This window comes from Nuphar pumila, chromosome 15 (genome assembly GCF_984573655.1).
Source record: "Nuphar pumila chromosome 15, dmNupPumi1.hap1.1, whole genome shotgun sequence".
Classification (NCBI taxonomy): domain Eukaryota; kingdom Viridiplantae; phylum Streptophyta; class Magnoliopsida; order Nymphaeales; family Nymphaeaceae; genus Nuphar; species Nuphar pumila.
In genome coordinates, this window is record NC_143263.1 from 16,659,238 (window position 1) to 16,713,024 (window position 53,787).

The 53,787-nt window shown below is 39.1% G+C and overlaps 1 protein-coding gene and 1 pseudogene across 2 annotated transcripts; one reads left to right on the plus strand and one right to left on the minus strand.

Annotated features, from left to right (window-relative positions):
- Positions 1 to 5,579: 5,579 nt before the first annotated feature.
- LOC149814640 (glucan endo-1,3-beta-glucosidase 14 pseudogene) lies at positions 5,580 to 8,805 on the plus strand (annotated as a pseudogene). Its single transcript, XR_016428044.1, has 3 exons — positions 5,580 to 5,753; positions 6,747 to 7,786; positions 8,713 to 8,805. The product of XR_016428044.1 is annotated as a glucan endo-1,3-beta-glucosidase 14 pseudogene (transcript).
- Positions 8,806 to 19,477: 10,672 nt separating this feature from the next.
- Positions 19,478 to 43,518, minus strand: LOC149814641 (polyadenylate-binding protein-interacting protein 9-like). The gene is made up of 10 exons (XM_089989181.1): positions 43,038 to 43,518; positions 42,261 to 42,371; positions 42,112 to 42,156; positions 27,681 to 27,753; positions 27,461 to 27,573; positions 27,277 to 27,336; positions 27,065 to 27,112; positions 26,886 to 26,954; positions 19,796 to 19,857; positions 19,478 to 19,716 (listed from the first exon to the last, which is right to left on the minus strand). Exons 1-10 carry the CDS (start codon positions 43,293 to 43,295, stop codon positions 19,653 to 19,655), a joined length of 903 nt encoding a protein of 300 aa, XP_089845307.1. The 5' UTR covers positions 43,296 to 43,518; the 3' UTR covers positions 19,478 to 19,652.
- Between the last annotated feature and the right edge of the window lie 10,269 nt (positions 43,519 to 53,787).

The following is a 53,787-nucleotide window of genomic DNA, read 5'->3' on the forward strand; positions in this document are numbered from 1 at the left end:
TCTTGAGAAAGTTTAAGAGTTCCATATTCCCGAGAAAACCATTCACGAGCATTTGAGAAAGTGGTTGGTTTGAGCTTCTTTTTCTCAGGAAACTGAGAAAGTGGTGCTTTCTCAGGTGCTTCCAAATGTGCCCCAAGTGACTAGCCCATGAGCACCAATAAAGTCTTGAGATATCAACGGTTCAGATTTAGGTTAGATATTTGACTGGATCTGAATCCACTTAGTCAGATTCTGGAAAAAAGAGCATCCAATAAACAATCAGGATCAGGATTTGATTTGGAGTTTTACATCCAAATCCGAACCAAAGACAACTGAATCTGAATTAGACGGACATCAGAATCCGATGGTATGTAAATATGTATCCCGTAGCTATTTTATGCTCATCTGATCTTGATTCTGTACTGCCCTTTTCCATCTGAATCTGGCTCCAAATCCAATGGATTAATTAAATCCTACATTTGGACCGAATCAGACCCGAATCACTCCCTTGGGATGATTTTGTGCTGGATCCCTATAGATGTAAAACTTCAGTGTCTAGTTCACATCCAAGTTTCTGCATTTTTTTGCATTATTGCATTTTTTTTAAGTGAAGCATTAATTATTCTATACTTAACAAGGACTATCACATAAAACCCAAAAAAAAAATCTTAATATGGTAGTAGGTCATTGAGTATTCATGTAACAAAGAGAAATTCAGACAGTGAATGAGATAAATTTGCAGGATTATCCTTTTAGGTGTTCAGATTAGCATGCTGGGGATTAGCCTCCAAATTGCATTTGAACCCCAAACTAATGGTGTGACTATCAAACTATGGGATTCAACCCTGTATATGGGGAATGAAAACCTCCCCAATGGAAACCCTCCTAAACCTCTCCAATGAATTTTTTTTGGTGTTTTATTCAAAATTCTAACTGTATACATGTGTTCAGCTTGATTGATTTACTATAAATAGACACTTGGATCATGAATTTTGGATAGAAAAAATGGCATTTGGAGCCTCAAAAATTTATAAAAATTATACCCCATTGATTTTGAAACTTATAAAAACATATCCATACATCGGAATCAAACGCTCCAAGAATTCATTCCTATAAAAACAATCATATAGATTACATCTGTATGGTCATAATTTTGAAAAAAAACACCAAAAATCTAATAAAATTTTCATTAAGGAGGTTTGGGAGGGTTTTTCATTGAGGAGGTTTTCATTTCACTATATATATATATTGACTACTAATGAAGGTACGAAACTAATAAGCTAGAAATCATAGGTGCAAGTCACTACAAGAAAATTGTTAATTAGCGACGGAAATTTGCGACGGATTTTTTCCATCGCAAATTAGCGACAAATTAGCTAGAGAAAACTTTTTTCATGAATCCGTCGCTAATTAGCGACGGATTAGCGATGAAAGTTGTTTCATCGCTAATCCATCGCTAATTAGCGATAGATTAACGACAACAATTTTTCGTCGCTAATTCTCAATACAAGAAAACCATTTTAGCGAGGGATTTAGCGAGGGATTTAGCGAGGGAATTTTTCCGTCGCTAATTCGTCGCTAATTAGCGACGGATTAGCGACGAAAAAATTTCCTCGCTAATTTTTTATTTAAACTGAGCGCGAAATTTTCCCTCTCTCCTCGTTCGAAATTTAAATCGACCGCGCGATTTAAACCGCTCTCTCCCCGTCAAAGAGCGCGCTGGAGAGCATGACGGCGATGAGGCAGATTGTTGGAGGACGGCGACGACGGAGGACGGCGATGACGGAGGACGGCGACGACGGAGGACGGCGACGCCGGAGGACGACGACGACGGAGGACGGCGACGCCGGAGGACGACGACGATGAAGGACGGCGACGATGGAGGACGGCGATGACTTCGGAGGACGCCGTTTCACGGAGGACGGCGACACCAGAGGACGATGACGACGTCGGAGGAAGGCGACGGTGACGACGTCGGAGGACGGCGACGGTGATGACGGAGGACGGCGACGAGTTCGGAGGACGCCGTTTCACGGTGGATGGCGACGAGGCTGAGCGATTGTTGGAGGAAGGCGACGCCGGTTCACGGAGGACGGCGATGCCGGAGAGCACCGGTTCACGGAGGACGACACAAGTCTGTGAAATGCCTGTCGGGTGCGGTATAAGTCCGGCTTATTGCTGCCGGAATACCGCCCAACAGGGATCAATTTTTTTTTATTTTTTTTTTAAATTTAGTGACAGATTAGCGACGGATAATGTCCGTCGCTGATCTGTCGCAAATTTGCGACGGAATTAACGACAGATAAGTTTTTCGCCAATTAGCGAGCAAAAATTCGCGATGGCCTCTATCCATCGCTAATTCGTCGCTAAGCCGTCGCTAAACTGTTTAGCGATGGCTTAGCGACGGATTAGCGACGGATTTAGGTCGTCGCTAATCCACAGGTTTCTTGTAGTGAGTTGTAACGACTCAATCTAACCACACAGATGTGTTTAGCATGGTTTGTTTGCTAATAAGGATCAAGCTTTGGATCGTGCTTTTGTGATATAAAATGTGATCTTTTGAGATATGAAAGTTTGACACATTATGGGCCATTGATTTTTGGACTCCTTTAAAAACCTAATTACTTGTCATAATCACATGATTCAAAACAAGTTTTCTACTAAACAAACCATGTTTATCACATCCATGACATTTGATCTACAAAAAAACAGTATTTTTGAAGAAAAAGGTGATTTTTACTCATTAGTAGCCAATATTTACCCCATATATATATATATATATATATATATATATATATAAAGAGAGAGAGAGAGAGAGAGAGAGAGAGAGAGAGAGAGACTTTGATTCCATACCTCCCCCAACATCCACTATATTTGGATAGACCCCACATTAAATGGACTCAAATCCCCCTAAAGAAGTTTGCTTCTAAAAGCAGTCCAAAATGTGCTGCTCCCAATAAAGAAGCCACCTAAACTTAATGTCCTAATTTAACCAAGTTTGATAAGATAGTTTTATCCATAACTGGAAAGAAAAACTTGTAATCTTCTAAATTAACCTCAGGAATAATATCATATTCCTAATAAGATTGTGCCCCTTCACCAAAGCTTTTCTTAACTCATTCTGCATCACACCACCCCGGTGGTTACCCATGTGGTCAGCGCGGTCCTGTGTCAAGCTGAAGGCTTAAGATGGAATCCCATTGGTGAATAGGTAACCTGCAGTTGCTTCTCCCATTGGCGAATAGGTGACGTGCACCCTTGCCTATTGAGGTCTTTTAATTGCTTCCACCTTTGCTGTAAGGGATATGCACATCTATTATTGAACTCTTGATATTCTTCAATTTGAATACCTTGAGCCGACCCATCTAACCAGGCGTATGTGCCCTTGTGGACATCTCTGATAACATATAAGCTATCTCATCTCACCATTATATTGTGCACCAATTACAACTAATTCAATTAGGGGAGGGGGGCGAAAGCGTGGAACTAAAAATACATAAAATTTGTAAAAAAACAAAAAAGGTGACCTAGTACATAAAATCCAACATCTCTGCAATCCATCTTCATGCAATCCAACGTGTACTATGAAGATCCCGAATCTTTTTCGATATTTGATCATCAAGAGTGTCACCATGCAAGGGTATTTTGAAAAGGGGTCAGGTGATCGAGGCGATCACCCCTATCACTTTTTCAACCAATCCTGTCAAAGTATGTCAGTCCCACAGATGATCAAATATGGGGCCACAAGGATACTCACTCAGGATTGCGGGAAAAAGTGATCGGGGGATCGCCCCCGATCACCTGATCCCCTTTTCACTTACCAGTCCAAGGGGGTCCCTTGTGGGATATGGATATTGATATGTGCATTGGTCCACTAATGTTGAGATAATTATATTCTTTTCAACTTATTTAGGGAAGGAGGGCCGGCCAACCAACCGGCGGCAGCGTTCCTTTTTTTAACAATGGAGTTTTTCATCGATTAGACTTTACATATTTTTCATTCGTTTACTGAGCGACATGTTTTGGATCATGAATTTCTGATGTTTAGATGTGTTTTTGAAAGCACTAAAAATAAACAACTCACAATACTTTGTTGTATTGTAAAGCTTTAAATGCATTGTGAGCCATCGATTTTTTTAAGTTTGGAAAATAACATGCATATATACAGTAAAGTATTGGTGTAAAACAAATATTTCTTACTAAATAAATTATAAAGAACAAAGATATTCCATTGAGGAGGTCTGATTGATGAGATGCACAAGCATTGGAGAAGGGGGGGACTGATCGTCGTTCGTTGTTCCTTTGGTTGGGCGATCCTCCTTCCACAACTTATTAAATATACTTTTACCCCGAAACAACATGATCATCATATCCTTGTAGTGCGTTGGCACATGAATGCAACTAAAAAACAGAACTTTTTATCACTCTCTTTTTATAAAGTGCAAACTCGAGGCGTCATCAAATGTGCAATGTTTCTTGGCAGGGACAAGAGACACCTTGGATCTCACAATGACAAAAATTAGCTAATTTTGTCCTTTTTATTATTTATTATTTATTATTTATTTTTTATTTTTTATTTTGGGAGTGGGGTGGATAATCTAAGGAAATTAAAACCCCTCCCAGGAACAATGTTTGGCCTGCAGTTGGTAAAACCCTTGAGGTCCCTCTTGCCCACCAGGGGGTGCACCCAGCTTCGACCTTGTGGCAAGAGACGACCTGTGGATTTCAAGCTTGTGACATTAGGTCAACTTGGTGACATTCACAAGTAAACCCTACCAGATGAGTGAAACCCTTGTGAGCTGATTTTGTCCTTTTTTTTCTTGTATTTACCCACCGAAATACAGCAATTTTGTTCTTAACAATGCTCATCTTGTAAATTTTAACTGCAGGTTCGAACAAATATCAGCCACCGTTTAGAAAATTGACGGTCCAGATTGAACTATGATTGGGGGTCTCACCAAGGACATGAAATTCAATGTCCCCTTGTTAATTTTTGGTCCAATGAATCATCCAACACTTTAAATAGTTGTTATAAGAAGGGTCCAAGTACAGTCCCATGTGCAATAAGCATGGGATGCCACACTAAGACCAAAAGAAAAGCAAAATGAAAATTTTAAAAATCTATACAAAAGATTTAAATAAGGCTGACCATAGATAATATATGTACCCCATTGTGTAGGTTAACTAGCAGAGTACGTCTGGTTATTTTGACCTGATCTTGGTTCCCTTAGCTTTCCTACGTTGGATCACAATCAGTGGGCCACCATATGTGTTGGTCCTACTGGACAGCCTAAGTGCTTTTTCTCGTTTATGTTCTTTGACTTCTTTTATTGATATTCCTTTTTCATTTTGCTTCAAAAGTGGCATAAAAGAAAGGGGGGGAGGGAGGCATTTTGATAACAGTACAAGTCTTTCTTGTCAAGGCAACACTAAAAACAGAATAAGTGCAAAACTGCAAATATATAAAGTGGGCGTTTGGGTTTAAGAAGGTTGAGATTCTTGATAACTTAAGCATTGGAAGGAAGGCAAAACGAAGCAGAATTGTGCATGAAACCAAAGAAAGGAATTCAACATTATCAACATAAAGTCACTATCATAAATATCCTAAGCATAGGCATGAATATGTTTGTATTTATTTACATGGCCACTATGCGATTATATATACAAAGATCTCACTAGGCTCTCTCCCCTTCATATGGCTGCCTTTTGCAACCCTTTCCCTGCCTCTCCTTCATTCTTCGTTACGCTTCTCCTGCTGCATCTCTCCCTTTCAGGTACCTCTCTCTCTCTCTCTCTCTCTCTCTCTCTCTCTCTCTCTCTCAGATTCCTTCTGCATCTTCCCACTTTGATCAAAATCAAAGCAAAAAACTGATTTTATTCTCTTCTGCATCTTCCCACTTTGATCAATATCAAAGCAAAAACTGATTTTATTCTCTTTTTGGTTTTCATTTGAAATGAAACTCTCTCTCTCTCTCTCTCTCTCTCTCTCTATATATATATATATATATATATATATATATATATATATATATATATATATATATATATATATATATATATATATATATATATGAGTAATGTCTAAGTTTCATACCTTCCTAAACTCTTTTAAAAATATATATTTGCATGTGTTTTTCTATTTAATCTAAACCTGTAGAGATGCTTTATTTAGTAGAAAACATATATTAATTTAAGATGCGTTTTTAGCTCAACAAAAAAAAAGCAACAATTCATATTACACCAAAATCTTGATTAACTAAAATTTAAAATTTTTTGTTAAATTGATTTATAATCAAAATTATAGTTTTTTGTGAATAAGTAATGATAAACACATCTATAGGTTGGATTAGGCAAAAATCACATGCAATGGTTTGGGATATAAATGGTCTGAAACTTACACATTACTATATATATATATATATATATATATATATATATATATATATATATATATATATATATATATATATATATATATATATATATAAAAGAACAGGTGTAACTTCGAATGCCCATTCTGTCGAGACGCCAACGGACACATGGCAGGCGTCTAAATGGCAGAAAAAGGGAAATTAGTGACTGTCATGACCTTCACTACCTCTCATTTTATGGTGGAAATGAACATGCTGGTGTGCGTGCATCCGTTGGCCTGTTCGCCCATAAGGGTGTTCGAAGATACACCCTACTACCCATTTTCATTAGGAGACTGCAAAAAATCATGGTTGAAGGTATTTTTGCTTGACCATTTTTTCCCCTTCCACTTGCAGAATTTGGATTGCTACAAGGAGGTGAAACTTTGGGGATCAACTATGGCCAAGTGGCCAACAACTTGCCATCACCAGACGAGGTCCTCATTCTCCTCAAGTCCCTCAAGATCACCAAGATCAGGATCTATGACACCAACCCTCAGATCTTGACTGCATTTGCAAATTCTGACATTGACCTCATTGTGACAATTGCAAACGATCTGGTTGGCCAGTTGGTTGACCCCCAACAAGCCCTTCAGTGGGTCATGACCCAGGTCAAACCATACTTACCTGCAACCAAGATCAGTGGGATCTCCATTGGAAATGAAGTCTTCACAACTGGTGACACACTTCTAATTGCTAACTTGGTTCCAGCCATGACTAGCATCCATGGTGCACTGGTTCAATTAGGCCTTGATTCATTGATACACATCTCGACCGCGAACTCGCTAGCTGTTCTGGCGAATTCCTATCCACCATCAACCGGATCATTTCGCGCTGACCTCGCTGGTCTAATTACACCCATGTTGCATTTCTTGGTTGACACAGGAGCCCCCTTTTGGATCAATGCGTACCCTTATTTTGCTTATAAGGATAACCCTTCAAGTGTAAACTTAAGCTATGTGCTTCTTGAGCCTAATGAAGGGATGGTGGATCCTTACACCAAGCTACACTATGATAATATGCTTTATGCACAAGTGGATGCTGTTATCTTTGCTATGGCTAGGCTAGGGTTTGGAAGTTTGGAGATTAGGGTATCTGAGACTGGATGGCCATCAAAGGGGGACCCAAATGAGTATGGTGCAACTTTAGACAATGCTGAGGTCTATAACAAGAATCTAATGATGAGACAGTTTGAAAATGAAGGCACACCTCTTAGGCCTAGACAAGGATTGGAGGTGTATTTGTTTGCTTTGTTTAATGAGAATATGAAGCCCGGACCAACATCTGAGAGGAATTATGGGCTTTATCAACCTGATGGGACGATGGCATATAACGTAGGACTTGCTGGGGTGTCAACCGCTTCTGCCTCCATGTCATTGGCCTCTCAAGCAACCAAGGTGAGTGCTTGCTTCTCCTTTTCCTTTCATTGTCAGACTAACCATGTGCGTCTCTCTCTCTCTCTCTCTCTCTCTCTCTCTCTCTCTCTCTCTCTCTCTATATATATATATATATATATATATATATATATATATATCAGGTTTATATTTGGTACTAATAAAGGTAAGAAACTATTGAGCTAAAAATCATTGTTTCAAACTGTAACAACTCAATCTGACCACAGATGTATTCAGCATGGTTTGTTAGCTAAGGATCAAACCTTGAATTATAGTTTTCTTGACGTAAAAATATGCTTTTTGAGATATAAAATTTTGGTACATTATGGACCTTTTATTTTTGAAGCCTTTAAAATACATATTTATATGTCAAAATCACATGATTCAAAACTCAGTTTCTGCTAAACAAAGCTTTGTATATCACATTCATAGGGTGAGATCTACAAAAAAGTTTAAAAAAAAAAAACAAAAATTCGCCATGATTTATTTGCTAGGAATCGATACCTAGATCATGTTATCCAATAAAAATGATTTTTTGAGGCTTGAATATTTACAAAAAAATTGTACCATTATTTTTCAAACCCAATAAAATCCTACACGTCATAATCAGATGATCCAAGAGCCAATTTCTATAAAACTGGACATGCAGAACATAAACGTAAAAAAAGGTCCCCCAAAATCCCAGTTTGTATGGGAGCATGGAGGATTCCAGGCTAGGAATAGTTTTCCATTTTTTGCACTATAGTTAAATAAAGAGTAGAACTGTTAGAGCTTAACTTGGTCTTAGTTATCATCAATTAATATAGGTATAAGTTTGTCACGCTATTTCTCATTTGTTCTCCCTCATGTTTGTGAAATATATGGGTAAATTTTATCAAGATTATCCCTGGATTACTAATTTTGTTAATTTATTGATGATTTTGAAACAGGCAGCAAGCGTGGACTTTCAAAGCACGGTGATTTTCATTTCTGTATTTATCTGTTTTTTCATTGATTTAATGAGATGGCAACTTTTTACTTAGCTCACAGAAAATAATTTATTGATTTGATTGGTTGAACGTATATATATATATATATATCGAGAGAGAGAGAGAGAGCATTTTTTATTTACAAAAGCAAAGCTTGAAAAATGTCTTCCTTCATTTGAAATATTCAAAAATATTAAAATTCATTATGTGAAAATATTTATTATATTAGCAGCATTCACGTAAGCTTCATTCGCTATGAATCAAATCTGATCGTGCTATTCTGACCACAAAAGGGCACCCCTTGCCCCAAGGGAGTCGCCATGCTTAGGGCTGCGCAAGGGGTGATTTGAACCTAACAAATTTCAGAATATGGACCAAATATTTTCTGTTAAAAACTTTTGCTATTTTAGTTCTTGAACTATGGACTAGGAAGATTACCACTTTTTTTTCTAACTTTTCTTTCTGGATTACTCCTTTACTGCATTAGTAAGAAACTTTCAAGTATATTTGAAGGTGTAAAAATGAAATATGATTCTTAAAATTCATGACATTAACTTGTTTGGGTGCATTCACTTATCCAAATAAATGGGACACACTAAAGTATTGCATTCTGCTCCATTTACACAAAGTCCCGGCTAGTCCCACTTTTCTGGATAAGTAGGTGCATAGTTTTGGATATTTATTAGCATTAGGAATACCATTGGATCCCCACAAAAATGAGTACATTTATGAGACATTTGATATGGTTCCAATCGTAGGAATTTCTTGTGTCCAAGAACTTGAGGATTCTATGTGGAGCATTGTAAGAAGTGATTGTGTAAAATGGTTACACAGGCTTTTAAGTTTTAAGGACTAGTTTACTGCATGGATTAGAAGTTTAAAGTTAATGTCAAGATTCAATCTTTGACGAACCCAAAATGATGCCCTTAATATCAGTCTTAATTTTTTTTTTTTCGTTTTCAGGATCTGATCTTATAGATGTGATCTATATGATTTATTTAGTAGGAATCAGCTCTTGCGCCATCTAATTATAACATCTGATCAGGTTTTATAAGGCTTCAAAAATCAACAACTCAATATATATGCCTAACACTTTTCTATCATGCCGCCAACCTACCAGGAGCTAACGGGTGTTTTCGGGTTATTTTTCACAAATCTATCTTATCCTGCAGATGTGTTCGGCAGTTGATTTGCTAGAAAAAGGTATTTGGATCATGTTTTTTTGATAAAAAATGAATTTTTAAGCCTTCACTATTTATGAAAATTTTAGAATTGATTTCTATAAGATCAAACATGTAGAACACATCTGTACAGTCAGATTTAAAAAAATATATGAAAAAAAAAACTCTTCAAAAGCCAGTAGGCAAGTACCACATACTTTCTCTAGAGAGAGAACATGCTAAATGGGCACAGTGCTAAATAAAACATGATATTGGATTTTTGGTGTTCTTTTTTTTAAATTTCAACCCTATAGATGTGTTCAAAATGATTGATTTACTAGAAATTGACAGTTGGATCATGCATTTTGGATGAAAAAATGGTATTTGGAGCTTCAAAAATTATAGATCATTGATTTTTGAAACCTTATAAAAACTTGTTCATGCATCGGAATCAAATGCTCCAAGAAGTTATTTTTATAAAAAAACAAGCATATGGATCACAAGCATGTTTTATTTAGTATCGTGTCCATTTAGTAGGTCTCTCTCTCTCTCTCTCTCTCTCTCTCTCTCTATATATATATATATATATATATATATATGATCCAACAGTCAATTCCTTGTAGATCATGTTGAACACATCTTTTGGATCAGATTTGCAAATCACAAAAAATTAGCATGCCATGAGCAGTAGGAGAAACCCATTTCTCTCAATTCAAAAGCCAAAAGAATCGAGTCGATTGAACAATGTCTTCTTCACTTTAGCATATTCGCCTTATCACCACTATGAAAAGGGAAGGGATTCCACCTACCTTTGCTGAAGAATAAGGACAACAAAGTTGAAGTACAGTGTCATGGTTTATTTATCTATATCTACTGCATGTCGAAGACTATTCCTTTCCTCTCCAGAGGGAACTCTCTCGAAGCAAGAATGTGTAAAAACGAATGAGACATGTCCAAAACTAAACCAGCATCACAAAATCCCCAAAGAAGTTCCAAGTGTGAAAGGACAAGAATACCACCATTAATTAATTGCCTCTTACAACAACCTATCATGTTTGTATGCCATCCACTATGGATTGGACCAACTTCTTTAACCGAAAGATAAAAGCACTGAGAAAGAGAGAGATGAAATGCTTGGAGCTTGGCGTTTTCTCAATAAAATCTGACCCCAAAAGCAAAAGATAAGCTAAGGGCCCACGTGCCTTCCCAATACATATTACAGCATCATCACTTGGCCCATGAGACCTTACAAATGTCAGCCGAAGGCATTTTATAACAGACGGCAGAAAGGTGGGGTTGCCCCTTTTCACATATTGCATCCATGACTCAGCCTCTCTCTTTTAGGGTCTGGTCACTGCCACCCTGCAGCCCTAGCACCTGGGTTCTATTTCTCACGCACGTACGCTCTGCCTTCGGTCCTCTATCATTTTGTGTGCCTAAAACTGATAGATTGGATCCATTTGAGAGTTGGGTTTTATCATTTGGTATCAGAGCAAGCTTATTTATGAGATTTAATTCATCCAGTTGCTGCCTTGGACAACGCAGCAAGGGCTCACGCCATTCCCGACCCGATCCTGCAGGTTCGAATCTACGCCTTTGAAATTCTATTTTTATAGCATACACTTTTACTGTATTTCGTGTGACCGAATCCAATGGATTCGGTTAGAGTTGCCTTCTTGGGTCTTATCGAGCTAGACAACCATCCCGGTGGCTGCGTTAACATGTAGCTGAATTTGTTCCTAGCCCACACCAAGCTGGACACATGGAAGTACAACCTGGACACTTTTTGGTTGGTCAAGTATCAGGTTGAGTTTGAGAGGTTGAGCAACCTCGTTATCAGCTGGTCCCAAAAATCGTTGATTGGGACCTTTATTGAGGGCCTCAAACCAGATGTGCAGATAGAGGTTTAGGTCATGAAGCCTGTCACCCAAATACACAATTTTCAATTGGCACGCGAGGGTCAAGGAGAAAGTATCCAGGATAAGCTCGTGTTGGATCTGTACTAGCGGGACATCCACTCAGAGATTCATGTCCCCAAGGAATTTGGTTCTCAATCAAAGTATTGTTTGCCCTTCACAGGAGACTGTTCCATAAAAGTCTCAATAGCGGGCCAAGAGTCCCTCCCCACAGCAGGAGTGTACTAAGGTTCAGGTGAGGCACATCTCTCATGAGCTGAGAGAAGAACGCAAGAAACAAGACCTATGTTTTAACTGCGATGAGGTATAGATTCTGAGCCACAGGTGTAAGGCCCAGAATCTTTACACATACAACAATGAGGTCGAGGAGGCTAAGTTGTCAGATTTGGGTGATGGCACCCTGGATGAGGTTCCAGAGATCTCGTATCATACATTGGCTGAGTAGAATCGGACAGATGTCTATTTTCGTGTTGATAGACATCAGTCTATGCCCAACTTTGTGTGTGCGTAGACGGCTAAGAGAGCTAAGTGCAAGACCACCACTCAGATAGCCTTTGAGGTGGTGGTCAGGAATGGCAGCAAACTCAAATGAACAACCCTTTGCCTTGGGATCCAGCTCGAGATCTAGGGCACAATCTTGGTGTTAGGGATCCAGTGGCCCCAGTCCTTGGGTTCTATCTAGTGAAATTTTAAGGACATGACGATGGTGTTTGAGTATGGTGGCCATTTGGTGGAGATTAGAGCTCTTCTCCGATCACCTTCTGTTATGGCTGAGTCTAAACAGCTCACCATGGTGGTTTGAAATGACGTTTCACAGATGTTCTTGATGATGGCGATAGACGCAGTACCCACGACCCCTACTGAGACATTGGCTAACCTACAGGCGAGCTTAGCGCAGAGTTCGATGAGCCTAAAGGTCTACCACCTTCTCGATCCCATGACCATGTGATTTCCATTGAGCCGTGAGTGAAGCCCGTGACTATACAATCCTACAGGTATGTGCATGCTCAGAAGCTAGAGATTGAGTGTCGGGTGATAAAGATGCTCTCAAATGAGATCATTAGGGCTAGCAAGAGTCTGTATCTGTCTCTAGTTCTCTTTACGAAGAAGAAGAATGGATCTTGGTAGTTCTGTATAGATTACCAGACCCTTAATTAACGATTAAGGACAAGTACCTGATTCTGGTAATCGATGAATTATTGAACAAGTTGCATGGGGCACATTACTTTTTAAAGTTGGATCTTCAATCTGGCTACCATCATATCTACATGGCCCCTGACGATATGCAAAAGACTGTATTCCGGACTCACAACAATCACTACGAGTTTCTGGTGATGCCTTTTGGTCTCATCAATGTACCAACAACTTTTTAGGGTCTGATGAATTATGTATTTCGGTTATATCTATGATGGTTCATATTGGTCTTCTTTGACGACATCATGATCTATAGCTCTTCTTGAGAAGGCCATATGTGCCACTTGCAGATTACTCTAGAGACCCTCTTTGAGCATCAGTTATATGCTAAGTGGACCAAATGTGGCTTTGGTCAGACCCATGTCCATTACTTGGGGACATGTTGTTTTGGGTCAGGGTGTTGAGATAGACCTTCAAAAGGTCAAGGTGATACAAAGTTGGCCGGTACCACAGTCGCTCAAAGGACTGCAAGAATTTATCGGCCTTACCAGGTACTATCGAAAGTTCCTCTAGTGGTATGCTCAGATCGCCCACCCCCTTATGACACTCTAAAAGAAGGGAATCTTCCACTAGAGACAAGAGGCTACCACAACCTTTGAGTCTCTAAAGGAGGCTATTACTCGGGTGTTGTTTCTGGCCTTACTGAATTTTACACAGACTTTTATGGTTGACACCGATGCGTTTGGCCGTTGGGAAGCGAGGTCTTTCTACTTACGAGGAGTTCATAGTTACCATCCTGGCTGTGGATAAGTGGTGACCATATCTGATTGGCTAACACTTCACAGTTAGGATAGACCATAGGAGTCTCAAGTATATGTTGGAGCAGCGAGTGAGCACTCCTACTCAGCAGAAGTGGGTCTCCAAGCTCCTAGGATACGATTTTGAGATCCAGTAACACAAGGGGTTCAACAATCTGGTGGTTAATGCCCTCTCGCGATAAGGACAGAGGACATGTTTCAACATGATCGCCATCACCTTCCCCTTCCTGGATGACCTCCAATAGGAGTATATAGCACACAACTTCCTCTCTATAGTATAGGCATAGATCTAGAGAGGTGAGGCTTCCATACTCAAAATTCGAGGGAAACTTGATGATGCACTGGGGCCAGATAGTAGTAATTCCTCTTGAATATGACTTCATGACTCTTTAATACCGTGTGACTCCCACCGCGGAACATGAGGGGGTCTAACGAACATACCAACATTTGAGTAGGGAGTTTGTGTTGAGGGGTATGAAGAAGTAGGTTCGGTAGTTTGTGGAACAGTGTGATGAGTGCCAAAGGATCAAGTATGAGACCGCCTCCCCTGCCAAATTATTGCAGCTACTGACAGTGTCAAACCATGTTTGGGAGGACATATCAATGCACTTCATCGATGGGCTTCCCTATGTGCAGGAAAAGTCCACAGTTATGGTTGTGGTGGAACATTTGTTCAAGTACGGACATTTATTGGTTGTATTTCACCCATACACTGCCACATCCATCGCAGAGTTGTTCGTACAGAAGGTATTTCGCCTGTATGGGATGCCTTATACCATCGTCAATGATAAAGATCTAGTGTTCATCAATGCCTTATAGGTAGAGATCTTTCGATTACAGGGTACCAAACTGACCATGAGTACCGCCTATCATCTTCAGACATACGAACAAACCGAGGTACTGAATCAATGCTTGGATGACTATCTTTGTGCCCTCATAGATGATAGACCCAAGGCATGAGTAAGGCTCCTTTAATGGGCAGAGTGGTCTTACAACATTGCCTACCACTCTTCATTCAGGCGACCTCATTCTAAGAAGTGTACGAACGTCGACCCCCACCGGCCATAGTCAACAATATTATGGCAGTTGTGCGAGCGAACGCAATTAAGTTAGCTTTGTTGGAAAGACCAGCTCTTACGCTACTTGCATAAGAATATGGCCGTCACACAAGAGATGATGAAGTAGACATATGATCATAGACATCGACAATGACAGTTCTAGGTGGGTGACCTTGTGCTCTTGAAGTTGCCACCGCACCAGAAAGGATAGTACGATGGATACAACAACATAAGTTGGCACCCCTTTTCTACGGGCCTTTCCCTATCTTGGAAAGGATTGGGGCAGTGCCTATCATTTTGACATGCCGTCAGGAGCCCATGTTCATCATGTATTTCATATATCCTGCCTTAAGCCATACAAAGGGGAGCCTTCCGACCCCCTTATGAGAGTCTGATTGTACCTTACATACGTGATGCCTCACCTCAACCATTCAGAGCTCTCGAAAAGAGAAAGAGAAGGAAGGGCAGTTGCTTGATCATTTAGGTCTTAGTTCAATAGACTGGGAGTGGTGTGGATAAAGCAACCTAAGAAGAATAAGACCGGATAGCCACTCAGTATCCAAAGTTTTCGCCTTGAGGATAAGGCATGTTTGAGAGGGGTGGATTGTTACGGACTGCACCTCGAACATGTCACGTCACACCTAGGTTCACCCCAGATCCCACCACCCAACTGGGGCTTGTGCAAATGAGAGAGAGAAGAGTCCCCTTCATATCAGGACTCTCTCAAGGTAGGACGCCCCCTCCCTAGAATCTCATCCAGGAAGGGATTGTGTATAGTTTATCCTAGTTAGCTTTTTTTTCTATAAATATATGTATAAGGTTCCTTAATTTTTCAATGAGATTTATTGAGATTTTTCCTTTAAATTTCATTCAAGGTTTTGTGTTTGTGTTTTGAGGAAAACTCTTCTTCCTCCTACGTGCGTCATCTGCATCTATCTGTCGACCAGTTGGGGACATGTTAACTCTTTCTAGTTGTGCCCTCGCTTCTGCCTCAATCCCCATAATTGCCAAGTCAGAATCCCCATCCCTCTCCTATCATTCCCTTAGTTGTGTCTTACACCGGACATGCCCTTTGTTGTGTGACTGTGTCATCAACCTGAGACATAGCCCTGTTGCATGTCCTAGGTGCAACCCCCAGATCAGTGGGTCCTTTGCCTTGGACACGACACCCTCTAAGTCGGTTGCTCACCCTGTGTCAGCCAATCGAGCACCTGAGGCGTGTTCTCATTGCGTGCCTAGCTCGATGAGTAGCATGTTCCTCTGTGTTGGACACGTTGCCCGACCTGTTGTATGTGTGATGCAATTGCTTTTGTTCCCTGGTAATCGTCACCCTACTGTTCATGGGTTGTTTCCCACGCTCGTGCATTTTGCCTTTGGCCTTGCATCATTTTGCGTGCCTAAAACTGATAGATCTGGTCCATCTAGGAGTCTGGCTCTATCAAAGATCTCAAATCCTTGGATCTAAGATCTTGAAAACCTTCTCCAAATGCATTAAACTCTGGTTGGTGTTGCATATCACCTCGAATCTAAGATCTAAGATAGGCAAACACACCCTGAGTTGCAGGAATTCCAACCGCACTGCAAGGTGGCTTCAACGACAAAGATTAGAATTTAAGAAAATGATCGTACTGTACGAAAAAATGACATGTTTTCAAAGAAACCCTACAATTTTGAAAGTCCACCCAATGTCCAAAACCAAAACTTTTTTACTAGAAAAGAACCTTTTCACCCTTTGCACATGTGAATTTCCTTTAGATATGTGAATTTCCCTCTCAAATATCCAAATATGTGAATTTTCTTCTTTATTTGCAAATTTTCTCCCAAATATGTGAATTCCCTCTCAATTTATGAATTTTCTCTCAAAATATGAAAATATGTGAATGTCCTCCCAAATATGTGAATGTCCTATTGTATTTTATAATTTTTTCCTCAAATATAGGCTTTTAAAGTATCACTAAAGGCTTTAAAGGCACTTTTAAAGTATCATTAAAGATCCATTGTGCTTTTGAAGTGTCGCTAAAGGTGCAGCATACTTTTGAAGTGTGGCCAAAGCTTTTAGCGATGTTTTTGAAGTGTCATGAGATGCCCATCACACTTTTGAAGTGTTGGTTTTTTACAATAAGCTCATTTTATTCAAAATCACATAAGGGGTACAAGCAAGAGGACGTTTGCAAATGTGTGAAGACATTCGTGTGAGAAGGTCATGACATCACAAATGTGGAAGCAGACCGAAGGACATTCACAAGTGTATAGGAGAAAATTTGCATATTTGAAAAAAAAATCATAAATATGAGAGGTAATTCACACATTTGATATTTGAGAAGAAAGTTCACATATCTAAAGAAAATTGGCATGTGCTAAAGGTAAAAAGGTCATTTACAACTAAAAAAAAGTTATGGTTTTAAACATCAGGCGGATTTTGAAATTTGTAGGATTTTTTGATAAACACGTCATTTTTATCATATAGTACGATCATTTTACTTTAGAATTTTCTACCACAAGCAACGGTATCCAGGTTACCAAAATTTCCAAGAATCACTCAGACTATCTTCACTTAAAAACATAGTAGTTCCCATGAACTAGGGTTGTTGAAATGAATTGGACCCTGGCTGGCCCCACTCCATTTTCCCCACATTGATCTGGCAAAAGGGATCCAAAGAATAGATCACTTCTGGATTACATTAATCAGATCCAGATCAATATCTTCATCAAGAATGTCATTCAGATCATTGGGACCCACAGTATCTTGCATCCTGCTGCTCCAGAAAAACTTGAAATACCACCAACTTGTACCCTTTCCTGATCTGGAGTCACCCAATTGAGATTTAATATACTCTAAATATATGAGATTTGACAGCATCTGAATCTGATCAACGGCCCAACCAAGCGCCCTCATTAAGCCATTAGAAAACATGAACAACCATACAATTGATCACATATACACTTTGGAAGTATTATAGGTAGTTAACACAAAATTAGGCGTCTATGAACATGGGCCAAATGAGATAGCTGCATGGTCAAGGTCACGTTATCATAAGTTCATAACCATGGGGTGTCTCAGGTTCAAATCCCACAGGGGTTATCCCCCAGCTTGCCTATCAGAAAACCAAAAAGAAAAGTTATCATGTAAATTTTTTTTTTACTCGGTGAAACTGCCCCAGCCGCAGAGACCTAGACGCACTGGCTCAGCCGGACATACTTACGGTCTCTGTCCATGTCGGCGCAAAACTCCGAGGGCTTACCCCTCGACCCCAAGGAGACACCAAGCTTTGGCTTATGCAGGGGGTGATGCCCATGGGATTTTAACCTAGACTGTCCGTCAAAAGGTCTAGGCCCCCATCCCACTATGCCAAACCCCTTGGGTCTATCAACATGTAAAGTCATGGCAGCATTGTTCATGTTGTTTGCAAGTCACTATCCTCAACTCCAGCCATTTTGATTGTTCCAACAGCCATTAACCTGGCAGTTATGGCAAGAACCAAGTAACAGGGTGATGCAGAACAATAAACTTGCAGATGGCATTTTAGAAGCAAGAATGTCACAAAATGTATGCATTAAAATGTGTTTTGGTTTCACCATAAATTGATATGAATTGCATGGCAACTTCTTTGAATCACTAGGTCAGTTTTACCGCTGTATGTCGCATGCACCATGGTGTATTCATGTTAAAAAAGGATCTCCAATAGACTGCATGATGGCTAAAAAGCTAACATGGAAATGTTAAAGGATCAAATGGCAGGTGCAATCCTGACCCCCAGGTTGTGTTCGAAGGTATAAGACATCCTTTATTATCTTCAACCTCATATAAACTTCTACAAGAAACAAAGCAGAGTAGAACATGCAAAACAGAGAAAAAACATTATCGCTTGATCCCATATTAAGAGGATTGTGACATAAAATTAGAATAATTTGCCTAAAAGACACCATAGTGGCATTTGATAGCCAGGGATCTCAGATCATGGATCAGCTGGCGTGGGGCCATTGATGTGTTGCGGTCCCCATGCCAAGATCACTGGTTTTTTAAACATGGGGATCTCAGATCCGAAGGTTCGAGGATCTGAGCCCCCCACTTTTGGAGAGTAAAAAAGGGAGGGGGAAAGGGGGGATGAGATCTGAGAATCAAAAAGGTCATCACCATATCTAAAATTTGAATGGATTGTGGAAATTTATCTTTCACTGATTGGTATGCCTATATGTTTACTGAACAATTAAAGCTCAAGTAATTCGTTTTTTTTTTTCATTTTCATTTTTCTTCTAACAGAATTTAGTCAAGTGAATGATACATTGCGACAATTTTCGGTTACCAAACTCCAGCTTACAATGTACTGAAGAGAACCGAAACCTACAAAAATGTTCTTTGTTGATTCAAGTCTTAACAGTTCCACCCTACTTTTACAGGGTAAACAGTCCAAATTCATAATTGAGAAAGCTACAAGCATGAAGATGCAAGAATAACATCTTTGAGTAAATAAGGCAAACAGTTAGTCTCAGCTTCTATCTAGTTATCATACTCACCGTAGAACTCACATGGTTCATCACTGATACAACATCTCTTACAGTGGTTTCTATATATATATATATATATATATATATATATATATATATATATATATATATATATATATATATATATATATATATATATATAGAGAGAGAGAGAGAGAGAGAGAGAGAGCCCAACCAAAGCAAAGTCTGTATCCTAGAAAATAAAATACCTGCTGCCAAAAAAGATGGTGTTTTAAGCTAAACATTGGAGAAGCAAAACCTTCAACAAAATCCCCGATGAAGAATTTTGTTAATCTCATCTTCAACTAGTTATTGGTAGTGCACTGATGAGCGAGCTACACGAGGCCGCACAGGTGTCTTTGAAGGACTCACTCTGGACAAAGATAGAGCCTCATCACCATGCAGAATAAGAAAATGTATGGTAGATGGTGTGCATTCTAGAGGAATGTTACCTGATTGGAAGTGATCCTAATATCACTCCGCTACAATTTAGTGCATTCATTGCACTTTGTGCCTGAAACATGTCCAAACAAATAAAATCACCAACACTGGCCATTGATCAAGTATACATACAGGAACAGAAACAAGTGATGATGAGTTGACACATTGCAAAAATGTAAATTATTATAATGCAATTTGTTTGTCATGGAAGCCAATATGCTAAGAGATGAATAGTGCATACACGTAGAGAATAAATCAAGTCGCACATTTTGATACATAAATTCAAAAAGATATCATTACAAATCTTATGCTTTCCAGTTGAAGCTAAGTTATCACAAAATAAACCAAATTCATGTCTTGGCCGATTATCTTTTTTTCATTCAACAGGTTAACTTTCTGGACTGATCATGCCATAAAACATGCCTGTTGTGGAAAAAAAAACTCTGATGATTCATGGGGAATTCTAAATCTAGACCAAGCAAAAGAGCCCTTAAGTGGAAGAAAAAAAGTTCCAAGATTAATAAAGCATCATCCATGTTTTGAATAAGGCTAGGTCACATGGATATGCGTATGATCTGTAATGAAATGGTAGGCTCCACGAATGCACTTGAATCTACTCAAAAGGAAGTATCTAAAAGATACTTTAGACAAGACCCATAAAAGGGTATAAATGGAAAAGCATAAAAATAAATAACACTTTATTTATGAGAGCAAAATGCTTAAAAAGCATTTAGAGGAATGAATTACACAAGGGGATGCACCCCTATTTATACAAGAGTATTAAGGAGAGCTCTCCCCTTCTAGCTGTTGGAACTAGTCCAACGGCTAGAAGAAAGTTGGTCAAGTTCCAACCGGAACTTGACCAAACTAGATGTATCTAGTTCTAATAGAACTAGATACCAAAAACAAAAACAAAAATTACAAAAAAATAAAAAAGTATAAATACAAAAATATGTAATAATATTATTATTATTATATGTGTCTTGTTTACATTTTAACACTCTCCCTCAAACTTACGGTACAATGAGCGAAAGTTTGTCTAAGAGGAAGTGAAATCTGGGAGTCGCGAGAGGCTTGGTAAAGAAGTTTGTTAATTGGTATTCTGACGTCACATATGGCAGATCAATGGTTCCATGCAAGTACTCCTCTCAGACATAGTGACAATTCATCTCAATGTGTTTGGTGCACTCATGGAAAGTTTGGTTGCTTGCGATGTAGATTGCACTCTTGTTATCACAACACATTTGTGAGGCCTGTGTTGCTTCAGCTCCCATGTCAGCGAGCAGTCGCCTGAGCCAAACAACTTCCATTGTGTATCATGGCTCTATATTCAGCTTCAGTGGAGGAAATATAAACTTTTTTATGCTTCTTGCACCTCCATGAAATTAGAGATTCACCTAAAAATACATAAAAAACAGCGGTTGAGTGCCTATTATTAGGATCACCTCCCCAGTCAGCATCATTATAAGCAATTAAATCTAATGGTGATGATGCAAACAAGAAGAGTCCTCGTGAGAGAGAACTCTTTAAATATCTAATAATACGTAAAATCGCTCCCATGTGAACAGAAGTGGGAGCATGTTGAAACTGGCTAACTGTGTGTACAACATGTGTTATATCTGGCCGAGTGATAGAGAGATAGGAAAGTGCTCCAACAAGTTGTCTGAACGGAGTAGGATCATCAAGACGCTCTCCATCATCAATTTTCATTTTAACATTGATCACTTCTAGAGTGTCCACCTTCTTATCATCTGTAATGTCAGACCTGGAAACAATATTAAAAGCAAATTTAGATTGAGATATCAAATACCCACGACGGGAATAAGCAACTTTTATTCCTAAAAGGTATCTCAATAATACTAAATCAGACATTTCAAAATGAGTTTTAAAAAGAGTTTTGATATTGGTAACTCTTTGTTTGTCACCTCCAGTGATAGATCATATCATCCATATAAAAAAGAAGGATGATGATACCTGCATCAAATTGCTTAATAAACAAGGCAGTGTCAGTAAAAAAAGAATGAAATCCAATATTAGTCATAACATGACTAAAACTGCCATATCAGGCTTTTGGTGCATGTTTGAGGCCATAAAGGGCCTTCTCAAGATGAAGTGTTTTACCCTTAGGAATACTAATACCAGGCGGAGCTTCCATGTAGACTTTTTCAACAAGACTCCCATTTAAGAAAGCATTTTTGACATCTATTTGAAATATAGGTCATTTTTTGATAGAAGCCAAAGCAATTAAAGTTCTAACAATGGTCATACGGGCCACAGGGGCAAAGGTTTCTTCGTAGTCAATGACATACTCTTGAGCATAACCTTTGGCTACAAGTCGTGCCTTATATCTTTCTAGGGTCCCATCACTTTTGGTTTTGACTTTATAGACTCATATACAATCTATAGGTTTCTTTCGGAGAGGAAGGTCTTAAATGGACCAAGTGTTGGCCTTCTATAATGCATTCAATTCTGTTTTCATAGCTTCAACCCATTCTTCATGGCTTTTGACTTCAGAATAAGAGGAAGGTTCAACATAGGATTGGATTAATGCAATGACTGCCCTATACGAGGGTGAAAAAGATTCGTAAGAGACAAATTTTTTGGGAGGTCAAGAAATTCTAGAAGTCTTACGAGGGAGAACTTCAGAAAACCTTTCTAATGCACATGGTGGGTGTTCTCCAATTCTTCGTCTTGAATATTGCAGACCAACATCCCTACTGGTTTGGTCTTCGCTATCATTTTAAAAAATAATATGACTTTGATCATTGTCAAAGTTATATTCAAAATCCTCTTTATTGATTTTTGAAGTTAAATCGATTAAAAAGGAATATTCAATAATATATTTGGATTTTTCACTTTCAAAAGAACTTTTTTTTTGTAGAAAAGACACATTTCTTGATACATATAATTTGTCATTTTGAAGATCATAGTACCTGTAGCCTTTTTTATTTTCAGCATATCCTAAAAAGGCACATAGGATTGCACGAGGAGAGAATTTATCATTTTTGTTTGTAAATACAAAACATTTGTAACCAAAAACTCTTAATAGAGTAGTCTGAAGCTAAATCATAAAGTTTTTCAATTGGAGATATATTTTTTAATAAAGAAGATAGCATTCTATTGATGAGAATGGTGGCAGTTAGAGTGGCTTCAGCCCAAAAACCTTTTGGAACTTGACTTGCAATTAGCAAAGTCTGAGTCGTTTCTATAATGTGACGATGCTTGAGTTCCACAAGACCATTTCGTTGAGGGGTGTGTGGGCATGATCGTTGATCAGTAATGCCATATAGATTAAGATAGTTTTTAAATTCTCTAGACATAAATTCTCCCCCTGAATCGGTGCAAAAAATGGAAATATTACTTTGAAATTTGTTTGTGACCATTTTATGAAATATTTGAAAGTGAGTAAAAACTTTGGATTTATGTTTAAGAAAATAAATCCAAGTGTGACTAGAAAAATCATTAACAAAGATGACATACTACGCATAACACCTTTAGAGATAACTGGTGCGGGTCCCCCAAACATCTGAATGTATCAACTCAAGAGGTTTTGTAGAGATAAAGGTTTTACTAGAAAAAGGTAATCTTTTCATTTTACTAAGAATGCGGTCTTTACAAGCAAAATTTTCAGATTTACAAAATTTTCCCAAACTTGGGAAGTATTGGATTTTTGACATATAAGGATGGCCAAGTCTTTTGTACTATAATTCTGTTTCTAATTTTTGAACATTTAAACAAAATACATTCTTTGGTAGTTCCAAAAAGTCCATGTAATATAGTCCTCCTTCTCTATGGCCTTCCCCAATCAGCTTCCCTGACTGGCGATCCTGTATCCAGCAGCCATCAAAAGAGAAGGATATATTACATCCATAATCAAAAATTTGTGAAACAGATAAAAGGTTCAAATTTAATTTTGGGATATATCTAACATCTGGAATACAAAAAGTTTTGGATTTTTGAAAACTTTCAAAACATCATATTCCTTTTATTTCAAGAGATGTTCCATCTGCTGTAAAAACTTTTGATATACTTGAGTTATTTTTAAGACATTCGGATAAACATTAAGCATTTGGGGTCATATGAAATGAAGCACCAGAATCTAAGGGCCAAGGGAAGTTACCTGGACCAGATACATATGCAACTGTCGCTCCAGTTGAGGCTTCAGTCGAAGAGGATGCCCCTTTGAGAAGAGGTTGAAGAATCTCTATCAGTTGAGCTATGAAAACAGGTGCATCTTGATCTTTTGGCTCGGTTTCAACAGATGCAACCCTCTTTTCGTCTCTCCTTTATAGCCTCAGACATTGAGGCATATAGTGCCCCAGTTCATGACAGTGGTGACAAATAACTTTTCTTTTGTCAAACTCACCACTCTGTATCCCAAAATGAGGCGGCCTATAAGTGCGAGCATGATTCCCTGGTCTAGACACAACTAAAACTGAATCATCATCAAATTTTGGAGTACTCTTTCTAAGACGATTTTCCTCCATAGTTAGTTCTTCAATAGTATCCACAATAGTAGGAATTTAACCACGATGAAGTAGAGTCGATTTGGTGGATTCAAATTCCGGCCTTAATCCATTCACAAATTGGTAAAAGTGTTCCATATCAAGTTGTTTTTTACGAAGCTCGATATCTTCGGCACAATGTCATTTTGGCTCTAAAATAGCCAACTCTTTCCAAAGTTCGGACAATTCATTATAATATTCACGAATAGTTGTCATTTTGAGTTAATGTCCAAACTTTTTCTTGAAGATTGCACACATGGGCAATATCTTTAAGGGAATACATATTTTTGAGGTATTCTCATGCCTTATCGGCATGTTCAAATTTAGCGAGGCTAGAACATTTTTTAATGTCTACGCTATTAATAAGCCATGACATTATCTTTGCATACCCCATCCTCCACTCTTTCCATTTCTTTTCATAAAAGGTCTTCTCCTCTTTCGTTAGAGGGACTTTCTTATCACCCTCTTTTTTGGTGAGAGATAGTTTAGGTTCCGAATCGAAACTATCTACTATTCCTCATAAGCCTTTTCTCCATATGTGGTGCTTCATAATTGAAGCCCACATCGCATAATTAGTATCATTCAACTTCATGGGTATGACGGTGACCTTATCATGGTCATCCATCATTTACAAGGGTGTGAAGAAGATAGTAAGGAGAAGAAAAAAAAGAAAAATAGAGAAAATGGGAGAAAGGGATATAATACAATGTTGTTGCTCAAGTCCTTTTCTCCAAATGGATCCTCTTGTAGTCGATAGAAGAGTGATAAAACACTATTTTGGCAAGTGATGAAACACTCCTTTGTAAGTGACGAAACACTTTTTGTAAGAACAAGGTGATAACACACCTTTACACATGAGGCACGGAAATCGAGGTGAAATTTTTTCAAGATCTAAGAGTTTTGTAGCTTTGATTCCATGTAATGAAATGGTAGGCTCCACGAATGCACTTGAATCTACTCGAAAGGAAGTATCTAAAATATACTTTAGACAAGACCCATAAAAGGGTGTAAATGAAAAAGCATAAAAATAAATAACACTTTATTTATGATAACAAAATGCTTAAAAAGCATTTAGATGAATGAATTACACAAGGGGATGCACCCCTATTTATACAAGAGTATTAAGGAGAACTCTCCCTTTCTAGCTGTTGAAACTAGTCCAACGGCTAGAATTCTAGTCGTTGGACTAGTTCCAACAGCTAGAAAGTTGGTCAAGTTTCAACCGGAACTTGACCAAACTAGATGTATCTAGTTCTAATAGAACTAGATACCAAAAACAAAAAGAAAAATTACAAAAAAATAAAAAAATATAAATGCAAAAATATATAATATTATTATTATTATATATGTGTTGTTTACATTTTAACATGATCCACACCTAACACGAGTTTGATGTGATCTTTTTAATATCTAAAAAAGTATTTTTATTGAAATATTATTAAAAATATTAAAAACTATTAACATATTAAAATAATATCCATACATGTCCATGTTCGTATCAGCATTGCCAGTTGTGTCACCGGGGACACGCAGCCAAAATTGCGCATCCCCATGACATAGGAATGAGGTGTTAAACCCCATCAACTGAAGTAACAAGAATACTAATAGCAACGCTCCCCAAGTGAGAGTAAGCTAGCTCATGAATTCAAATGGCTCACAGATTACGTTACATAGACACAGGCACACAACACAGACATGGCAATTCTATGAAAAGCAGGTCACAGGGAGATGTTTACATATTTTAATAATTTAAATTGCACACACATATGACACACACTCACACTTATGGTACGAACACATACTGCTCTGTATCAGATGACAGATATTCCTTTATTTGGTCACTGGAAAACCAACAGTAAATGATCTTTTCTCTTCTACTTTGGCAAGATTTTACAGATAGCACTATCAGGGTTCTATTAACCCGATCACTGAAAAACAAGGGAAGTTTCTTCCACTTCTTTACTTTTACATTTTATGGTTTGATTTTGGTTTACATATTTATGGATGCATGATATCTATTTTCTTTTTTCTGCATATTTCAGGAAAACCACTGCACTCACTTGCGAGATCATTGGTGTAAAAACCCAAGGGCCTCGCAGCAAAGGACGTGAACCCATGGGTTTCGAACTCATGACGTCCCTTCAGCTTGGCGATGTTCACAAGTCACCCCTACCAGATGAGTGGAGCCCTCAAGGGCACATGACTATCTAGTTAGTACTAAATTATGTTTATCAAATTTAATTATCTTTGTTATAGATTCTTACATTGTAAATTCATCACTCATCATCCTTGTGCCATCAGCATGGTTTGGACTTTCTCTTCTGTCTCCATTTATCCTAATTTAAATTTAAAAACCTAAGTTGGGGGGGCATCTGCCCCAAAATGGCTCCCATTTCACGTGTACCAGGCAAAAAATGAAAATGAGTATCAAAGCACACCAATTGTAAAAGAATTCAAAATAAGTTATGAAATTTATGACTTGGCAAACAAGACAAGTTCAGGCCCATTGACTACTGAAGCTACAAGACATGAGAATACAGTTGTGCAGCTATAAGCTGCTTTAATAACATGCAGGTAAGATAATGTTAGCTCTTACCGACACAAACTCAACAAATGCGATACTTGTAGAGTGCATGTTATCGCATAGAAGCCTCAAGCGGGAAACCTGTATTATAACAGACAAATGAAAACTAGACAGAAAAGGACTTGCATCTAAAGTTTTAGAAACTGATTGATAATAAGGAAAATATAGATTTCTTAAGTTGATATTCTAACCTCACCACAATACAGCTCAAAGAAAAATTTTACATCTGTTTGAGAAATCTGCAGAACATCGTTATCATAATAAGATCCATCAATACTTCAATTCAAATCTAAGAGATGAAACATGTAAGTCTCTTAGAAATTTATAGTCCCCAGCTGTAGAGAATGAATACATGCAAGACACATGAATTAAAGCACTTGCAAGATTCATGAGGTTCACTTACCTTCTTATCAATATTTGTACAATACACAGTCCGTGAACACATTTGCCGCTCATCTTCAGACTGTATTCAGATTCAATAATTGACCCCATGGCCAATCAAGCAATTTAGAACAAAACTACTGCAAGAAAGAAAAAGAATAAAGGAAAAAGGTCCTAAAAGAGTAGCTTGAAAAAATCATGCTTACCTTTGGAAGAAAAGTTGGATTTACAGGCAAGATTGCAGTTTTAGAAGGTAAAACTCTAACAGGATAATATCCCAACATCATCCCTGCAAGGTTTAGGGCTGCTCTTGCACCTTCTGTTCACCCATATTTGAGAACTGATAAGCCAAACTTGATAAAAATTATTGACATTAAAATGCAAATTGCAATGAACTCAGAGATCTTTTGATCAAGAGTAACATACTCTCATCAGCGAATTCTACAAATGCAAATCGAAGCACTGAATGAGGATCGCCACAAATACGGCAATCAAGTACCTTCAGTAAACATATTTTTAGAATTTAGGCACCACCAGTCATATCAGTTGTCAATAAAACAAAGTATACAGAGCAAGTAATCAATTTTATGAAGGTCATGCCATCATGTTTGTTACTGATCCCATCACATAAGCATGGAATACAAGTAAAATAACTAAAATATTAATACATGGCTGATACAGACCCATTTGAAACCGGATCTGTATCGGCATTGGATGAACTGGAGCAAGAAGAGAACCAACCTAAATCAGCCTTGGGCAGATCGGAGCATGGAGTGGAGCATGCGGTGGAGCAGATCAGCAAAGGTGGACCCGGATCCAAGGAGGGGCCAGCTGGCCATAGTGGGGCCTACCAAGGTGTCGACCTCCCCTTGGGAGGTGCCTAGATGGGCGTGCAAGGTGTTATGAAGGCTTCTTAGGTGTTACCTCTTAACCAAGGGAGGTTGTACCTATTTTTGAAAGTAGTCTCTTAGGATTTTCCAATTTCTATTTCATTTTCTTGTAAAAGGTGATGGCTTTATAAGCCCCGCTTGAGCCTATAAATAGAAGCTTCATTTTATAAGCTGGATATGAAATATATATGAATCAAGAGCGGAAGCGCTCTCTCCAAATTTGTCACTCTCTCTCAACTTGGGTGTAGCCCTCTCTTCTCTTCTCTTCTCTTCTCTTCCCTTGGCCCCTAGGCCTTCCTCTAGTCAGGTCCCTTCTTTGACCTTGTTATGAGTCCCTCCCATTGACTCGTCTCTCTATCTCAGTAAGGTTTAGGCCTTAGTCTAGTGTGGTGGTTGATCCCTAGTGGATATGTTCATTACAAATGGACCTAGGCTGCAGCCCAGTGAAAAAGGTGCATAGGATCTGACCCGATCCATGTACCCAATCCATGTAACATGTAATGTAATTTTTGTTTTTCATTTATCGGGTCTGGATACACCAGACCCGGACCCATACCTTAATGTAACTTAAATACCTAAGTTTAGGTCACGATTTCATAACAGAAATCGTGACAGCCGAAGTCGATCTCCCCCTTTTCTCTCCCTCTCTATTTCTCTTCTCTTTCTCAATACAGGAACCGAAAGAAAATTTACATGGTATCAGAGCCAAGATCCAACTAAGGGTTGAAGTGGATTCCGAAGGTGCCGAAAATCAAGGTTTGAGGTTTCGCCTACTCTTTTCTTCATTTCCTTCAGTTTTTTCTTTTACCACGATTCCAATCTCCACTTCTCGTTTCTCTTTCTGTTTTCCCACCTTTTTCACGCAGTGAATCCCTAATATCACGTGGATTTCATTTCCACGATCTCTTCCTTTAGTGGATTCACATCTCACGTGAATCCCTAATCAGTTCACGCAGGATTCACGTGAATCCCTAATCAGTTCACATCTCACGTGAATCTTGATTTTTTTATCACGATTTCAATATCCACCTCTCGTTTTCCCCTTTCTGTTTTCCCATTTTTTTCACGTAGTGAATCCCACGTGAATCCCTAATCTCACGTGAATTTCATTTCTGCGATTTCTTCATTTAGTGGATTCACATCTCACGTGAATCCCTAATCTGTTCACGCAGGATCCAACAAAAAATTTTTTGTTGTTCAGCCTGCTGTGGGACAGAAAATTTGTTCATTCCTTTGCCCTCATTTGTTTTTTTTTTCGTATCATTCTTGTTTTGACTGTTACAAGTGGGATTCACATTGAAAACTCAGTGCTTTCTTTTGACAGTTTCTGATCGGTCAAGGTCTCTTAGGTCACCTTGATGGAACCACTCCCGTCCCACTCGAATTTGTTACGAGAGAAGAAAAAGACGACAAAGGAGTAAGTTCAATTGTGTATGTCAAGAATGTTGAGTACCTCAACTGGGAAAGGAAAGATCAATCAGTGGTTGCTTACATCACTTTCACCTTGTCCCAAGAGGTCCTTGTTGCCATCCCCGACAACTGTACTGCTCTGCAACTTTGGGAAAAATTGGTTCAAACATATTCACAAGTTTCGCAAGCGAGAATGGTTTTTCTCAAGAGAAATTCCAGATGTTGAGAAAATATTCCATGACCATCATGGAATATCTGAACAAGATGAAGACTATCACAGATCAACTTGCAGTTATAGGATGCGCGGTGAATGACAGCGATATGGTACAACAGACTCTGAGTGGATTGGGATCCGACTACAACATGATCGTCACTTCCCTATTATGTCTCCCTGCTCTTCCTACCTTTGATGAGTTGCGAGCAAAATTAATTCAGTATGAGATGACTCTGAAAGGGTTCTTTGAGGAATCTCACGTTCACACAAATTCTCAAGAAGTTTTTGCCACAGGGGTGTCTTATGGTAGAGGACGCGGACGAGGAGGACAAGGGCGAAGTGGACACGGAGGGCGTGGTTTACTTCCCACTCCAAATATGTTAGCTCATGCGCAGGGGTCAAGATCCATTCCTACCTGCTTCCTTTGTAATAAAAAAGGGCATATCAAGGCGAATTGTTGGCATAATCCAGAGAATAAAGGAAAGGGTCCACAGACAGAAAACAAAAGGAAGTTCTCAAGCAGTGGAGAGATTAAGGATTTGTTGATATCTGCCTTGTCAGAGTTGAAATTGAAGCAGAGCGATGAAGGCACCTGGTTTGTCGACTCAGGGGCAGCGACTCATGTAACAGGTGATGCAGGTAAGATTTCTAATCCCATTCCTTATTTTGGAAAAAGTAAGATTGTCACTGGAGATGGGTCCCACCATCCTGTTTCTCATGTTGGAAAAACTGTCATTCCCATGTCACATTCCACTCTTACTCTTTCTGACGTTCTTCATGCTCCTGACATTAAGAAAAATATTGTCTCTGTCTCCAAACTTATTGATGATAATAATGCTTCCGTTGAATTCACTCCCTTCTCTGTGCAGGTCAAGGACCTTCGCACGAGGGAAACATTCGCTGAAGGAAAGAGACGAGGCAATATGTATGTCTTTGAAGAAGCTCCTTGCCATGCTGTCCGCCCTGTCCACCTGAATTCAGAGCCTTCATTAGAGTCATGTTCATCTTCTTCTGGAAATGTTTTTAGTATTTCTGAATGTAATAAGCCATTCTTATGGCATAGTCGATTAGGACATTGTGGGGGTCATTTCATTGAGAAACTTGTATCTAATAATCTCATTCCAAAAGAAAGTCTAAATAGGGATGAGAACAGTCACAAATGTTCCAGTTGTCTTTCCTGCAAGAGTCATGTATTGCCTTTTCATTCCATTAATAAGAGAGCTTCAAAACCTTTTGAGATCATCTGTTCTGATGTATGGGGACTAGCCCCAGTTGTTTATGGATCTAGGAGCAAATACTATCTAATCTTTGTTGATAGCTATACTCGATACACTTGGATATATTTCATAAAAAATAAGTCGGAAGTCTTCTCTTTGTTTCAAAATTTTCTTTCACTTGTCAAAAATCAATTTTCTGAGTCCATTCAATTTTTCCAATGTGATGGAGGTGGGGAATTCTCATCCCGTGATTTTATCTCTTTTCTTCAAAGTAATGAAATAGGAAGAAGGGTGTCATGTCCTCACACCCCTCAACAAAATGGAATTGCTGAACGAAAACACAGGCATATCGTTGAAAGTGCCATGAGTATGCTTCATGACAGCAATCTTCCCATCAACTTATGGACAAAAGCCTTTCATTCTGCCATGCATGTGATAAACAGACTGCCTATGGTTATTCTGGAAAATAAGTCTCCTTATCACTGTCTTTTTGGAACTTATCCTAGTTATTATGATCTGCGTGTTTTTGGATGTGTTTGCTATGTGCATATCAATCAGTCCCTGAGAAACAAGTTTCAAGATAAAGCCCAAAAGTGCAGATTTGTAGGATATGCAGATGACTACAAAGGGTATAGGTGTTATGATCCCACCAACAAACGTATCAGAACCTCAAGAAATGTTGTCTTTGATGAACAAAATTTTGATCACGGAGCTAACACAATGAGTATGCCAACTGAAATTTACCATCCTTGGCTAAGCTCAGAACTTTTTGCTGGCTCCAATGAAACATGCTCCTCAGATTGCGTGCGACAAGAAGAAGAGGTTTTTTAGAACGCTGGGACGTCGGGGTCACAGAATGCAGAGGAAGTACCGGGCAGATACAAAGGCATTGTCTATTCCAGACAGAGACCGACAACATCAAGCCTTTTAGATCAGGTCTCAGCCGCCAATCCTACTACTTCTCATACCCTCGCAGTCAGAAAATCAAACCGCATACGACATCCTATTGACAGGTGGGTTAGTTATAACAACTTCTCCTTGGACTTTCAATTGTTTTTAACTGCCATCAATAAGGATGAAGAGCCCATCATGTATTATCAGGCAGCAACTTCTATGAAATGGGTAGAAGCCATGAATGATGAAATGCAAGCCTTGCATGAATGTGGAACATGGGAAGTTGTTCCCAGACCACCTGACAAAAATGTTGTCGAATGCAAATGGGTCTACAAAATCAAGTACAAGCCAGATAGAACTATTGAACGATATAAAGCAAGGCTTGTAGCAAAAGGATTCACTCAAGAAGCAGGGCAAGACTATGATGAGACTTTTAGTCCGGTTGTAAGAATGGGAACGATTCGAATTATCATTTCCCTGGCTGTTGAACATGAATGGAAGTTGAGTCAGCTTGATGTAAAAAATGCATTCTTACATGGGGATTTGAAGGAGGAGGTATACATGGAACAACCCCCTGGATATTAAGAACAAAATTGTAAAACCCATGTATGCAGGTTAAAAAGAGCCATCTGTGGCCTGAAGCAAGCATCTCGCTCTTGGTTTGATAGCTTCTCATCTGAAATTCAGAAACATAGATTTTCACGTTCCATGCTGGACCACTCATTATTTATCTTTAAAAGCCAATCTGTGACCACTCTATTATTAATTTATGTCGATGATATTATCATCACAGGAAACTCTGCGGACCACATTCAAGAAATAAAAGACTTATTAGGTCAAAGGTTCAAAATGAAAGACCTTGGAGTTCTACGCTATTTCCTTGGTGTAGAAGTTGACAACCAGGCTCATGGATTGACACTCACTCAACACAAGTACACCGTAGATGTTCTTAGCAAGACAGGCATGAAAGACTGCAAACCTCTAGGAACTCTGAGTGTACTTCATCAAAAACTTAGCGCTCATGATGGAGATCTGTGTGATGACCCCACCAGGTATCGCAGCATAATAGGAATGTTACAATACCTCACATTCACTAGACCTGATATTGTTTATTCAGTCAATCAAGTGTCTCAATTTATGCATGCGCCACGTACTGGACATATGGAAGCGGTCAAGAGGATCCTTAGATATCTGAAAGGGACTATTGGGGATGGATTGATATATTTACCACAGTCCCATGGCCAAAACGAGCACGAAATTGCTGTATATTGTGATGCAGACTGGGCAGGAGATCCCGACGAAAGAAGATCTACATCAGGATATTGTGCCTTCATTGGAAGAAATTTAGTCTCTTGGAGCAGTAGAAAACAAAAAGCTATCGCTAGATCAAGCACTGAGGCTGAATATAGATCCATGGCTGCTGCCACTGCCGAAGTCACATGGATCAGGCATCTTCTAACTGAAGTAGGAGAAAAGATCTCCCACACTGCCTTGCTCTGTGACAATCAAAGTGCTATCAATATGTCATTCAATCCAGTACATCACAGTCGTGCCAAACACATTGAGATCGACTGACACTTTGTGAGACAGAAGGTTGAAGAAAAAGAGATTGAACCTGAGTTTGTCAGTACTGAAAGACAGGTTGCAGACATATTTACAAAAGGGTTAACCAAGGATCGCTTTTGGATGCTTAAAAACAAGTTGTTCATGGTCCAAAACCATGATTAACTTGAGGGGGGGTGAAAAAGGTGCATAGGATCTGACCCGATCCATGTACCCAATCCATGTAACATGTAATGTAATTTTTGTTTTTCATTTATCGGGTCTGGATACACCAGACCCGGACCCATACCTTAATGTAACTTAAATACCTAAGTTTAGGTCACGATTTCATAACAGAAATCGTGACAGCCGAAGTCGATCTCTCCCTTTTCACTCCCTCTCTATTTCTCTTCTCTTTCTCAATACAGGAACCAAAAGAAAATTTACACCCAGGCCCACCTTCACCAAGGTGCACAAAGTCTAAGTGTGAAGAACTAAAGTCTACCGTGATGAAATCGCCTCTCTGCTATACCTGACCCAACCCTAGCCATGCCAAGTTGTAGCAAACCTTTTCAAGTACCTCCCCCAAGTTCCAGTAAGTTGAAACCACTCTCACCTAGGCTCAAACCCACTTCTGCACCCCTTTGACCCAAACCAAATCTAGTTAACCAACTCAGTTCTGCATGTGAACTGCAAAATTTAACCCAAATTCCCTAAGTCAGATCTCCCTCATCTGACCTAGTTTAACCCTGCAATTTTAACCATAGGTGCTCTAGAGTGTCCCCAACCTACCTGCCAAAAATCAGCCACAAACTCCAAACCAATTAGGAGAACCAACCTATTTTTTGAACCCTGCCAAACCTGAAACCCAGTCCTGTCCTGATTTTCAGTTTCCTGTTCCTGACCTCATAAAACCCAAACCCCATGGAGTTAGACCCTCAAATTTTAACCAGATCCTCCTAGACGTATCTAGATCAATCCCTGAAAATTTGAGATTTTTTTGCCTAGCCATTTAGGAAAACCAAATTCTTTTAGTAAAACCTATCAGACTCAAACTGAACTTGTTTTCTATTTTCTGCTTTCCTTGTTTGGACCTATCCGAATTTGATTTTGGATTTAGTCCAAACCTCATGGGCCTGGAACGTATCAACGTGGTATCAAAGCAAACCTGGTTTACCCTCATGCCTCCTAATAAGGGTAACGATAATCCTCTAGAGATAAACCTCGAGTTCATCCAAAAAGTTCACCGAAGAAACACTCACAATAATGGGCGGTTTCGAAACGAGGGCAACTACTCTTGAAACCAATATGTAAGCCATTCAAGAACAGTTATAGCAAATCCATGAACTCTTACTAGTGAACAAGTTCATGGATGGTGGTGGTGAAGCCCATGAAGAGCATCACAATGATCAGGAGGAGGAAGAAGCGCAAGGTTCTATTCTTGGACGATACCGGGAGGAACGACAAGGCGGATCAAGGACGTGCAACTCTTCTGGAGTTTCTCTTCTGAGGCCAATCAAAATTTCATTCCCCGCTTTTTCAGGAAAGGAGCCTCACGAATGGTTGTATAAATCCAAGCAAAACTTTGTACCCAAGGCATATTAATAGAAAATAGACTAGGATGCATGGCAGCTCACCCTGATGGTGAAGCTATTCGTTGGTACAGTTAGCGCGAACAACACCACAGGACCCCGACTTGATATGAATTTGAGTGAGAATTGCTCAAGCGATTTGGACCATCTCCCTATATTAACCACAACGTAGAGATGAATGCAAAAGGGATCGGTCCAGGAATATCAAGTGGATTTCAAGGATCTTTGCACCATGTGTGGTTATTGGTCTGAGTTCGCTTTGATAGGTGCTTTCGTAGGAGGACTTCACGATGAAATACAACTTGAACTAATGGCCTTAGACTCGCAAACCCTCGAAGAGTGCTATGTCAAGGCACGGGTGATCAAAGAATGGTTAAAGAAATTGACTCATGTGAAGAGGCCCAACCGACCCCCCGACAGGTACGGTAATAAAAAAACCGGGCAAAGATGTTGGACCCAAATCCAAATCGGGTTCCAATATCCGAACCGAGTTTATTTTCAAGGCCCAAATGGCATATCGTAAGAGCAAGGGCCTTTGCTATAACTGTGATACGAAGTGGACACCGGGTCACAAGTGCAAGACCCTTAAAATGTTCTTGGTGTGTGAAAGTGACGGAGAAGAAGAATTGGGTGATTCGAAAGAGGAAACCGAAAAAGGCCATGGGATCTCATATCATACCTTGGTCACGGTATTTCTCCCAAACTCCATGCGAGTTAGGGGACGTTGGAACAAAGAAGGTGTTAATCGACACAAGATCAACCCATAACTTTGTGCAGGAAGATCTTGTCTGAACCATGGGCAGGACCAAGGATCAACCAAGGTTTGATGTCATGGAGGGTGACAGGAGCCACCTCAAGTGTTTGTTTGTTTGTCCAAAGGTTGAGTTGAATCTTCAAGGATCCAAGTTCTTGGTAGACCTCTATGTCTTGCCCATGATGAGTTGGTTGCGGACCTTGGGCAAGGTCTAATGGAATTTCAACAAGATGGAAATGAGTTTTGAGCATTCCAGAATAGGATTTGTCTAAAAGCCCTTAGGCCCAAGGAAGTGGATGAAGTGGGCTCCGAAAGCTATTAAGATATATAGAGCAACTCAAGAGGCTCTACTTTGTACGATCACGGTGAAGGCACCACAAGAGATTGAAGGGTTGGAAGAAGTGCAACCCGAAATGCAGGAGATCCTTGATCAATTCAAGAAAGTTTTTCTGAGGTGACCGAATTCCCCTCCCAGAGGTCCCAAGACCATCATATAACACTCAACCCAGATGTTGGACCTGTGAGTGTTAGGCCCTATCATTACACACATTACCAAAAGGACGAAATTGAAAGACTTGTTTGGAAAATGCTCGATAGCGAGTGATCCGGCCTAGTTCAAGTCCGTACTCTTGGTGTGAAAGAAGGACAACACTTGGCATTTTTGCATGGATTATAGGGCCTTTAATGCGGTAACCAAGAAAGACAAGCACCCCTTTCGGTCATAGACGAGATCTTGGATGAATTACATGGATTTTAGGTCTTTACCAAGATAGATCTTCGATCGGGTTACCACCAAATTCGAATAGTGAGTGAAGACATCTCAAAAATGGCATTTTGAACTCATGACATGCCTTTCGGCCTGACCAATGTACCTACCACATTTCAAAGAGTCATGAATAACGTCTTTCGGCTAATGCTTCGAAAATATGTCCTCATATTTTTTTATGACATATGATCTATAGTCAAACTTGGGAGGAGCATTTGGAGCATATAAGGGTTATTCTCCAAACCCTCAAGGAGCACCACTTCGTGGCGAAGAGATCCAAGTATGGCTTCGGACATCCAAGAGTGTCCTACCTTGGACACATTGTGGAAGAACAAGGCTGCGAATTTTGAGAAGATCGAGGCCATGATCTCTTGGCCTAAACCTGCATGACTTGAGAGGATTTCTTGGGCTGACCGGCTACTACCGGAGGTTCATAAGGAATTACAGTATCATCGCTGCCCTATTGACCTCAATGTTGAAAAAGAACTCCTTTGCTTGGTCGCAAAATCGGAGCTTGCTTTTAAAAAGCTTAAGCAAGCTATGTGTGAGGCACTGTGCTAGCTCTTCCAGAATTCTCCAAAGAGTTCGTCATTGAGACCGAGGCTTGTGACTGCAAGACCGAGGCGGTATTAATGCAAAAAGGCCACCCATTAGCTTTCATAAGTAAGAGCCTTTCAAACCGTGCTAAGGCTCTATCAACTTATGAGAAGGAGATGCGCGCAATCATGCTCGTTCTCGAGAAATGAAAGTCATATTTGGTCGAAAGGCACTTCATAGTCCGTAATGAGACTCAAATACCTCATGGAGCAACACATTAACTCCACTCCAGCAGAAATGAGTGGTCAAGATGATGGGATACAACTTTGAGCTACAGTACAAGAAAAGACAAGAGAATCATGTTACCAACGCTCTATCTCAGGGATTTGTGCCAGTAACTCGGTTCTTTTTTTGTTTTTTTATTTAGTTACATACATGGAGAAAACCAAAGCTTGGTGACAAGTAGATCATAGATCCATTAGAAGTCGTTCTGTAGTAACAGGGATATTTTCGTCTTTTCTCACTATTGTATTTTTATTAATTGTACCAGGGTCGATAATGTAATCTCAGCCATTGGCATGTTATATTAAAAAGGAGAGGATGTACCTTTCTGGGTATTGACCTCTATTCTCTCCCATATCCTTTTCCTCTCTCTCTCTTATCTTCCTCAAGTTGCAGGGCACACTTTCTGAGTCTCAAATTCACATGGTATCAGAGCAGGTTCTCAGTAAGTCACATTAGGTCGTGATTCTTCTCCTATTATCTCCCTTATTCTTTGAAACTTTTTTTTGTCCTCTTTTCTTTTCCCTTTCTACCATATTCAGATCTGTGTAATACCCATCTTGAGTCAGATCTGAATCTTTTTATTGTCCTTTATCCTTTCCAGATCTGCATCTCACCCATCTAAAGTCAGATCTGATTTTATTTCTTCTTTTTTTTCATCTTTCTCATGCTTTTGACCCAAAACCTGTGTGAACCTTATTTGATCAGATTTGAATTCCTTTTCTTAAACCAAGCCCTAAAACTGACAGATCTATATCAGATCTGAATTTTCCTCGTTAAAATCGCCTTCATTCATATTTCTTTCTCTGCATCTTTGGAACCAAATATTGTTTGTTTGCCTTTTTTATTAAAGAATCACCGAGACATAAAGGCAGATTATCAATTACTGTCTGATCTGGTAATTATTTGATTCTATTAAGTTTTCATTTGTCTCTATCTTCTGTTCATGGCTTCTTCCAATACTCTTCCTTCTTTTCTTAACCAACTTGTTCCTGAAAAGTTGGATGAGTCAAATTTCATGACTTGGAAAAAACAGATAATTCCTTTCATCTGTAGTCATGACCTGATGGGACATCTCAATGGATCCAAATCTGCGCCACCAGAATTTGTGTCAGTAACTCGGAAAGAAACAAAGGAAAAGGAGGAGACAACCAAAGAAACCATTCCTGAATCTGTGATTTATGTCAAGAATCCTGATTATATTGCATGGTTCAAGAATGATCAGACTGTGGCATCATTCATCATAGCTACCCTTTCGAGACAGGTTTTTCTCCATACTTCAATTGGGGTAAGTGCTTGTGAACTTTGGAAAGTTTTACATAGGTGGTATGAACAAATATCCACTCCCAAAATATACTACCTCAAGTTTGAGTTTGGGGCCTTCAAGAGAGGAAGTGTTAGTGTTGCCGACTTCCTTGATAAGGTGAAGTATGATGTTGATCAGCTGGCAGCCAATGGAAGTCATGTGGCAGACAAGGACGTGTGCAGTCAAACACTTTGAAGATTAAGTGATGAGTACAATATGTTCAAGGTGATGTACATGGGACGTGAAAAAGAGGAAATTTCGATCAACCCAGGTCTATGTTATTAGAATTTGAGTCAAATTTTGGTATATCTTCCAAAAAGGAGGATCCTATACCACAACATGAAGAAATGGCAGCATTCAACTCTACCCGTGGGCGTGGTAGAGGCAGAAATACCTAATGACAACATGGTTGTTGGTATACTCCCTAATCCTAACACGTCTAGCACGAATGGGAATCACCAAAATGTTATATGTCAGATGTATGAGAAACGAGGACACTCATTTTCCAACTGTTATTGGAGGTATGTTTCAACTTATCGAACTCCAACTGTTACATATCATGCTCATTTCTATCAGCTTGCACCACCAGGCAGCAACATGAATAGTGGTAGAGGACCTCGACAAGGAACTTTTAATGATGGTTTCAATCCTTTCAGTTGCTCGGTCATCATCCATATCAGCCTAGAGTCAAGATATTGACATGTCTCCTTTTCTCAGATGGGTATGCAGAGTGGCTACCTTGGACAGCAGGGCAAAATCAGCAACAAATGACTTCAGTTAGGCCACCTTGAAAGATGAGTCCCAATCAACCAACATGGAGAGCTTCTAACTCTTCACAGATGACATCACAAAACTCTTGGTTATTGGACTCGGGTGCTGCCCATCATGTCACAGGCGATGCAGGTAAACTCATGAACCTTATCTCATGTCGTGGTAATGAAAAAATTGTCACAGTTGATGAAAAACATATTCCATTACTCACATTGGAACTGCCACTATTCACACTCTTAGTGGTCTCTTTTATCTTTCAAATATATTTCTTGTTCCTAATATTAAATGTAACTTAGTCTTTGTATCCCGACTTGTCGAGCAATCTAATCATTGTGTTTCTTTCTCTTCTCGATCCGTCTCTGTGAGGGATATTCACAAGAAGCAGAACCCCATTGAAAGAAAGCGATGTGGACACTTATATATCATCAATGAATCTCCTGTTGGTTATCCTCAAATTCTGGTGTCTGATGTGCTCTCCTCCAATAATGATATCATGTTGTGGCACAAACGATTGGGTCACTGCAATTCTAGTTTTCTTGAAATTCTATGTAATAAAGGACTTTTTCTATTAAAGAATAGGTCACTTAAAAATTTTGTGTCATGTTCTCAATGTCGAGTATGTAAGAGCAATTCCTTCTAGTGTTTCTAATAAAAGAGCTTTATTTTCTTTGGAATTAATTTATTCTGATGTTTGGGGTCCTGCATTCGTGATGTCTTTGTTTAAGTCCAAATATTATGTAAATTTTTTTTATGATTTCACTCGATACACCTGGATCTACTTATTAAAGTCCGAAGACCAGGTGCTATTTGTTTTTCAGAAATTCAAAGATCTTATTGAAAACCAATTCTCTCGCAAAATATTGTGTTTTCGTAGTGATGGTAGTGGCAAATATGTTTCTGTGGCTTTTTTGAATTACTTGGATGACCATGGATTAAGCATGAGCTATCTTGCCCAAGGACTCCTCAGAAAAATTGAGTTGTTGAGAGAAAACACAGGCACATTTCTGAGACAGCCCTTACTCTTATGGAGGAGTCCAAAATCCGAATGGGTCTATGGTCTGAAGCTTTCCATAATGCCACATTCTTGATTAATTGTATGCCTCCCACCTCTCTCAATGGGAAACAACAGCCTGATTATGCACTTTTGAGAACCTTTAGAAGCAGATGCTTTGTGCATGTTGACGATTCTATGCATGATAAATTCTCACCTAAGGCCCAAATATGTAAATTTATGGGATATGATGACATTTACAAAAGATATCGATGTTACAATCCAACTACAGGAAAATTGATTGTATCAAGATATGCCACATTCCATGAGGATGAATTTGATGACCACAGTGAATGCCAGCATCAGCATAGACATGAAACAGCCAGCATCCTTTTGGCTATCAAGTCCAGCAGCCAATAATGTTGTTTCAATGCACGATCAACCCAAAATTACTGAGAGAGAGAGGGTTGACACTATTAAGGAACATAATACTTTATGCAAATCAGATTCAGTTGCTGATCCACAGCTATGTCACACGGACTCTTCTAACATGGCACCGCACCCGCGTCGCACCTGCACCCAGGCGGGTGCGACACAACTTCCTTTGTGTTAGGTGAAGCCAACCACACTGAGGTCCATTTCTATCCAAAAGTAGATTCAGTTAACCCTAATCAAGTCCATTTTTATCTATATTATATATATAAATACATAAATGCACACAAATACACGTAGTGTTAACTTAAAACTGTTAAAAATTACATATATATTATTATATATATATCCTCCCCGCACACAAGTTTTTTTAAAGTGTCGCATCCCCGCATCTGCATCCGCACCCGCATCCACACCCGCACCTATGTGACATAGATCCACAGTATGTAAAAGGTGCATTTGAATATTATCCCAAGGTTTATCATAGACATAAACAGCCCGTAGTAATTGAACCAGTAATCGGTGATGGTCATCCTTCTATCCTGGAGGAATCCCCCTCTCAAAACATGGATGCAATTGGTGCCATTGCTCAACCAGATCAGCTCAAAAAGTCGCATAGAGTCAGATATCCTCTCCAGCGATGGGTAAGTTATGAAACCTTCTCAGCCGAATTTCAGATTTTTGCTACATCCATTGATTCGGGTCAAGAACCCAAGCTCTATAATGAAGCAAGAAATAACCCCAGATGGACAAGATCAACCCCCCAGGGGGGGAAACTCTGTGACTAGGACCCTCACCCCCAGGGCCTATGCTGGACATTGGCATACACAAAAGATCCGCAGGATTCTAACCTAAACTGCCCATATGACAGTCTTCGCCCAACCCCTCTACGCCAACCCCCTCGGGACTTACAGGAGCCTCGGTTAATTTAGGCAGCTGTCACAATGGTCATCTCACCATCTTCAGGTTGTTTCTGAAAATTACTCTCCCTTTCTTGAACATGGAATTTCATAAAATTCTTCAAGTGATTTTCCCCTTTGGAGCAGTAGAATTTTAGAAAAACAGTGGTTTTCATGCAACAATTGGCAGCCAAAACTCCAGTTCAAGTGTTATCATGTCTTTCTGTGATTGGCTGGTTATAAAATAATGACATATGGTTGCAAGAGATTCACTGAATTAAGCAAATCAGGGAAAACAAACTAAATTTCATGGAGTTTCATTGGAAATTGTACCAATTAGCACAGCTAAAAAAGACATACCTCTCCACAATTGGTAAACAACTCGGCGAGCTGCTCTTCTGTCACCTAAAGATGCATCAAATATTCATCTCAACAGTAATTTTCATAAACTAAAAAACACTACGTTAATCCAATTGAGGAACATAAGCAATCTTCCACCATTCCCTTACCTGTAGATCAATGTCCGTTACATACACGGTCCGCTTGATGCTTTCTTCTTGTTGAGCTCTTGGGGATCTTCCACTTGACCTCATCCTCGCTGGATTATAGCCGTTCCTCTTCTGTTAAACAACATCAATCCAACTACATAAATACAGGTAACTGCTCATAGATGATTAAAGCTCTGCAAAACCAAATTTTACAACATTGACTCTTTGGGTTCTTTTGATGCACCCATTTATCCAGAAAACTGGATAACCTAGAACAATGCATTTTTCCTGTATTGTGCAATATCCTAAGAATTATCCGACTTTCCCGGATAAATGGGTGGGCAAACCTCTCAGGTAAACATCACACTTTTCTCTACTAAACTAAAAGAAAATTTACATCTTGACAAAATGGAAAAGCAATCAAAGAAGAGCAAAAAAGGTCATACCTAAAGGCTACAATAGGCACATAGACAATTAAAACCAACAAAAAAAGAAAGAAAAGAGATCGTTTTTATTTCAGAAAACAAAAATCTATCCCAAAACCCACAAATACTAAATTTACTAATGAACAGGTTATAAAACTGCCATCCAATAAAATCAAATTACCAACAAAAACCAGAAAACGCCAACTCATAGCTCAACCACTTGACGATCAAAATGGATCATACCCTCGAGATATCAAAATTAAAACAATGAAGTAGAACCCAATCTGCAATAAACCCAGTTGATCATACGAAGGGAAATTGCGTAAGAAACAATTGAAATTATGAAAATGGATAAAGGGACCATCTTCCCCACCTTCCTGAAATTCCCTGAATCATTGGTGCCAGAATGCTTGTTCGGTTCGATGGCGTCGTTTGAAAGTGATCGATGATCAACGTAGGAAGAGGGGAAGAACTCCTCGGCCGACGGGTTCAATTTGGAGAGCAATTCCACCAGATTCTGCATGTCCCTCTTGAACTCGGACTTGTGATCGGCGAGGTGGCGATGGAGATGGTGGTGCATTATGGGCTTTTGCGGAAGGAATTGATGGTCCGAGTTCTGAGCGATGGCCATTGAGAAACACGAAGAATGAGGAGAAGCAAAGGAAAAGGCCAAATGCAGAACCAATGATCCGGAAAAGGCAAGGTGGTGGATTCTTCCTCCTTTTCAGAAAGTGAAATTTAGGCTTTCATGCCAAAAGGGAAACATTGTTAATGGGTGTCCTTTCTTTCAAAGATAACAGTTAATTGGGAGGATTTGTGTCGACGATGGAATTTGTGAGTGGGTTTTGCGTGTTGCTTTTCTCTTAACAAAGTAATATATATATATATATATATATATATATATATATATATATATATATATATATATATATATATATATAGAGAGAGAGAGAGAGAGAGAGAGAGAGAGAGAGAGAGAGAGTCGCTGGAATATGTGTGAACTATTCAAACTACTCTCAGCCGTCCGATTATTCGATTCATCTAATCGGACGGCTGAGAGTGGTCATGTTATCACTTCCCCAAATCCCGTCTCTCTTTCTTTCTCTCTCTGGAAAACGCCGTCCGCGTTCCCTGTCTCGCCGACCCTCTCTCTGTCTTTCTCGGGGGTTCGCCGCCTGCGTTCCCCGTCTCGCCGACCCTCTCTCTGTCTTTCTCGGGGGTTCGCCGCCTGCGTTCCCCGTCTCGCCGACCCTCTCTCTGTCTTTCTCGGGGGTTCGCCGCCTGCGTTCTCCGTCTCTCCGACCCTCTCTCTCTCTTTCTAGGGGGTTATCCTCAACAGGGAGGCGGGCGATGTTGAGGGGGAGGACGTCGTTGGAGATGGAGCTCGTCCTCGGGTGGATGCTTGGCTCCGTCTTCCCTATCACGCCTCTTAGGGTTTTCTCTCCCCTTGCATGCTCCGCAATCTCGGCCGTCGATATGGTGGTTTTGGGGCTCTCCGGGTCGTGCTCACCGTCGGATTTGGAGTCCTGACGAGCGTACGATGGAGACCATCTTGGTGTCTTGGAGTATCTCGGTTTATTCTTCTTCCTTTTTTCAGTTTTTTGTTTTTCGCCCCCATTTTTTGTTTATCTTAATCATTGCTGTGTTCTTGATTTTGGGTTTGAATTTTGAGGTTTTTTGGGGTTTCTCTTTTGTTTTTGGCGATCTTCATGTGTGGAATGCTTTCTGGGAACGTTTTATTTTTAGGTAGTTTTGAGACATTTGAGGTTTAGGATGCAATATGAACCGAAGCAGGCATCGCCATTTGAGTTTTGAGACATTTGAGGTTTGACCATATTCCCTGAATGAAAAGTAAAGTATGACCAGGGAATAGAGTGAGTTCAAACATGGTGTCACAATGAAGTCTGCATTACGTTAGAAGTTAGGGACTTTCAAATCAAGCTGATATTCTGGTTATGACTGGGTCCAACTGTTGTCAATTTATTCTAGAAACAAGAGACGACTTGCTGGAGAATTCCAGGCTAACTTGAATCTTAGATTATAGCTTCAGCTTCAAATTTTGGTTGGCTCAAATGCTTCAATAATGTGAAAGGAGCAGAAAAGACAGGTAGGAAAAGGAAACTTTTGATTTTCTTAATGAAAAACTACTGTTTTGTCACTTCATATGAAGCAAATAAATATGACTACAGGAGTGACTGAAACACCCTGTACATAAGTGGTGTAATACGCAGCAGACGGATTGAAATTCCTAATTACTTACTACTATTCTGCAATCTGCAACATATTGTTAGTATCGAAAAATGTGCCCTTTTCCACTGATATCTCTTAAGTGCAATAGCAGAGCTTTCCTGTGGCTTTTGGGATTATTTCTTATTTGTAGCAACCGGCCTTGTTTTGCACAAGTGTGACAAATGAAGATCTATCATTTGATAGGATGGTAGGTGTGGTAGGGTTATTGTTGTATGGATTTCGACTTCAAGGTCCTTTCCTGTTTTGGGAGGTTGTTTACTAGACTTGTGTCTTCCTTTTCAGTGTGCTATCGTCAGTTTGAGGTTGTTATTGTGGTAGAAAGTTTACTTGATGTTTTCTCCTTTCCTTTTGTTGTACTGGTGCAACTGTTGATGTGAGCAGCAATATGTTTTCTCTGTTTGATTTAAATTTCTATTATTTTATAGAGGTTTACTATATCTTGTACATGATATTATTTCATATCCATTGGGCTTGAACTTATTACCCTACTATGTTTCGCATTATGTCAGTTCTCTTAAGCAGACAGTTGTTTGAATCAGAAAAGATGTGAAACTATAGACGTTGTATCTATTTTGGTTATTCTTTATCACACTACTTTTTTCTGGGACAATATTTGTGCGCTTCATGTTGATACAGGATCAGTTTTCTGGGACAATATTTTGCATCATGCTATGTAGTCAAAAGCGCTAACCCCTAAAAAAACTAGTCTAGGACTAAGCGGGACTAGTCGGTACCCCAATTAAAATATAAAAAGTATACAAAATATACATAAAAATATGTTTAGTTCTTTTACTAATAAGGTTTTCTCTTGCTCGGTAGGGGTTCCTCATCATCAAAACAAATATATTATATGAAGAGAGGTAGGTAGTTTTTATTTTTAGAAAATGATCATATGGTATGGCTAATTTGACCTAATTTTCCTAAAAACCTTACAATTTTTTATATTTTCTCGATGTCTAAAAACGTAAATATCTGACATCATTAGGACCTTTTTACTCTTCACAACTACGAATTTAGGCCTTTGTGATAAAATTGTACCACCCACTGGCTATCTTCAACACCGACTTAAATACAGAATTGCAGATTTTTTTATGTAAATTTAGAGCTCACGAACATCGCATAAATTTATTTGCAAAATTTTAGTAAAACTGAAACCACCAAAATCGTAAATATCTCATTGTTTTGCATATTTCGTATAAATATATTTGTAAAACACCTCTCGCAAATATCCTACTGTTTCACATGTACTTTCTGAAATCACATAAATTTATGTGTGAAACACTTACCACTAATTGTATATGTGAAACAGTAGGATATTTGCGATTTTTGTGGTTTCAGTTTCACCAAATTTTTGCAAATAAATTTATGTGATGTTCATGATGTCTAAATTCGCATAAAAAACTTACAATTCTGTATTTAAGTGGGTGTTGGAGACCGCCGATGGGCGGTACAATTTTATTACAAAAAGGCCTAAATTCGTAGTTACGAAGGGTAAAAAGGTACTAATGATGTCGGATATTTGCGATTTTGGACATCGAAAGAATATTAGAAATTGTAGGATTTTTAGAAAATTAGTCGTACAGAACTGTTATTTTCTGTAACTAGTTTACAATCTAGTGTTCTGAATCACCAAAAGAACATGTATCAGCACCACATTCCAATGATTCAAAAGTCATTCTCCACCAAATAGATTGGTCATACTTGTTAGGTTAGATTCACTTAAAAACACTAAGTAATAAATTCTTGCTCGCTTCAACTCATTGATATTGTATGCACATCTGCACCACATTATATATATATATATATATATATATATATATATATATATATATATATATATATATGGTGTGTGTGTGCAATAGGCTCACAACATTACATCATCTAAGCACACACGGCCGTGCAACACATAAATAGAGAGAGAGAGAGATCGTGTGATCCTGTTATGTTCTTATGTCCTAATTGCAGCCCATACGGCTGAGTTTGAACAACTTTGTTGGCACTATTCTAAACACTGCGACAAAATTACTGTTCATTCTAACATTAGAAGAGAAGACCTTTTTGGTGGAAAGGTACTTTATTTTGATGACTCTCTAATAAGATTATCCAAGAAAATGGCTGCTAGATTAAAAGACAGACCTTAACAGCATGGGACAATGGAGTTATGGGGTTCTTACTAGCTACTTCTACAGCCATCCTTTGACCCAAGAGTTTCAAAAAGCTAATAACCTAAACATGCTCGCTCCTAAAATGAGATTGTGTGAAAATAAGATCTGTTTTCATTGTAGTCATGTCATTTATCTCTTGATAGTCGATTTTTGCTCTTCTCTATAGAGTTTATCTTACTTCTCAAGCTATCCTCAATGTTTTAGAGATGCTGCAATTATAGAAAATGGGCATGAGTCCAATCAGATTGTATAGCTAAACTCTCTCTCTCTCTCTCTCTCTCTCTCTCTCTCTCTCTGTATATATATATATATATATATATATATATATATATATATATATATATATATATATTGCTTATACACTTTTCACAACAATGAGAAAAAAATCCAACCCCACCACTTCTTGGTTTCCTAACCTTAACCCAGCTTTCTAGATACAAGACTGCATCCAAATATTTGAAAGACTACCTCAAGGGAACATATATTTGAAAAAAATAAAAACTCCATTTCAAATAATTCAAGGGATAATCATACCCTATTTTCAAGGACATTGTGCATCTCGGTTTTCATTGCAGTGACATCTAGCAATAAGTCAGACCATTGATCATGCATAATTTTTATATATAAATTCATACATTTTCATGCATGATCATGTGAGATAATAGTTTAAAAATGCTTGTTTGCGAAGAGTTTTAGCATTTTTTATCAAAAGTATAATTTGAGTAAACCGAGCCTTTTTGGAGTAATTTGAAGAAACTAATTAAGTTTTTAAAAAATACTTTTTTAGAAAGAGAAGTCTTTTGAAATATTAAAAATTTATTGAACCCGTTTTGAAATGATCTCTAAAAACCTAATTAGCCAATATAAAAATAAATTTTTTTAGAAGAGGAAAACATTTTTCTCCTCTGGAGTTCACGCCCCCCCCCCCCCCCCCGCCCCCTCTCTTCTCTCTCTTTTCTCTCTCTCCACCGGTTTTCTTCCTCTTTTCGTCTCTTGCCTTTCTTCTTCTCTTTCTCTCTTCTTCTTCTCTTCTTTTTTTCTTCTTCTTGCCCCTATCTTCATCGGTGTCTTCTTTCTTTTTCGTCAAGGACGTGCAGCTCATAGGAAAAGCCACTCTTCTTCATCCCTCCTTCGGAAGCGGATCCGACCCATCTCCGTAGTTTTGTTAGAATCATTGAATACATTAGATTTAAGTTTTTGCATCTTCATCACATCTAGCGCAGTATGATTCCTGTTTATTTTATTTTCACATGTTAGACTAGTTTGCATGCCTCATATAAATTAGGTTTTACAATTTTCATGTTATATTTGGTTTGTGCTTGATAGTTTTAGGAAGCATAGCTTAAAAAAATCCAATTCCTTTTTTTTGTGATAACCGATCAGTATATTGCGTTTTATTGTTCAGTTAGTGTTCTTTGTTAGTGTAGTTCATGTATGGTGTGACAATCTGCAGCGATTTAGTCTGGAACAGCACCACCTGGTCTGCTGGAATCCGTATTGTATAAGGTTCGAGCACATCGTGAGAATTTCTAGCAGACGCACACTATTCACAGCACCAGCATATTAGTTCAAACAGCCTCTATCACGCCATACAGCATGAAGATGTGCGTGGAATAACGAGCTGCTTGAAGCCCCACAATACGTGGATCAATTTAGTGGACGCAGATTATTTTTAATTGTTAGTGAGTAGGTTAGATACAGATTTCATGATGCATTGACTTAGGTTGGAGTTAGTATATTGTTGGGTTACCTATTAAGAGTAGGATACGTTGTTTATTTCAACAGATGTTTATTTCAATTAAAGTGTTTATGTCATTATTTGTTTATTCCATACATTGTTTTACATCATTAGCTATTTTAGTAACATACGTTATTTTATTTCATTAGTTGTTTTAAACCTTTTTAGTAAATAAGGTATTGTGTTTTTTTTAATTCGTGGTCTAAAATAATAGTTTGATTAATTTTCAGTTTAGTATATTCCTAGTAAATAAGGAATTTTTTAGTCTTGTAGTGTCAAACACGAGCCCTCGCCGGAGGTTGCACCTTGTGACTCGCCAGAAACCCTCATCCCACCCCATCGCCACCACTGTCGCACGCCATCCAGCACCGACCCTCTTGTGCCCTCGCCGGAAACCTTCATCCCACCCCATCGTCGGTCACCACTGTCGCACGCCATCAAACACCGAGCACCTTGTGCACTCGCCAGAAACTCTCATCCCACCCCATCGTCGGTCACCACTGTCGCACACCATCAAACACCAGCCACCATCGATGACCACGAGCCCTCTCATTCCTCCTGTGCCCCCATTGACCTCCAACAACCACGAGCCCTCGCTTTCTCTCAGCACCGGCCAACCAGCGAGTGTCGCACGCCATCCAGCCCCCACCCCCAGTGCACACCTCGCTTGCCAGAGACTCATCTTCCCTGGCAATCCTGCACCGGCGACCGCCCTCTTCCACGGCGACGACCCCCCTGTGCCCTCGCCGGAAGAGCCTCTTCCTGATTCTACATAGGTGAGACCCGCGTGTTGAGTTCGTGGGGGTGTGAAGTGGATTCGGTTGGCCTGCGTGTGACGCTAGTGCTGGCGACTTCATCCCCCCTTAGTCGGATCCCTTTTGTGCCTGAGTCTATTATGGTTTGAGTCCCTCTACCCTCTTCCTGATTCTACGTTGAGAAATTTGTATGCTTGATTTGGCCTCCATGCCTGTGTTTAAGGAACTAAAATTTGCGAAACTTTTTTGGAACTGCAGACTAAGTGTTTGTTAAAATTCCTCAAATAGGAATTTTGACCCAGGTGTGATGCGTTTTGAGTTGGTTTCTTTCTCTTTATTTTCTTGTTTGCTTAATTTACTTTTATGCTTAATTGTTTAACTATTTTTAGGTTGTGTATCACTGTTTAGTGTACACTACCGGTCCCAAGCTCGGATAAAGGAGGAGGGTTGCAGTATGCCAGTGACAGCCAACATAAAAACTTAGTCACAACTTATGCATATGAACCAATATGAGAATTTCGTTGAGGCGTTCACTACTGAGCGATGCACTGTACTAGATAGGCCCGGAGGCAGTCATAAATGGGCAAGGGTTGCTAGGTCGTCGCTTGCGTCACACCGGCGCCCAAGTGTGGTGTCAAATAGCAAGGGTTCTCTCATTTTGTTGGACGGGTGGGGGTAAAGAAGATAGTTCAAGAACATAAACTTAGGTTAGCCACTTGGAACATAGGGTCTTTAACGGGTAAGCTGGTAGAGTTAGTAGATGTTATGTGTAGGAGAAAGATTGATATTTTATGTCTACAAGAGACCAAATGAGTAGGTGAGAAAGCAAAAGTGATAGAACCTTGGGGATATAAGATTTGGTATACATGAATAAATAGAAATAGGAATGGAGTAGGGATTGTTATTAGTCGTGAGTTTATAGATAATGTAGTTGAGGTCCGTAGGAAGGGTGATAGGATTTTACTTATTAAATTAGTATTAGGTACGGATATTATTAATATTATTAGTGTTTATGCACCTCAAGTAGGTTTAGATGATTTCATTAAGTGTCAATTCTGGGAAGATTTAGATAGAGTAGTACAAGGGATATCGTATGGAGAAAAGCTTTTCATCGACGATGACCTAAATGGATATGTAGGCATTAGTCGGGATGGATTTGAGAGTATCCATGGAGGCTATGGTATAGGAGAAAGAAACGAAAGTGGAGAAAGGATTTTAGATTTTGATTTGTCTTATGATATGATCTTAGCAAACACTTGGTTTAGGAAGAGGGAGTCTCACCTAGTAACATTTAAAAGTGGGGTTAATACGAGTCAGATAGATTTTTTCCTACTTAGAAAGAGAGATAAGGGGTTTTGCATCGATTGTAAGGTTATACCGGGAGAAAGTGTAGCTACACAACATAGAGTCTTAATTTTAGATCTTAAAATTAGAAAATGTCGCAAAAGAGATAGACATAGGATAGATCCTAGAATTAAGTGGTGGGCACTGAAAGGAGCTAAACAAGGAATGTTTGTAGAGCAGGTAGTTAAGAAAGTTGATTGGTGTCTCGAGGAGGATTCAGAATCAATGTGGAATAAAATAGCGGGTTGCATGAGAAAGGTGGCTAAGGAGGTATTGGGTGAGTATAAAGGCGGTGCACCGCTAGGTAAGGATACATCATGGTGGAACGAGGATGTCAAACTAACTATTAAGGTTAAAAGAGAGTGTTATAGGAATCTAAGAGTCGTGGTAATGAGAATTTGGAGAAGTATATGTTAGCAAAGAAGAAAGCTAAAAAAGTAGTTCAGAACGCGAGGGATAAGGTCTATAAGGAGGTTTATGACAAGTTGGATACCAAAGAGGGTGAGAAGGATATTTACAGGCTTGCAAAAAGGAGAGATAGGAAATCGAGGAATCTGGGTATGGTTAGATGTATCAAAGATGAAACGCAAAAGGTTTTAGTCAAAGATGAGGAGATTAAGGAGAGATGAAAAGATTATTTTGATAAGCTTTTTAATGGAAGTCATGCTCAGGATCTTGGAGACTTTTACATTCCTTTTCATGAGATAAATCGTGACTTCATGCACAAGATTCAAAAAAAAGAAATTGTAGAGGCTTTGAAGAAAATGAAATCAAGAAAGGCAGTTGGCCCTAATGGTAAACCTATCGAGATTTGGAAATGCTTGGGTGAGGAGGGCTTAGAATGGTTGACAAATCTTTTTAACAAGATTTGGCAGACAAATAAGATGCCTAATGAGTGGAGGAAGAGTACGTTGGTGCCCCTATATAAGAATAAGGGTGATATACAAGATTGCACAAACCATCGTGGTATAAAACTCATGAGTCATATTATGAAACTTTGGGAGAGAGTGATTGAGTATAGGTTGAGGAAGGTTGTCATGATATCGGAGAATCAATTTGGTTTTATGCCTGGTAGATCAACTATGGAAGCTATACATCTTCGTAGACAACTTATTGAGAGATATAGAGAAAGGAACAAAGAGTTGCATATGGTTTTTTATTGATTTGGAGAAGGCATACGATAGAGTACCTAGGGATGTTCTCTAGTGGTCAATGATGAAGAAAGGTGTTTCTCTCAAGCACATTAAAATAATTAAAGATATGTACGACGGAGTAGTTACCAATGTCCGCACTTGTGGAGGGGTGACAACCAATTTTCCTATAACGGTTGGGTTACATCAAGGATCTGCTTTAAGCCCTTTCCTTTTTGCTATAGTGATGGATGAGCTTACGAGATCAATTCAAGAAAATGTGCCGTGGTGTATGTTGTTTGCTGATGATATTGTTTTGATTGATGAGTCTAGAGCTGGGGTTAATGCTAAGTTAGAATTATGGAGACAAACATTGTAAGCAAGAGGTTTTAAGTTGAGTAAGAGTAAGACAGAATACATGGAATGTCGGTTTAGTAAGCAACGAAGTAATGATGAGAGTGTAGTGAATCTTGGTGAGCAAGAAATACAGGTGGATGATTGTTTCAAATATTTGGGATCTATCATTCAAAAGTATGGAGAAATTGATGGAGATGTAAATCATAGGATAAAGGTTGGGTGGATGAAATGGAAAAGTGCAACTTGAGTGTTGTGCGATCGTAGAATGTCATTGCGGTTGAAGGGAAAGTTTTATAGGACGACTATTAGGCATGCTTTACTATATGGTACGGAATGTTGGGCTGCCAAGAGGCATCATATTCAAAAAATGAGTGTAGCTGAGATGCGTATGCTGAGATGGATGTGTGGAAATACAATAAAAGATAAGATTCAGAACGAGGAGATACGTAAGAAGGTAGGCGTTGCACCCATTGAAAATAAGATGAGAGAGAATCGTTTACGGTGGTTTGGACATATTCGGCGAAGGCCTAATGATGCTCCAGTTAGAAGGATGGAGAAATGGGAAAATATATTAGTTAAAAGAGGTCGGGGTAGGCATAGGAAGACATGGATGGAGGTGATAGGAAAGGATATGAATGCTTTGAACCTCACCAAGGACATGGCATTGGATAGAAATGATTGGAGGAGAAGGATTCATGTGGAAGACCCATAATGATTTTCTTTTTTGGTTCATATTGCCGACCCCAATTATTTTGGGATGAAGGCGTAGTTGTTGTTGTTGTTGTTGTATCATTCAAAAGAATGGAGAAATTGATGGAGATGTAAATCATAGGATAAAGGTTGGGTGGATGAAATGGAAAAGTGTAACTAGAGTGTTGTGCGATCGTAGAATGCCATTGCGGTTGAAGGAAAAGTTTTATAGGACGACAGTTAAGTTCGCTTTACTATATGGTACGGAATGTTGGGCTGCCAAGAGACATCATATTCAAAAAATGAGTGTGGCTTAGATGCGTATGCTTAGATGGATGTGTGGAAATACAATAAAAGATAAGATTCGAAACGGGGAGATATGTAAGAAGGTAGGTGTTGCATCCATTGAAAATAAGATGAGAGAGAATTGTTTATGATGGTTTGGACATATTCGACGAAGGCCTAATGATGCTCCAGTTAGAAGGATGGAGAAATGGGATAATATATTAGTTAAAAGAGGTCGGGGTAGGCCTAAGAAGACTTGGATGGAGATGATAAGAAAGGATATGAATGCTTTGAACCTCACCGAGGACATGGCATTGGATAGAAATGATTGGAGGAGAAGGATTCATGTGGAAGACCCGAAATTATTTTCTTTTTTGGTTCATATCGCCGACCCCATTTTTTGGGGGGA

What these genes read in the sequence shown, in the direction of transcription:
- LOC149814641 (XM_089989181.1), bottom strand. Translation starts at nt 43,295, where the DNA reads ATGGCCATCGCTCAGAACTCGGACCATCAATTCCTTCCGCAAAAGCCC. An exon ending in TGTTTACCAATTGTGGAGAG is followed by an intron (nt 27,754 to 42,111) that starts GTATGTCTTTTT and finishes TGTTTACTGAAG; the next exon opens with GTACTTGATTGCCGTATTTG. An exon ending in TTAGGATCACTTCCAATCAG is followed by an intron (nt 19,717 to 19,795) that starts GTAACATTCCTC and finishes ATCTTTGTCCAG; the next exon opens with AGTGAGTCCTTCAAAGACAC.